The sequence below is a fragment of the Rhinopithecus bieti genome, unplaced genomic scaffold, assembly GCF_001698545.2.
Source record: "Rhinopithecus bieti isolate Rb0 unplaced genomic scaffold, ASM169854v2 scaffold_1106, whole genome shotgun sequence".
Classification (NCBI taxonomy): domain Eukaryota; kingdom Metazoa; phylum Chordata; class Mammalia; order Primates; family Cercopithecidae; genus Rhinopithecus; species Rhinopithecus bieti.
In genome coordinates, this window is record NW_016803367.1 from 955,603 (window position 1) to 1,027,691 (window position 72,089).

At 39.1% G+C, this 72,089-nt stretch overlaps 2 protein-coding genes across 7 annotated transcripts in view; both read left to right on the forward strand.

Annotated features, from left to right (window-relative positions):
* RAB27A (RAB27A, member RAS oncogene family) overlaps positions 1 to 19,599 on the forward strand; it is a 95,383-nt gene extending 75,784 nt beyond the window's left edge. For all 6 annotated transcript variants that reach the window (XM_017881475.1, XM_017881482.1, XM_017881467.1 and 3 more), the window contains one exon: positions 16,851 to 19,599. In XM_017881475.1, the coding sequence (XP_017736964.1) occupies positions 16,851 to 17,049 (199 nt within the window). In that variant the 3' untranslated portion in view covers positions 17,050 to 19,599. The remainder of the gene's footprint in view (positions 1 to 16,850) is intronic.
* Positions 19,600 to 24,702: 5,103 nt separating this feature from the next.
* On the forward strand, positions 24,703 to 39,165 carry RSL24D1 (ribosomal L24 domain containing 1). Its single transcript, XM_017881494.1, is given in 6 exon segments — positions 24,703 to 24,884; positions 28,894 to 28,930; positions 28,933 to 29,006; positions 30,788 to 30,860; positions 36,362 to 36,425; positions 39,020 to 39,165. Coding segments are annotated over 6 exon segments (462 nt in total). The 5' UTR covers positions 24,703 to 24,803; the 3' UTR covers positions 39,153 to 39,165.
* The last annotated feature ends 32,924 nt before the right edge of the window (positions 39,166 to 72,089 follow it).

The window sequence follows — 72,089 nt, forward strand, 5'->3', positions numbered from 1 at the left end:
TTTTTTCTTTTTTTTGAGACAGAGTCTCACTCTGTTGCCTAGGCTGGAGTGCAGTGGCATAATCTCAGCTCACTGCAACCTCTGCCTCCCGGGTTCAAGCGATTCTCCTACCTCAGCCTCCCAAGTAGCTGGGACTATAGGAGTCCACCACCACGCCTGGCTAATTTTTGTATTTTTAGTAGAGACGGGGGTTTCACCATATTGGCCAGGCTGGTCTTGAACTCCTGACCTTGTAATCCACCCACCTCAGCCTCCCAAAGTGCTGGGATTACAGGCATGAGCCACCACACCCAGCCTCAGCAAGGAAATTTCAAAGCCACTTCATATACTATTATAGAGAACGCTAGCGTATAAGAAGAGCTTATTGGTTATTGCAGACTAGGTGCTGGTTTTGAAATTTCTATGCTGGGAGAGGAGTGTGAGATCTCTTTCGGCTTAGTCTATGGTCTTGTGGTGCAGGGTCGGCAAAATACTGTCGTTCTCCTTGAGTTCTGGGAATAGGATCATAGCAGCAGCAGCAGCATGAATTGGACATGAAAGAAGTGGTCAGCTGCTGCTTATTAAAGTATTAAAGTGTTAAGGGTGCCTCTAAAAGGAATTTGTACTTTACTTTCTTTCTACCTCTCATACAATGAGAACCCATATGTAAATTCAAACCCTTACTAGCATTAAAAGAGGAAGGAAGCAAGTGGGTTGAGAAGGGAGGGGAGGGAAATAGAGATGGTGTAGATGGCGTAGGGGATGTTACCCAGCTTGTGGCCTTGGTGGTTGGCAGAATCCAAGGAGGCCAAGGAAAAACCTTTCCCTTTTTATTGTGTGATCTTCTTTATTCTCTCTTTGGTTGATAGAGGTTCGGAAAGCTGGTAGGGTTTCTACTGCGAAGGGATGGGGAGGATAGGTTGGCCAGGTAGGAAGAAGCCGGACTCTGGAGAGGTTTGAATACCAGGTAAGGAGATTAGATTTGATTCCTGGGGGACTGGGAGTTGCTGAAAGTCTTTGAGCATGGAGGGATGTTATGTTTACATTTCCAGATCAGTCTAGAGGCTGTATAGGTGGAGAGAGAGGAAAGACTAGAGATTGATAGATTGCAGTGGTCTGTGAGGTGGGCAGAGGCTAGCTTTGTGAAAAAGGAAAAGGAAGAATAAATCAGGAAAAACACATAGAGTGGGGCAGGATTTTAAGTTTTTTTCAAGTCTAGCTCAGCTAAAGGACTCCCCTCCACTATAGGCTTACTCTGGCAAGGATTTGCAATTGCATGTAGAGGTTTTTACCCTAGGGCAGATGGTGTTTAACCATGTTAGAAACATCCAGAGAACTTTTAACCCATGCTCATGTCTGGGCTTCACCTCTGATCATCAGCCATAATTGGTCTGGAGGAGTTTCTCTGGCAGGGTTCAACTGAAGAAGCGTACCTATACATGAAGGGCTCTGTTACAGGAATTTGAGCATATGCAATTGTGGGAGCTGGGTAAGTACTCTCTGTAAGGTGTTGTCTTTGTGTCTGATGCTGAAGTTTTGAAGGACAGGACAGGCAGACAGGAAGGGAAGAAGGATGTGAAGTGGGTAATAGATGGAAAAAGTGAGAACCAGCTTGTGCCCATGGTGAGGGACTAAAACCCATGTCACTTCCTGTTGCTTCTGACCTGGCTGGTGTGGGTGTCCTGCAGAAACTGGGGCCCTTTGTCAGAGGGCTAACAACATTCACCTGGCCCAGGTGCAGGTCTAGTTGCAGGTTTATGCCAACAAGATGAGCCAGCAGATAAGCGACAATGTATGAGGGCTATGAAATGGATGTTGCTTCACTTCCCACCCCCAAAATTGCCCCCAAATCTCTTTTGTGGCCCACTCTAACCAGACAGGGAATTCTGGGAAATGTTGTTTAGCCTAGCCAAGTTGACTTATTACAAAGCCTGGGCATTGGTATCTTTTAAAAGCTCCCCACGTGATCTTCATGTGCAATGGTTGAGAACCCGTGACTTAGGTGATTCTGAGGCAGAGGTTGACAGAGCCTTACCAGCCATTCTGAAATGTCCCCGTGCTCCCCTGAGAGGCACTCATGTAATGTAGTAGAAAAGAAACAGGGAGAGATCAGATACCACAGAGAATACTGAAGTGTTGAAGCTGTGAGGTGTGTTGCAATGGGTAAGGAGGAAGTAAGTGATGAAGCAATGGAAACCATGGATCTAGAGCATTCTTTTGAGAGTATGTCAGTAAATGCAAAAAAAAAAAAAAAAAGGGAAAAAAGCAGTTAGAGGAGTTAGCTAGATCAAACAAGCACATTCGAGTATATTCTCAAGTACTGGGCGGGGAGGGTCAGGCTTGACCTCTTGTCCCTGTGGGCATTTTCAGCCCTTTGCTTGTTTCCTGTGCCTGGTTCTTAGGATTCCACAGCCTGTCTGGTATCACAGAACCTAACCTTTCCTTCTGTCATATGGGGTATGTGAGGGATGACCTGTGCCCAGGTCACTATGGTTATGGAGTATTTCATAGAGAGAAGCTCAATCTATAGTTTTTGAATTGGGTTAAAATGAGAAAAGAGGATTTAGCAGATAATGATTGAAAGTCTTGAAGAAAGAAAAGGGCTGAAAACAGAGTCCCTTAGAATATACAGAAAGCATAACATGTAGTTCGGTAGGCTGTTTGACACTTTCAGAGGAAAATATGATGGAACAATTTGGTTCACATGCATTTCACAAATATGGCATATAACTTTAATGATTATTTCCACAGGTGTTTTGTTTCATTCTTATAACATTTACATTGGTTGCACATGCACTAAAGGACTATATTGTTTAGTTTAACCATGTGCTAACAGTCAGAAAACAGGATAAAGTTTATGGCATGTCTTCATATAATTTGTATGTTGTTTGATAAATTTATATTATTTTTTGTTACTATTTTGCTGTCTTCTATTCTCAATTCATAAAAACAGATCATTGGGGCCAGGTGCGGTGGCTCATGTCTGCAATGCCAGCACTTTGTGAGGCCAAGGCAGGTGGATCACCTGAGTTCGGGAGTTCTAGACCAGCCTGGCCAACATGGTGAAATCCCATCTCTACTAAAAATACAAAAAAATTAGCTGGGTGTGGTGGCAGGCACCTGTAATCCCAGCTACTCAGGAGGCTGAGGCAGGAGAATCGCTTGAACCCTGATGAGGCAGAGGTTGCAGTGAGTCAAGATCGCACCATTGCACTCCAGCCTGGGCAACAAGAGCAAAACTCAGTCTTAAAAAACAAACAAACAAAAATAAACAAATTAAAAAAAAACCCAGATCATTGGTTTACAGGTGGTTCTCTGGAATAGACATGCATTCAAAGAATAAAAAACCATGTCTCAGAAGAACTTTGTAAGCCTAATGAAGAACACTGCAGTACGAATATGGAATATTAATCTGTGTGTGCTGGGACAAGTAAATTTGAGAATGAGGAATTCATACAACAGACAAAAATGTAAAGGGCAAATTGTATGCATGATAATGAATATCAGAAAAAAAAATTTGTAGTGACCTGAGTCTACCCCTAATTTTCCATGTTTTTTTTTTTGTTTGTTTGTTTGTTTGTTTTTGTTCTTGCCGTGAAACTTGGTTAAATTGTAATATGAAGCTCTCAGGTCACTTCCTAACAAATCAAAGTGATCTCTATGGTAAACCAATTGAATTTTCCTGGAACAAATGCAACATAATGGTTTCTAGTGTATTATATTGAGTGATATTGTCAATGAAGTTAGAGAAGAGAACAAAACAAAGTTGTTCAAATTTGCGCTTCTGCCAGCCAAATGATTACAGTTCACATGGTTCCTGAAACACTTTAAAAAGATAGCTACGAAGTCAGTGACAAATAGAAGAGAAAGCAGAATGAAATATTGGCAACATTCCTCTTTCAGAAGGTACTATTAGATCTCAAGCTTCAGTGCGCATCAGAATCAGTCACCTGAACGCTGGGTCCCACAGTTTCTGATTCAGTAGGTCTGGGTTGGAGCCCAGAAATTTACACTGATGATCAGTTTCCAGATATTGCTGCTGCTGGTTCAAGACAACACTTTGAGTTCCTATCACATACGCACGCTAGCAGATATTTTGCTTGACAGGTGAGCATGCTAGCGGTATTTTCTTTGGACAAAGTCAACCTTGTACAGGATATGAACCAGTTGTCTACTTGTGCCATGCATGAATGAGTGAAATACGCTCAATGACTTCTCATTGGAAAATCCATGCTAAAGAGAGGAAGATTTTTTTCTCGCCCAGTTAATTACATCCCGTATGATGTAGGCTGGGAAGGGACTGTGGCATTGGTAGTGAGGGAGCACCAACCACAAGTGAGCAGACAAGGGCTTCACTCTGTGACTAAATGTGGTTGCATTGAAATGTCTGTCCACACTTTATTCAGAGGATAGTTGGTGGTATAATAAGCCTTTGTTTTTGATTCAGAGTTGAGGAAAATAGAGAAAAATGTGAATATGATCTAAAGCCAGGCACGGTGGCTCATGCCTGTAATCCCAGCACTTTGGGAGGCCGAGGTGGGTGGATCACCTGAACTCAGGAGTTCGAGACCAGCCTGGCCAACATGGTGAAACCCCATCTCTACAAAAATATAAAAATTAGCTGGGCATGATGGAGGGTGCCTGTAATCCCAGCTACTTGGGAGGCTGAGGCAGAAGAATCATTTGAACCCAGGAGGCAGAGATTGCAGTGAGCCGAGATCACACCATTGTACTCCAGCCTGGGCAACAGAGCGAGACTCTGTCTCTTAAAAAAAAAAAAAAAGAAAAAAAGAATATGAATTAAGAATGAAAACTGAATGTACATATTTTGTGTGCTGTGCAAAGAAATGGGCAGCAAATTTAAGATGTTGTTCTCCCTACTGAAGGCTGCTGGTTATTGCTGAGGAAGATGCTCAAGAGTTTCTGGAATGAAAGAGGAATTAAAAATATTTATTTACAACATTAATAATATCAGTATGGATCGTTTCAGGGATTTCAAGTAGCTTAGTTCAACAGCATGCTCAGTGTCTTCCCTAGTTTGAACTAGATGAAATGTGGTACAAATAGCTTGATCTCTAATAGTTTAATTCTTTACAAACTTGATTACATCTTTTCTTGATTTGAGAAATAACTTAGCGATGTAGCATTGGGCATGTTCGAAAAGTACACAAATAAGCCATAATCAAACATAAAAGACTGATTTGCAGAGCTCCATTTAACTCAGCAGAGGATCTGGATTTCATTTGCCACCATCTCCCAGGTTCAAACAGTCAGCACAGCAGCTGTTTCCTGGAAATGTTGTTCAATTAGCATCCAACAGGCTATGAAAAGGAGTGTGAAACTCACTTCTCACTTTAGTGAGACATTTCTTCATAATTTCTAGATCCACATGGGAGCCAAATATCTAGAGTCATTTGACCACCAAACCTACTCGCTGTCATTCCTGGCAACCTCTGACTGAGATTTAGGATCTTCTAGTTTTGTGAGAATAAAGAATGGAAAAGAAATCAGAATGCTGACCTACGCCACAAGCAAGATCTTGGTGAAAAACTGCAAATGCTCATGCCCCTCTCAATGATTTGAATCTGTTTACTTACATTTTTTATTTTGAAATTTATGATTAATCTACTTTTGGAAAATGCATTATAATTGATGGTCTGCATGTACTCCAAATGGCCTTTCAGTGGCCACTTACAGACTGATAATACGATTAGCAGCACTGATAATACGATTAGCAGCACATTTTTTTGGCTTTCGCAATAGGGCTCCATGGTGGTGCTACATTAGCACCACCATGTGGAGAGAAGGAACAATAGCAATCTTTCTATGGTTAAAATGGGGACAATATATTCTCTTGATTTTTTTTTTTTTTTTTTTTTTGAGTTGGAGTCTAGCTCTGTCACCCAGCTGGAGTGCAATGGCACGATCTCGGCTCACTCTAACCTCTGCCTCCCAGGTTCAAGCGATTCTCTTGCCTCAGCCTCCCGAGTAGCTGGGGCTACAGATGTGCACCACCATGCCCAGCTAATTTTTATATATATATTTTTAGTAAAGATGGGGTTTCACCATGTTAGCCAGGTTGGTCTTGAACTTTTGGCCTCAAGTGATCCACCCATCTTGGCCTCCCAAAGTGCTGGGATTACAGGTGAGCCACCGCGTCCAGCCTGGAACATGATTTTCTTATGGAAAGAAAGTCTTAATTCAGGGTCTTTTCTATGGCTCTCATCTAGTTTGCTAGATGAGATTATAGCTCAATACTACTCTGGCACAGTGCTGAGAGTGGAGTGAACTCTATTCACTTATTCCTGTAGAAATGAAAATCTTACTGCCTCAAATTGCTCAGAAAACTCTGAATGATTAGTCTAAAGATTTTAAAGTTGTTAACTTGACTCCTGGTCCCATGACCTAGAGGTTTACAAATGGCAAGAAAATAATACTTTTAACTGAAAGAAGTTTGTTACTTGAATTTGGAGTTACAAATCTAAACTATGTCTTGTTAATATTGTGCATCTTTTAGCATGAGTAACTTGAAAAGTTAGAACTCTTATACCTTGAAATTATACCAATTAAATATTTGCTTAAGTTAATAAACAGTGGACAGTAGCTCACAGCTCTGCTAGAAGCGTCAGTCATTTAGACCTCAGTATTAATCAGTAGAGTAAGATCCATTTTCTTCCAGCATTTAATGAAGATTGCTTGGAAAGTGAGGAGTTTGATGAGGAGTGAGGGAGGCAAATGCTTTGGGGCATGAAGCACTTTGGCCAGGATGGGTCTGAGTGCAGCATCTCTGATGTAGGGAGGCATGGTCCCAAGTACCAGAATTAGAGCAGTGTTGTGGATTTTATAGATCAGCTACACTGTTGATTAAACCAATGTTCTTGGTTAGTCTGCAAATTTATTTTTATTTTTATTTCACACAACACACAGACTGAGAATTTAATGTTTACCATGTTGCTAGTGACATTGCATTTTTGGGATGATGTATTCTGAGTTTTGTTTTCTTTTCTGAGACAGAGTCTCCCTCTGTTGCTCAGGCTGGAGTGCAGTGGCACCATCTCAGCTCACTGCAACCTCTGCCTCCTGGGTTCAAGAGATCCTCCTGTCTCAGCCTCCCTAGTAGCTGGGACTACAGGCACATGCCACCATGCCCACCTAATTTTTGTATTTTTAGTAGAGACGGGGTTTCACCATGTTGGCCAGGCTAATCTCGAACTCCTGACCTCAGGTGATCCACCTGCCTCAGCCTCTCAAAGTGCCGGGTTTTACAGGTGTGAGCCACTGCCTGGCTGTGTTCTGAGTTTTAAACAACATAATTACAAATAAGCTTTTATCACCTAACCCAATTCTGTGTTGGAAATAGGAAACATTTATTGTTTGTACTATGTGTCAGGTTCTGATCTAAGTGCTTTAAATATTAACTCATTTAATCCTTACAAGAAGACATTGATGTTATTTGGTATTACAGATGAAGCAGCAGAGGCACAGAGGTTAAACTTTTGTCAGAATCACAGTCGGTAAGATGTAGTACTAGGATTTGAATCCAGGCAGCCTGACTCCAGAGGTTATGACTTTTTTTTTTTTTTTCTTTTGAGATGGAGTCTCCCTCTGTTGCCCAGGCTGGAGTGCAGTGGCGTGATCTCGGCTAGCTGCAACCTCCGCCTCCTGGGTTAAAGTGATTCTCCTGCCTCAGCCTCCTGAGTAGCTGGGATACAGGCACCTGCCACCATGCCTGGCTAATTTTTGTATTTTTAGTAGAGATGGGGTTTCTGGTCTTGAACTCCTGACCTCAGGTGATCCACCCGCCTCAGCCTCCCAAAGTGCTGGGATTACAGGCGTGAGCCACCATGCCCAGCCTGAGGTTATAACTCTTAACCATTGATTCATGCTGTCGATAACTTCCATGCATAGGTTTTATAGTTTTTAAAGTACTTTCAACTATGTTTTCTCATTTATTCCTCAAAATGATGGTGAGGTAATTTTAGGAGCCGTGGAGGAAAATTAAGGAATCAAATGAGGCTGGAGACCCTGGAGTTGGAAAGATATTTATAACTGATTTTGAGAGAATTTTTTAAATGAAGTATACATTATTGTGATTTAGTATTTTAAAAAAGTTTACTGTTCAACTACTTTTAAAATATTTCCAATTTATTCTGTTGGGGAGATCCGAGTTTTCAACTGCTTTTCATGTAATGTATTTCTGAAAGGTGATAGAATGGTCAAGCCCTCTCCTTAAGTATAAGAAATGTTCTGTGGACATTAACTGATTTTTAATGGATATAATTGAGAAAGATCATAATGAAGAAAATGTAACTATTTATATTTTGAAAAATCTCATTCTAAAATTCTATTCTTGTAGCAATGGCATCACAAACTATCCCCAGGATTTTAGCTCAATAATATTATAGATTCTTGAAAATAAACACTTATTGACTCCAGTCACAAATGATTGCCTCTTCAAGTTATTAATCAAATATTACATGTGACTAGTGGGGGACAGAGATGCATTATCTTCATTTCGTGGGCAAGGTGATAGATGAAGATGGAGGAAAAAAGATTGACAGTAAGTAAGAGGCAAGCAGGAAATTTAAAAACTGCTAAGACCATGTCATTTTTCCCAACAAACTTTTTTCTGATTAAGATATTTTAGAGTCAGCAAATAAAAGGATGATAGAAGATGAGCGTGGTAGACTTAGTGGAGCAACTCTGCCTTGCAGAACTCACAGGTGGGTGGATAAACACTCAAATGAGGTGATAGTTTCTCAACCAGTTTTTAATAGCTGTCCTAAAACAGAGAATTGCAGAGATTCAGTTGCAAGGCCTTTTCACCTCCTGGAGGAAGTTACCAAATAATAAGACAGCATTACTGAGGCATCATAATGGAAAAATAGCCTAATGTCCCTGCACATATATCCTCTAAATCAGTGGTCCCCAACCTTTTTGGCACCGGGAACCAGTTTCGTGGAAGATAATCTTTCCATGGACCAGTGGAGGTGAGGGTGGTTTTGGAATGATTCAAACATAGTACATTTATTGTGCACTTTGTTTCTATTATTATTACATTACAATATATAATGAAATAATTATATGGCTCACCATAATGTAGAATCAGTGGGAGCTCTGAGCTTGTTTTCCTGCAACTGGACAGTCCCATCTGGGGGTGATAGGAGACAGTGACAGATCATCAGGCATTAGATTCTCATAGGAGAGTACAACCTAGATCCTTCACATGTGCAGTTCACAATATGGCTTGTGCTCCTATGAGAATCTAATGACGCTGCTAATCTGACAGGAGACAGAGCTCAGGTGGTAATGCGAGTGATGGCGAGCAGCTGTAAATACAGATGAAACTTTACTTGCTTGCTGGCCCCCTGCTTACCTCCTGCTGTGTGGCCTGGTTCCTAACAGGCCATGGATTGGTACCAGTCTATGGCCTGGGGATTGGGAACCCCTGATCGAAATATGCTTCTTAGTAACGTCAGAAGTGAAAGAGTTCTGAAAAGATCTGTAAAAGCATTAAGAAGTTAAAAAAGAAAACTTTACCAAGCTCTCATATAGAAGCTGTTACTGGCCAAGAAAGAATAAAAGAGTAAAGTAAATTGTAATCAGAGTCACTGATGTAGTTGTTTACATGCTATAAGAATACAGAAAAACAAAAACATTCTTTAAGAAAAGTAATCGTGGAGGACTTTAAAGTTCTAATTTTACTGAATTCAACTGCAGGACTCCCTGAGATGATAAAATAACTGCTTTGTTGTTTTGATATCCAAGAGCATTTTGGTTAGATTCCTCACAAATGGTCACAATGAAGTCAACAGTTGAAGGAAATACAATGATATCATGACTTTCATGGCTTTATTGAAAAGCAAGATGAATTTGTCAGGCGATTAATCCTGTTGCAAAGACCATCTCAAATGTATAAAGGATGACTTCGACAAGAAGACTGATTTCTCAAGATTATGTGAAAAACAGCCATACAGTTTTGAAGCAATGCTTTGTGAGTTATTTAAAAATTACACCTGTACCACAGGTCTCTGGATAACAAAACAAATGTATACTTAAGATTTGATGGGCCGGGCGTGGTGGCTCACGCCTGTAATCCCAGCACTTTGGGAGGCTGAGGGAGCAGGTAGATCACGCAGTCAGCCAATCAAGACCATCCTGGATAACATGGTGAAACCCCGTCTCTACTAAAATTACAAAAAAAATTAGCCGGGCATTGGTGGCGGGCGCCTGTGAGTCCCAAAGCTACTCGGAGGCAGAGGCCAGAGAATGGCGTGAACCCGAGAGTGGAGCTTGCAGTGAGCCAACGATGATGCCACTGTACTCCAGCCTGGGCAACGAATGAGGACTCTGTCTCAATAAAAAAAAAAAAAAAAAAAAAAATAAAAAAAAAAAAAAAAAAAAAGATTTGATTGCTCTGATGCTGTAAAATTCAGAATGTCTTCAAGTGTATGGTCCAGAAATATAGTCTGGAGTTGGTAAGTGGCAAAGCCTTTGATAAACATGGCCAGTGACCTCTGATTACTCCCCAAAGCCAGCGTTTTTTTCTTGTGTGGTGCATACAATTTATTTATTTTGAAAACCCTCATACTAGTTTGGAATCAGTAGAACCTATGGTTAAGATGGCTGCATTGGAATTAGCTGTGGACCCATATCCTAACTCCACTACTTTGTAGCATTGTGAATTGGGCAAGTTCCTTTCATCTTTCTCAGCCTTAATCATTTGTGAAATGGGAATATTGTGTTCCTGAATACAGTAGTCATTATATTTAGTGAATCATGCATGTAAGACACGTAGTACTGGGTAGCTCAAGAAATAATTTTTGTTATTATTTTCTTCCATTTTAAATGACTCATATGTATCAGCTTGTTTCAATTCAGGCAAACCAGAACACTCTGAAGAGAATATACAAGAAATCCCTGAAGCAGAAAAGGGGGAAAAGCTAAGAAAAAAAAAAAAGAAATAGTTATAGTCCAGAAAACTCATTTAATAAAATAGCATGTTGCAAAATTTGAATCCACCCAATTTTTTTTTTCTTCTAGTTAGTAGTTTTGGAAATCAGCAATCTATGAACTAAACACTGAGAAGACATTTCCTGTTTTGTTTTACAAGATGTAGTATAGTATATGAGGAGCTGTGTAGGAAAACAGGAAGAGCCTGCTTGCTTCTCTGTCATTTATTAACTGAATGACATTGATCAGACCGCTTAACTTTTCTGGGCCTTCCTTGCCACAGGCCTGCTTTCAGAATATTTTTCTAACCTAAAGATTACACTAAAAAAAACAGAACTGATCAACGAATTTAGTAAAGTTGTAGGATACAAAATCAACATACAAAAATCATTAGCATTTATATACACCAACAGGGAACAATCTGAAAAAGAAACCAAGAAAACAATCTCATTTACAATAGCTACAAAGAATGTAAAATACCTAGAAATCAATTTAACCAAAGAAGTGAAGCATCTATACAAGGAAAACTATAAAATACAGATGAGAGAAATGGAAGAGGACACCAAAAATGGAAAAATACTCCATGCTTATGGACTGGAATAATTAACAATGTTAAAATAACACTTCCCAAAGCAATTTACTGACTCAATGCAATCCCTATCAAAATACCAATAATATCTTCACAAATACCGAAAAAATCCTAAAATTTATATGGAATTACAAAAGACCCTCAATAACCGAAACAATCCTGAGGAAAAAAGCACAAAGCTGGAGACATCATACTACTTGACTTCAAAGTTTACAACAAAGCTATAGTAACCAAATCAGGTACTAGCATAAAACAGACACATAGACCAATGGAACAGAACAGAGAACCTGGATATAAATCCACACATTTACAGACAACTCATCTCGGACAAAAGTGCCAAGAACAATGGGGAAGGACATTCTCTTCAATAAATGATGCTGGGAAAACTAGATATCCACATGCAGAACAATGTAACTAGACCCCTATCTCTCACCATATATAAAATCAACTCAAAATGAATTAAAAACTTAAATATTGGACTTGAAACTATGAAACTACTGGAAGAAAACATTTGGGAAACACTCCAGGTCATTGGTCTGGACAAAAACTTTTTGTGTAAGACCACAAAACACAGGTAACCAACACAAGACTAGATAGATGGGATTTATATCAAGCTAAAAAGCTTCTGCACAGCGAAGGAAACAACAAAATGAAGATACAGCTCACAGAATGGGAGAAAATATTTGCAAACTACCCATCTGATGAGGGATTTATAGCCAGAATATAAAAGGAGCTCAAATAACTCAATAGCAAAAACCAATAATCTGTTTTAAAAATAGGCAAAAGATCTGAATAGACATTTCTCAAAAGAAGATCTGCAAATGGCAATCAGGTGTATGAAAAAATGCTCGACATCACTACTCAGAGAAAGGCAAATCAAAACTACAATGAGATAACATCTCATCCAGTTAATATGACTTTTATCCAAAATGTAGGCAGTAATCCCCGCCCATGAGATAACATCTCATCCAGTTAATATGACTTTTATCCAAAATATAGGCAGTAATCCCCGCCACCCCGCCAAAAAAAAAAACCCAAATACAGGCAATAGTGGATGCTGGTGAGGATGCAGAGAAGGGTGAACCCTTGTACATCGTTGGTGGGAAAGTAAATTAGTATAAGCACTATGGAGAACAGTATGGATTTTTTTTTAAAAAAAAAACTAAAAGTAGAACTACCATATGATCCAGCAATTCCACTAATACATATGTGTATGTGTATATATATGTATATATGTGTATGTATATATACATGTGTATGTATATATGTGTATGTATATATACATGTGTATGTATATATGTATATATGTGTATATATATTAGTGGAAGTTTTCTTATAAGTTTTATGTAAGCTCTATTTACTTTTGGAGATATAAATATATCTCCAAAAGATATATATAGATATATATCAGATATATCAAAAAGATGTTTGCTATCTGTACTCCCATGTTTATTGCAGCACTATCCACAATAGCTAAGATACGCATTCAATCTAAGTACCCATCAATGGATGAATGGATAAATAAAATATGGTTTATAGATATAATGGAATATTATTCCACCATAAAAAGAATGAAATCCTGTCATTTGCAGCAGCTTAGATGGAACTGTAGATCATTATGTTAAGTGAAATCGCCAAACACAGAAAGACAAATGTTGCATGTTCTTACTCATATGTGGGAGCTACGAAGGTGGATCGCATGAAGATAGAGAGTAGATTGGTGAATACCAGAGGCCAGGAAGGGTAGGAGGGAGTGGAGGATGAAGAGAAGTTGATTAATAGGTACAAATATATGGTTTGATAGAAGAAATAAGATGTACTGTTAGATGGACTAGTCGGGTGACTATAGTTTACAATAATCTATTGTACATCTTGAAATAGCTAGGAGAGAAAAATTTAAATCGTTCTATGTGAAAAGACAAATATTTGAGATTATGGCTACCCCAAGTATACTAATCTTTACAAATTATATCAATGTATTAAATAATCATATTGACTCTGAAACGATATTATGCATAAATAAAAAATAAAGTTTTCTTAGAGATACAATTGAAGCTCCTTATAAAATTCCTTGCTGATTCTATTCTCCTCCCTACCTCCTCAGAGGGAACCACACTATATTTACTTCCTATAGCAGATGTTGTTGGTTGCCTAGACAATATTCATGCCTTTCTTTATAGAATCCCAATTTCCTTTAGCTATCTAGTCTGCTTCTAGAGGACATCCTACTTAAGAGAGGCAGGTGCCAGCCCCCAGTCCAGGCAGACTGGTTTAAGCCAGTGATGGGGGTGTACCATTCCTCTCGCCAGAGTTTGGTTTAGGCATTGGCATGTGATACAGTTTTGACCAATGAGACATGAGGGAAAGTCTGCCAGGGACTTCTGGGAAAGATTTCCTCTTTCCTGAGGGAGGCACACAGAGGAAGAGAGTCCTTTTTTTCTTGGAACTTTGGTGTGTTGAGATGTGATGCCTGGAATGTTTTAACTTCTGGGGCCATGAAGGGAGACTGTGGACAAAGGTGACATGTGGAGGATGGCAGAACAGAAGGATGAGATGAATCTAGGTTCTTTGTTTCTACTGTTCAGCAACCAAATTAACACTGGAAACTCTAGGTCTGTGTTCATTATGCATGACAATAAATTCCTACTTGTGATTCATGCCAATTTGAGCCACAATTTTCTGTTACGTTTAGCTAAAAGCTGTCAAAATTATATATTTCTAGTCCAAGAAGTTATACTTTTACTACATAGATGTTTTTATAATGATGTGTAATTATTTTGTGTTCTTTACACAAATGATCTTGTATCATACAAGTTGTTTTTTTAATTCAACATTTAATTTTTGCCAAGTTGATACAGTTTAAGCATTGTATAACTCATTGTACAAAAATATCACTATTCATGCACTTATTGATGGACATTTAGGTTAATTTTTTCCCTATTACAAATAGTTCTGCAATATCTATTCCATTAGACGATGCCATGTGTACATATATGAGAGCTTTTCTAGGGCTGCGCTATCCAGTATGATAGCCACTAGTCACATGTAGCTATTTAAGTTAAAATTAAAAGTTCAGGTTTTTTGGCCAGGTGTGGTAGCTCACGCCTGTTATTTCAGAACTTCGGGAGGGGAGGCAGACAGATCACTTCAGGTCAGGAGTTTGAGACCAGCCTGGCCAACATGGTAAAATTAGCTGGGAGTGGTGGTATGTGCCTGTAGTCACAGCTACTTGGGAGGCTGAGGCACGAGAATCACTTGAACCTGGGAGGCAGAGGTTGCAGTGAGCTGAGACTGCACCACCGCACTCCAGCCTGGGTGACAGAATGAGACCCTGTCTCAAATTAAAAAAAAAAAAAAAAAGTCACATTTTTGGTTGCATTAGCCACATTTCAAGTATTCAATAGCTACATGTGGCTAGTAGTTATTGTACTGGATGACACAGATACGGAAAGTTCCTGTCATTGTGGGAAGTTGTGTTGGATAGTGCTGCTCCAGGACAGGGTTTCTCAATATTTTTCATAGCATGACACCTGCAGAAAATGATAATATTTGTGCAGCTCACTGGGATAAATAGATAAGGCTGCTCAAGGTTGGAGGAGACTGGTTCAGGAACTCTGGCTGCCCTAAGACCTCAGTTGCCCTAAGGACTGAGGGACTGCTGATGTCTCAGGTATCCCTGTAACTCACTTCCTGCCCATCAGCATGCCTTGGCTTTGCTTTAGGTGTATACCCAGAAGGGCTGTTGCTGGGTCATAGTGCATGCATGTTTCAGTTTTACCAGATATTACCATCTTATTTTCCAAAGTAGTTACAACAATTTATATTTACATCAGCAGTAAATGCATGTTCCTGTTTCTTCTGCTTGGCAATACTTGATATTGGGAAATTTTTATATTTTTGCCAATCTGATGGGTGTGAGTTAATATACCATTATTTTAATGTGCATTTCCCTTATTTTGGGTAAGGTTGAACATTTTTTCATAAATGTAATTTCTTAGAATTTCCTGTGCATATCCTTAGTCTATTTCGTATTATCTTGTTTATTACTTTAATTCATTTGTGGAGTTATTTTTTCAGATGCTAACCCATTTGCAAGTTACATGAAATATCATGTATTTTGGCCCGTCGCTCATCTTTTAGCTTTGCTTATGATATATGTTGTGGCACCAAAGTTTTAAATTTTAACATTGTCAAGATTATCAAACTTTTTCTCTGTGGTTTGAGCTTTTGTGGCTATATTAAGAAATCCTTTCTTATCTCAATGTCAAAAGATAGTCTCTTATTTTCTTCTAACAGTTTTCAAGTTTTACTTTTCACATAGAGGAATTTAAACAGCTTTCATACCAAGAATCAAGTTTTAAATTCTTACAACTAGGCCGGGTGCAGTGGCTCACACCTGTAGTCCCAGCACTTTGGAGGCTGAGGCAGGTGGGCAGCTTGAGCTCAGGAGTCGAAACCAGCCTGGGCAACATGGTAAAACCCTGTCTCTACAAAAAAATACAATAATTAGCCGGGCATGGTGGTGTGCGCCTGTGGTCCCAGCTACTGGGAAAGCTGAGGTGGGAGGATCGATGCCTGTGAAGTCGCCTGGGGGCTGAGATCGTGCCACTGCACTCCAGCCTGGGTGACAGAGACTCTGTCTCAAAACAAACAAAAAACCCTCCAACAACTTAAACGAAAAAAGATTTAATTCTGTCTCTGTCTTCCAGAATCCCCTACTTTATATCTTTTATAAATCTTTTATAGTAAATCAATATATATTACCAAAATATATATAGCATAAATATGCTCCTTTAAAAAAATGAAAAAAAAATTTTTTTTTTTTTTGAGGCAGTCTAACTCTATTGCCCACGCTGGAGTGCGGTGGCACCATATTGACTCACTGCAAACTCTGCCTCCCAGGTTCAAGTGATTCTGGAACCTCAGCCTCCCCAGTAGCTGGGATTACAGGTATATGCCACCATTCCTGGCTAATTTTGTATTTTTTGTAGAGATGGGGTTTCCCCATGTTGGCCAGGCTGGTCTTGAACTCCTGACCTTGGGTGATCTGCCCACCTGAGCCACTCAGAGTGCTGGGAGGCGTGAGCCACTGTGCCCAGCCGAAAATTGATATTTTGAAGAGTCTAAAATTTCCAGTTTTGCATATCTACTAGAAATGCAGTGTGAGTATTTTATTGTCTTTTTCACTTTTTAATGTATTCTGGGGTGGTAAAATGTTTGTCACCTTGTATATCTGTATTCTATCGATTCTCTAATTTGATTTATCAAGAGCAAAGGTCACTGTCCTTTCCCTCCACATGTTGTTACCTGAGTTGTCTCTGTCTTCCAGAATCCCCTACTTTGAAACTAGTGCTGCCAATGGGACAAACATAAGCCAAGCAATTGAGATGCTTCTGGACCTGATAATGAAGCGAATGGAACGGTGTGTGGACAAGTCCTGGATTCCTGAAGGAGTGGTGCGATCAAATGGTCATGCCTCTATGGATCAGTTAAGTGAAGAAAAGGAGAAAGGGGCATGTGGCTGTTGAGAAGTCAAGTAAGCGACATAGTAGTTGAGGTGGCCCATGCCTGGGATCTTCTCTCTGATTGATACATGGCACAGCGAGAGATGAATGGGCATTGTGTACAAATTGCTTTTCACCATCCCCATTAGACCTACCAATAAAGCATCTGGTTTTAAAATTAATTTGTTGCAGCTTTGAAATATTTCTTTAAGATTTAGCCTGAGAGTTAGGAGAAATATTTTAGAGCCAAAAGTGCCTTATAAAGCCTTAGCCTATTATAGTAAATCATTCAAGGATTTAGAATTTTGCAGTCACAGGAGAGTGTATTTATTATGTAGAATGAATGAGGGTACTGTCATCTGCCTCAATGTAGGTAGGCCCAGAGTCTTACATTTAAGATCTTACATGCAATCATAAAACCGCCACAGTCTTCAATCCAGATTTAAAGCCTCATGTCATAGGTGACATTCTAAAATCCCATTAAAGCCACTTGAATGTTAAATAAGAATATACATGCACATCAGCTCAATGTCTTTGAGTATTAATTTTATGTAAGCATTCTATTTAACATGACTATAAGACGAATCATGGACATATCTATAGACGTTGGATAAACTGGATTGACCAATTGTACATTCACGGTGACTTATTTGTTGGTGGGAAAGGGATTGGGGTGGGGCAGGGTGGCTTAATGTTTTATGAACAACCAAAGTGGGACTTCTGGCTCCCTGCTATATTCCCATTGCTCTGAATGGTTGATTGAAGGGTCAGGGAACTAGATTTTATGACTTTAGTTCACTGTGATTGTACATTTATACTTGGCCTATGTGCTGGCCACATCTGAACACAGCTGGTGCTTATGCTGAATTATTTGTGATGAGTAAATATTTAGTTTCTTTTTCTTCATATTTATAATGTTGATCTGGCATCCTCAGGCTGCAGCTTAATTAGCTTATAAATTACTCATCTCTGTCTTTACCAGCAGGCTCTGTATTGTTGATATTTGCGACTTGTTTTGCTTTTCCATTGGTGGAATTGAAGTAATTAGTTTTTAATTACATAAGATGCCTGTTTGCTATTTGGTGGAAGATAGAAGTTCATATTGAAGCAGTTACATTTGTACTGTAGTTCAATAAAAGAGAAATGAAGTATTCTGTAGCTATATTTTTCATAGAGCTCATGAGCATTTACTGTACTTGCTGGGTCTTGCCAAGATCATGTATTCTGCTGTATTGCCAAAGTGTCTTCATACCAAATTAAAGGTGGTTTTAATATATGTTTCATGGAAGTTGTGTATAAAATTCAAAGGTATTTCATTTAGGTGAAAAGTCTTATTTATTAAAATGATTTGAATAAAGTAGATCAAAACTTCCAGAGATCTTAATGGCTATTTAGGAAGAAATATCACTCACTATAATTTAAATAAAGAATAAAAATAAATGTATTTTGTGGTGGCAAATGTTTGGTAGAACTGTAATTAGAAAAAAACAAGTGTATTTGGGTGATGGTTACACTAGAAGCCCAGACTTTACGACTACACAATATATTCATGTATCTAAACTGTATTTGTACCCCCTAAATTTATTTTAAAAAAGGAAAACTATAAGTATAATGAAAACGTTATTTTTTTTCCCACTGTCCTTCCACTGCTCCCATAACAAACTTAGCCATGGTTGGTAAAATTTTGCATATTTCTGTCCTTGAAATGAAGGCTTCTTTTAAATTCCAAAGAAGTCACTGAGGCCTGTGCATTTGAATTGTATATGCTAGTGAGGAAAAGTTTTAGACATTTCAAGAGCAGGGTCGGCCGGGCGCAGTGGCTCACACCTGTAATCCCAGCACTTTGCGAGGCCGAGGCGGGCGGATCACGAGGTCAGGAGATCGAGACCATCCTGGCTAACACAGTGAAACCCCGTCTCTACTAAAAATAAAATAAATAATAATAATAAAAAATTAACCGGGCGTGGTGGCAGGCGCCTGTAGTCCCAGCTACTCAGGAGGCTGAGGCAGGAGAATGACATGAACCTGGGAGGTGAAGGTTGCAGTGAGTCGAGAGAGCGCCACTGCACTCCAGCCTGGGAGACAGAGTGAGACTCTGTCTCAAAAAAAAAAAAAAAAAAAAGAAAAAAAGAAAAAGAGCAGGGTTATAATCACACAGCAGTGCCTTCTATAGTTGCCATAACACTTCAGTGGAGTACAACATAATTTTACAGCTACATATCAGGGCATATTTTATATGGTGTATTTGTGTTAGAATAACACATTAAATGTCTTTAAACATAAGAATGTTTGCATGTTTCAGTTTTCAAGAACCAACCGAGTAATTAGCTATAGATTCCACTGGTCTTAAACATACAATTAAGTGTATACATGATATAGTGCACACACAAGAGCCACCTTTAATTATTGAAATAACCTGTATTCTTTTTGGAAATCATTTTAGTTTGGTATTGAAGTACTATATTTTTTGTGCATCAATGTATTTTTCTATTTACAAGCCTATGTAAAAGTGAAGTGTATCTTCAGTGAACCATGTGCCAATTAAGCTATAATAAAGTGGTCTAGTCTGTCAAATTAGTGTGTGAACGTAACTTTATTTCTTATCACAAAGTTTCATACCAGAGGTTGTAATGCCAAAGGAAATGAAATTCAGGGATACATGTTCCATTAGGTGCTCACTGAGGGGCCAGCCAAGGCAACATATTCTGGAAAAGTAATTAAAAATGTTATCAGGCTGGGCGTGGTGGATCATACCTGTAATCCGAGCACTTTGGGAGGCTGAAGCGGGCAGATCACCTTAGGTCGGGAGTTCGAGACCAGCCTGACCAACATGGAGAAATCCCATCTCTACTAAAAATACAAAATTAGCTGGGCATGGTGGCGCATGACTGTAATCCTAGCTACTTGGGAGGCTGAGGCAGGAGAATCGCTTGAACCCAGGAGGCAGAGGTTGTGGTGAGCTGAGATCTTGCCACTGCATTCCAGCCTGGGTGACGAAGCAAGACTTCGTCCCCCCCAAAAAAAAAAGAAATCTGAGAAATAAATTCTGATCTTTTGAAGTTGATTTCAAGATGACTAACAATCTATTTAAGACATGTTTCACTTAGTATTTTTATAAATTGGAAATCTCTATGGTGGTATTTTCAGGTCTTCTGTTATTGGTAATATAGGTGTTTATATAACTAATAAGCTCTTCCATTATAAAATACTTAGATAATGCTGGATAAAGTATGAACATATTTTTTAAAATGTACCTTGATTTCTCAAAAAAAAAAATATGGGTAATACCCTAAGACCACCTTCTTCCCCTTGAAAACAGACAACAGAGGGGACTTAACAACTTGATGCTGAATGTGGTTTGCTTTTGGTTTGGTTTTGCCAGTATCAGTAATCAGGATGCTTTGTTATAATGGCTACAAAGAATTAACAAAGAAAACCGTGGGCCTGTTGAGAATAGGGTGCTGAAACTGCAGCCCTCTGTCCCCAAACACACAGAAATCCAGGTCCTAGTCTATGTTTTTTTTTTTCTTCTTCTTTTTGAGATAGAGTCTTGCTCTGTCACCCAGGCTGGAGTGCAGTGGTATGATCTCGGCACACTGCAACCTCCGCCTCCCGGGTTCAAGCAATTCTCTGCCTCAGCCTCCCGAGTAGCTGGGATTACCGGCACCCACCACCATACCCGGCTAATTTTGTATTTTTAATAGAGATGGGGTTTCACCATCTTGTCCAGGCTGCTCTTGAACTCCTGAGCTTCGGCCTCCCAAAGTACTGGGATTACAGGCATGAGCCACCACGCCTGGCCGACCTGGTCTATGTCTTTAATCTCTTGTGAAAATTTACAATCACAAGTCTGCTTGAACACAGGTTGAAGGTTAAAGTGTATAACACCTAATTTTTCTGGGTATGTTAAATCAAGAAATTAACAAAAATTAACATTTTAAAGAAGTGATTTGTTCTGGATTACTTGGTGGAAGCACAGCAAAAATGTTTGCAGATGGAACATTTCTGCACGGGCTAAAATACACCCTACTATGGATGAGATTACAATGAAAAATTACAATCTATTTCTTCTTCAACCTTACCTCCAATCATCAGCAAAGGCCAGCAGACCAAACAGCCAGCAGGATTTGGCATTTAAGAACCTCATATAATATTCTTATCAGAAGGAGATCATAAAGTCAAAGTGTTTAAGATAATCACAAACATGAAAGGAACTAAAAAATCCAGAAAAGAAGACAATATTAAAGATACCAGACTGATTTGAATTAAAAAAAAAAAACAAACTTCCAACAATGAAAAATATAGCCATTGATATTCAAAACTTAATGGTAGAAGTTAAATGACAGGTTGGACAGAGTTGAAGAGAAAATTCTAGAAGGCTGGTCAGAGGAAATTACCCACAATTCAGCAAACAGAGATAAGGAGAAAGTCCTGGAGGGATTAAAAGACATAGAGGGAAGAAAAAATGCTCCAACTTATATCTGGTTGGAATTCTAGAAGGAGAAATTCTAGAAGGAGAAATTAGAGAAACTGAAGGAAGAGGCACTATATGAAAAGATACTGAGAATTTTCCAGTAATGATAAAAGACACATACCCTTAGATCTAGGAATCCTAAGAAGGAAAAATGAGAAGGAATCATATTTCCAAGATTTCAGTTCAATCTCGTATTCCATTAAAATAGGTGGAAAGAAGAGAACATTTCTAAGGCTGGCTACACAACCATTCAATCTAAAGTATGTTCATAGACTGAAGGGAACAAAGTCTCAGATGAAGCCTTAAGGTATGGAATTAAGAACACAGATAAAGGATGTGGCCTCTGACATAAAAGGTAAGAGGGTAGACCTGGGTGTTCATGTATATGGGAAGGGTATAACATTTCTTGGTGAAGTAGCAGGAACAAACATAGTTGGGAAGGAATTGTGTAAAGGTTGCAAAGACTGGTGAGCCCCTTCTGTAATTGTTGAGGACAGGAGAGAAGAATAAAGAAAAGTAAAATAATTTTCAGTCTCTTGGTTGACAATAAAGTATTGGGCAGATGCTTATTACTAAAATTTCTGGTATGTGCCTTTGTTATTTAACATTACTCTGGAATTACTGGTTGAATGACTAGACAAGAAAAAGTATCCAATAAAAGGAAAAATGTGTGTATTTGAAGATTATAACTATACAAACTGATTCTAGAGTTAAAATGAAAAGATAAATGTTGAAGAATAGCCAGATAAATAATGAATAAGGAGGACAAGGAAGGGTGATATGGTTTGGCTGTGTCCTCACCCAAATCTCATCTTGAATTATAGCTCCCATAATTCCTATGTATTGTGGGAGGGACCTGGTGGGAGAGAATTGAATCATGGGGCCAGTTTCCCCTACACTGTTCTCGCGATAGTGCGTAAGTCTCATGAGATCTGATTATTTTAAAGGGGTTTCTCCTTTCATTTGGTTTTCATTCTCTTTGCCTGCTGCCATCCATGTAAGATGTGACCTGCTCCTCCTTGCCTTCCACTGTGATTGTGAGGCGTCCCCAGCCATGTGGAACTGTGAGTCCATTAAACCTCTTTTCTGTATACATTGCCCAGTCTAGGGTATGTCTTTGTCAGCAGCATGAAAACTAATAGAAAGGGAGAGGAGGTAAACCCAGTTATTTAAAAAATTATAATCATTTAAATATTTGGGCACTGGCACGTTAACAAGTAAAACGATGGAACAGAGTGCAGAAATGGAGCCATAGATGTGACATTTTGAGTGAGTGGGGGAAAGGATGCTTTATCAACATATAGCACTGAAGGAAAGACACTGGAGTCCTATGGCATTTATACTTTAATTCCAGACAAGCTGAAAATTCAAATGCAAAAAAATGAAACTACAAAACGTAAGAGAAAACATTTTGAAAAACAATTTTGGAGAAGTGCAGTTTAAAGGAAAGTACCAAATCCAAAATCATAAAAAATTGGATAAATCTGAATGTACAAACAACATATTTCTGCATGAAAAAAGGCCATGAGCAAAGCTTAAAATATTGATAGGGAAATAATTTCTAAATGCATTTCAGCAAAGGACTAACCTTAACGTGTAAAGCGCTGTTGAAAATCAACAATAGAAAACTGTGTAGGACCTGAACAGGCAATTCACAGAAAAAAGTTGAAAAACATTGTGAAAGATTCTTAACATCATTTGTAATTAAATTCAAGTTGAAATAAGAAGAAGATAAATTTTCATCTCAGGTTGGCAAAGATCACTTTTCATAGGGGTGTAGTGAAACAGACATCTTATTTGTTGATGCTGAGTGTTAATTGGTAAAAACTTTTGGAAGGCAATTTAGTATTCTCTGCCAAATTTTAAAATTAGATATCTATATCCAGCTTCTCTTGATCCAGCAGTTCTACATAAACCCTCTTGAAAAGGGGTGTCAGTAAAGATGCTTATTATACCAAAAGATAAGAATGACCATCGCTTAATGACCAATTAAAATACTTTCGTACAATGGCATATATATATATGAAAACGAATGTTAAATACCCGTTTACAGTAAAATGTGTATGAAATGCCTATTATGTGCCAGGGACTATTCTAGATACTGAGATGTAGTTGCAAACCAAACGAACTGAAATCCCTGCCCCTCATGGAGCTCACATTCCAATGGAGACAAGGTAACAGCAAGATGCAGAAAAGGGTAAATAGTATATTAACTAGTATTATAAAGAAGAGGATGTAGAGACAGGGAAACACACAAATATACATGTTTGCCTATGCACAGAAAAGCTCTGGCAGGTAACAAAAGGAACTGTTTTGCCCCTGGGGAGAAAGACAGCAGGTCTAGGAAAGGAAGTAGTTTCCGGCGAAAAGTATTTGTTTTTTTTTGTTGTTGTTGTTTTCGAGACGGAGTTTCGCTGCTGTTGCCCAGGCTAGAGTGCAATGGCGCGATTTCGGCTCACCGCAACCTCCGCTTCCAGGATTCAAGCGATTCTCCTGCCTCAGCCTCCCGAGCAGCTGGGATTACAGGCATGCGTCACCACGTCCGGTTAATTTTGTATTTTGAGTAGAGACAGGGTTTCTCCATGTTTGTCAGGCTGGTCTCAAACTATTGACCTCAGGTGATCCGCCCACCTCGGCCTCCCAGAGTGCTGGGATTACAGGCGTAAGCCACCGCGCCCGGCCGAAAATATTTACTACATATGTATATTAATTACAATGGGAAGCGGGAGACGGAGAACACGATTTTATATTTTAAAAAATTGCTGGTAAAGTCCTTGGAGCATCAACGACTCAACCGTTTTCATTATAATGTTCGAAGAAGCAACGCTGGATTGCAGGTTCTTCGCCGCTTACACCCTGCAAGTCACCATGGGACGAGAATCGAGGGCTGGTCTAGGGCAGGCAGTAGACAAACGAGTTAAGAGAGCGCACTCGAGAGCACTCCGGGGCAAAGCACAAACCAAAGATACATAAAAGGTGCGTAAATGCCGACATACACAGAAAAAAAACAATAGGCGCTGTGAGAGCGAGTTCAGAAAGTGGCGCAGAACCATATTTCCCCAAAGTAAGGGCGAACAGGTCTAGTCTGCAGCTCTGCGCCTGCGTCAAACGGCAGCGCTTTTGACCGCACGGTCGCCGGAAGCACAGTCGTGTTCGCTTCTTCTCTAACTGACCCGCGAGAACTAAGGACGCTTGCCTTTTTCCGGTCGGGGGAAGGGGGAAAGAAGGTCACTTCCGGCGACGGGGCTGTGTCACTTCCTCTCAAGCTTGGCGTTTGTTTGGTGGGGTCCCACGCGGGTTCAACATGCGTATCGAGAAGTGTTATTTCTGTTCGGGGCCCATCTACCCTGGACACGGCATGATGTTCGTCCGCAACGATTGCAAGGTGAGGCGACCGAGACCAGTCTGCGCTTCAGCCTAGCTTCCGCGGTTCCTGGACGCGGCGACTCGGTGCCGGGTGCTTCTGCGTCTGCCGGGTTTGGCCCTGGTTGCTCCCGCTGTTCCTGTGGGAGGGTGGCTTAACTGGGGTTCCGGTCTCAGTGTTCCGCTTCGGGCGTTTCTCCTTCCTGGTGTCCCGAGTGGCACTGGCCATCAGGCCACCCTTGGGTGGCATTGGCAGCGTGGAGCTTCAGGAGCGATCCCAGCTAGCGCCTACCAGGAATCTTGGATGTCTGTGAGGGCTGTTTGGCCACTCGTGTACGTGGGCCATGTTCTTGAATCCAGTAAACTTTGTTGAGTGTATACCCTTTCAGGCATTATGCTAAGGTCCATACTAAAGTGTAGAGGTTGATGGAAGTGTTCCATATTGCTTAATAGTAGACTTATGCATTAAGTCTACTGCAGGTAGTACTGCATTAGGTACTGCGGGTGAGTTGGGGAGGGTCCTGTACGGAAAGACTCAGAATGGAGGTAATATTTGTCTTGGATCCTGAATTTTGCGGAAGAAAGAGCGGAGGGGGCCTTCTAAGTGGAAGGAAATTGAACATTTTGAGAAAAGGCAGAGAACGGAGCAAATCCACTTGTTTGAGTAAGTGACTGGATTGTAAATGATGATAGAGCCTTCGGCGTAGGGCTACAAAGTATAATTATAGTAAATCTATAAACGTAAATAATAAATGAGTCCTAGTTGTGAAAGACGTTTTGAATGGTACATGAGTTTGTCCTGTCATTACAGAATGAATCCCGTTCCTCTCTTTCTCAGAGAAACACATTGTTGCTCAGAATTTGACTTCTTAAGTTTGCTTCTGAATTACTGGGCGTTCACAGATTCCTGGTTTCCACCAGATCTATTGACTTGGAATCTTTAGGGGAGGGGAAGAGGGTCTAAGAATCTGTATATTAAGGTGAATTTGACATGCTAAAGAATTACAAGTCTGACTTCAGTTTATATCTCTGTAACAGATCAAAGATATTGACCCCATTAATTAGATGCAAGGGATTCCGCTGAAAATGAGGGACCAAAGCTATGTGTGGTAAGGTAAAAGAACGTAGAAGGTTTTGAATATTTGCTCTCAGGAACATGATAAGAAGTTTATAAAAATGAAACAAAAGATTGCCAGGTTGGTGTCTAATTCAGAGTAGGCAGTATGGTTTTATACATGATCTCGTTACGATTTTGTGATTTTCGTCCAGGGTGCTTGTCAGCTGGATACTGGAATTAGAACAACAGATCGTGAGAGCTGTCAAGACCTGGTTATTGATTTGGTAGACACAGTGGAAGTTAAGTTGATGAAGAATAAGGACAATGTTGAGTTGGTTGGGAGTCATCTTGGCCTAAGGAAGACCAGTGGATCCAGAAGAGAGTTAATTGATGGAGGAAATAAAAGACAGAGGGCCTGAAGCACTAACAAAGAACAAGTATCTCACCTTTTTATATTCTTGATTTCCAAGTCTAAATCTCCTGAGCTCCAAATCTGAATTTTCCATTGGATGTACTTCACAGTGGGCCTACTGAAAGAGAATTCCTTAGTACCTCAAATCTTTTTGCTCTGTGAATTAATACCACTCTTAAGTGCCCAGATAGTTTTGCTAGAAACATGAGAGTCATCTTTGAATCTTTCACCTTTTGTATCTAGTTATCAAGACTTACCTATCCTGCCTCTGAAAAAATAGTGGTGTCTTTGCCTTCTTTCTGCTTTCCTGTCCTAGTTCAGATTAGGCACTTACCACTTTTGTAGCCTCTTGCCTAGTCTTTTTTTTTTTTTTTTTTTTTGAGACAGGGTCTCACTCTCTATTACCCAGGCTGGAGTGCAGTGGTGTGATCATGGCTCTCTGCAGCCTCAGTCTCCTGGGCTTAAGCAGTCCTCCCTCCTCAGCATCCTGAGTAGCTGGGATTACAGGTGTGCACCACCATGCCCAACATTAAAAAAAAAATTTGTAGAGACGGAGAGATCAAAATTTTTTTTTTTTTTTTTTGTAGAGACAGGGACTTGCTATGTTTCCCAGGCTTTAACTAGTCTTTCTGCCTTTATTCTCTTAGTTTCTGAGACTGTTGTTAATAGAAACTTCACCCTTTAACTCTTCTTAGGCATAAATGGATTAAGGGTAGAATTAATGCCAATTCTCCATATTTGCACATACTTTGCAAACAGGAAAAATACAGTCTTAATGAGGGCTTAATACATGTTGAATTAGTGGAATAAGAAAAGTTTGAAGACCTTTGTGAGTCCAAGGTATGGGGGATCATTTGTTAGCATGTTAGCATTTAGGGGACTAAATTAAAAGATAAACTTGAGAACATAAAGCTTTGCCTGATACATAAGCCATCCACCTCTTACACCACCATAGATTTAACCACTTCCTCATATGTGTTTACATGTTACATTATACATGATTATAGCTTTATCCCATTGTTTATATCCTAGTCAGATCTCGGTCTTTCTTGATCGCAAAGTGAGACTATCACATTGCTAGACTAAGCTTTTCAAGGTAGAGTACCAAATTTTAATTGTTCTTGTATCCTTAGCACTAGTACAACATCAGGCACATAGATACTCCTTATTTGCTGATTGAATCCCCTTCACACCTCCTCTGGTTCCAAGTCTCTTTAGATCCTTCATTGTGCCTTTCAGGTAATACCTATTAGATAAGGAACCAAGTAGATTCCTCATTGGATCTATTTGGAATTGAGAGGAGCCAAAACAAGTTTAGTCCTCCTGTTAGATAAATAGTAGAAAAAGGAATTTGCCTAAGGGTCATCTAGTAGATATTAAACGTGGGAGGCTTTTACTTAAAAAAGTAATAGTATTTTGGGCTGAAAATACTCAAATGAAATATAATTCATTTCACAATGATTTTAATATATTCATTTTTTATTTATGATTTCATAGTAGGCTACTCCAGGAGACTTTAGTAGTTCTTATATTTTCTAGTCTCTTTGAAATTAACTCAAGGATATAGACATGCTTTCACTCTAGTCTCTTAGGAGAAGGCTCTCTCGGAGGTATGGGCCTGGATCAGATTAAACTAATAGCAATGGTTTCTAAGAAAACTGTCCTACTGTGTGTAGTGACCTACTTGAGGTTCCCCATAGGGCAACATATATAAAAGGTGAAAAGTGGTATGATTTGTGATACATACTCAGGCTTATTTAGTCTGAAGTGTTTGTACTGTTTATTTTGACCTATTTATCTGTCATATCTTCTAGGTATAATTCAACTTAATTTTCTTTACCAAGATCCACAAACCCCAAATAATTACTTTTTCTCTTCCCATTTTCTCCAGTGGCATACACAAATTGCAGTGTGTTCTAAGGCATTACGAAGTAACAAAATAATACTCTTAGATTTATAAAATGAGTCCTAATAAGCCATTTCAGGAACATGTTGAAGCATCATCAAGTTGTAAGTTAGCACTATTAAAGTATTAAATATTTTAGGATGAAGATGGAGAGTTAAAGTAGTAAAGAATCTTGTTGGCAGATCTATGGATAAGTCGAAAACAAATCTATTAGAGCACCAGTTTTAGTTGCTTTTGAAATTATTTTGTGCTTGCAACAAGGAAGATGGAAAGACTCAAAAGGAGATTTCAGAGTGGTTGTTTGAAACTTTTATCCCCACTGAGGTATAAAGACAGTGAATTTTGACAATTACCCTGAATTAAGAAAGGACTTAAATGACTTTACTTACAACTGTTCCCTTTATTTGAAATAATTTTACTGTTATTCTATACAAATGATTAGTAATTTAAAATAATATTTTCAGGGCCCTTAGCCTTTGGTTGGGATGATGTTTGATAGTCAAAAAATAGTTGTTTCCATTTAATCTGATATATCTTACACATTTCTAAATGGCAGTTTAAGTAGAAGGGCATGTATTTTTTGTCTAGCAGGGGTAACATCTTATGATAGAAAAGTTTTTAATGTTGACTTCTCAGTATTTTAACTTTTCTTGTAGGTGTTCAGATTTTGCAAATCTAAATGTCATAAAAACTTTAAAAGAAGCGCAATCCTCGCAAAGTTAGGTGGACCAAAGCATTCCGGAAAGCAGCTGGTAAAGAGCTTACAGTGGTGAGTACAGTTAACTATCAATATAGTTTTTACACGTTTCACAGTTTTAGTATTTGAAGGGTGTATGTCATTTAATCAGTCATAGCAAGGCCTCCGATAACATGATTAATAAGTGCCTTATTTGTATTTGGCTTTGGAAATAATATCATTCTCACATGGTCCTGAAAACTATAATTCTGTGGAGCTACTATTTTTAGCTCTTGCAGACAAAGAGGAAAATCATTTAAATGGCTTGGGATGAAGTTGGGAATTGCTACTGAAAGATTTTGAGATGAAGTTAAGAGAAAGGATTTCTGAGCAGCAGTCAAGACTCAGGTGAAGTTTATAATAGACTCATTTATCAGTTTCTGGATTTCCTTAGCAGGGCTTTGTATCAGAGCAGAGAAATTAGTAGTGTTGGTGTGAGGAGGACTAGAGCTAAGTCAAGGGGGAAGAAGATTTAATGGAGTGAGCCTCCATCATTATATTGTTATATTGAATTGATAAAAGGATATTTTGAAGCTGTCCACGTTGAGTCCCTGTAAAGAAAGGAGATGAAAATGTAGTACAGGCTACCTTTGAGGGAGGAAGATCTTTTAAACTGTCCCCTCTGTCCATGGCCTCCTTTACCCACCAAACCTATGACCCCTTTCCCACCTTTTTATTGCTAAAGGGCAGTATCTGCAAGCATTTTCCATCAAGCCGTTTCCTGGCTTCCTTAATACTAGAGCTTTGCAGTGAATGTAAAGAGTATTGTTTGACCAGATGCAAGGCCAAATCATAATTACTGTCACAAAAATAATTTTCATTCTGGACGAGAAGCAGCATAGCAGCCTAAATGCAAGTGGCAGCTGCCTGAGGAAAGACTGCCGGTCACAGTCATTTACTGATTACCATTTACCTTGTGGCTGAGGTTATTATGCTCTGAATAAAGGTGTGTATATATAAAAGAAATAGTAGCTAAATCCAGAGGTAGTGCTGTTTTATATGCCTGTCAGATTTGAAAACCAAGAAATACCTGTAGCTTTTCCAAAATTGTTTTGTGTGTTTTAAGATTAAAAGGATCGTTAACTGTAAAAATACCATCCACTAGCAATGGTAACAATCTTTGGAGGAGATCGGAAGAAATGTAGGGCCTGACTTATATTCTGCAGAGTAGCACCTCATTTGTTTGAAGATATATATAGTTTTCTTTTTTTTTTTTTTATTACACTTTAAGTTCTAGGGTACGTGTGCATAACATGCAGGTTTGTTACATATGTATACTTGTGCCATGTTGGTGTGCTGCACCCAGCAACTCGTCATATATAGTTTTCATACCTTTTTGCTATAACAGATAGATACTTAGGTTGAACCATATGAAATTTTCTCTCTCTCTTTTTTTCTATCTCCTATAGGAAGGCCATGGAATTCTTGATGTTGATTTTTTTTGATCTGTGAAAAATGGCAGTTTCATATGGTTCAATGTAATTCAGAGTTTCCTGGCTTTGAATCTTATCTGGGAATGGAAATGGGGAAGGTTTTTCAGTTTGTAATCCTGATAATTGTTATATGCCGTTCTGAGGGATGGAGGTGTTACTGACTCCACCTCTCTCTTTGAGAATCACCGTTATATAGAGAGATGTTTTCAGTAGGGAGGTGTGAAAGGAGAAAAAGTTTGAAAACCTATATTCTCTGAGATCACCCTGAGGGGTGAATCTTGATGTATGTTCACTCACAACACTTATGAAAAGGAAGGTGTTTTAAGAAATGTTTCCTTTTTACTTTTCTTAAAACTTTATCTCCTCTGTTCCCTCTTACAGGATAATTCATTTGAATTTGAAAAACGTAGAAATGAACCTATCAAATACCAGCGAGAGCTTTGGAATAAAACTAGTAAGTCACAGAAAAATACCAATAATTTTGAGGAGAGACTGGTTTGGGATAATACTATAACTTTAAGTGTCAGTTTGTTGTTTAAATATTGAATTTTCCATTTGTCATCACCTGGCTTTTATTATTTTATCCTCATTTTAATGGTTCTGTTGTAGTCATATCTTTTATCAATTTTTTTTTTTTTACAATTGGCTGGTGTGTTCATTTTAAAATAATGTAATTATTCACTTTGATACTACATGAAGTGCCCACATAGAGGTGTAAAAACATACAAGTGGCTGAAAAAAATAGAGAAGGAAAATACTGTTTTAGGGTGAGTGTGGGACAGTTAAAATACACACAAAACCTAACACACTTCACATGTTTAGACCATATAGTTTAGGATATAAACTTGTATTCTGTATACCTTATAATTAAAATTAAAAAGTGTAGTGCTTAAGGTCATCATTACAAATGTCCTGAGAATTTCTAAGTATTTGACTTAGGTAAAAAATGAAGTTATAATCTTCTGAAATTAAAAGCAATAATATCTAGTTTTTTTCTTTTTTTACCTGAAGTAGGCAGAGAGTTTAATGAAAAAAGTCCCATATTTAGAAAAAGTTAATCCCTTAAGCTAGCTTGTAGGTTCTACCACATTTTTGTATGTTTGGATGTTTGGGACCCTTGGCCCTGCCTTTTAATTATTATTATTATTATTTTTTTCTTTGAGAGTCAAAGTCTTGCTCTGTCCACCCGGCTGGAGTGCAGTGGCATGATCTCAGCTCACTGCAGTCGCTGCCTTCCAGGTTTAAACAATTCTCCTGCCTCAGCCTCCCGGGTAGCTGGGATTACAGGCGCATGCCACCACACCTGGCTAATTTTTGTATTTTTAGTAGAGGTGGGTTTTCGCCATGTTGGCCAGGGTGGCCTTGAACTCCTGACCTCAAGTGATCCACCCGTCTTGGCCTCCCAAAGTGCTGGGATTACAGGCGTGAGCCACTATGCCGGGCACCGGCGCTGCCTTCTTTTCTTCCCATGGTTACCTTTGTGCACCCTGTAGCCATTTCTAGTGTTGGGTGTGGGGGTGATGTGGTTTGTTAACCAGAGTCTGTAAGGCTTAGAATTCCACAAGCTTTATTACTCTCCTAATAGATCATAGGCAGGGCATCCCTTTCTGTACTCCAGTCAGTCACGAGACTTCAGGGGAAGAATTGAAAATGTGTGGACCTTTGTAGTAGTATTTATACCTTCTAAACCAGGGGCATTCAATCTTTGACTTCCCTGGGCCACATTGGAAGAAGAATTGTCTTAGGGCACATATAAACTACACTAACACTAATGATAGCTGATGAGCTAAGAAAAAAAAATTGCAAAAAACTCTATGTTTTAAGAAAGTTTACGAATTTATGTTGGGCTGTGGGTTGGTCAAGCTTGTTCTAAAGCTTTGTTTACCCTGGACTATGTGGAGAAATTGGAGTTTAGATTTGGAATTGCCTTTTCTATACTTAGCCCTAATTATTGTACCCTTTGGGTCTCTCCCACCCCCTTTTTAAAAAGTAAGGTCTTTTCCTTCTGCTTTATAATTAGAGGAAGAGTTAATTTCTGAAATTTTATTTGGTTTATTTGATAAGGAAATAACACTTATTCAAACTCAAGAATTTCTAAAGAGATTAACTTATAGGATTATTAAATTGATTTCAAAAGGCATCCTTATCAAGGACATTATTGGAAAGTCCTGAAGCATTTCTTTCTTTCTTTCTTTTTTTTTTTTTGAGACAGAGTCTCTCTCTGTTGCCCAGGCTGGAGTGCAGTGGTGCGATCTCGGCTCACTGCAACCTCCGCCTCCCGGGTTCAAGCAATTTTCCTGCCTAAGCCTCCCAAGTAGCTGGGACTACAGGCACATGCCGCCATGCCTGGCTAATTTTTTTTGTATTTTAGTAGAGACAGGGTTTCACCATGTTGCTCAGGCTGGTGGCAAGCTTCTGAGCTCAGACAATCTGCCCGCCTCGGTCTCCGAAAGTGCTGGGATTACAGGCGTGAGCCACCATGCCTGGCCAGTCCTGAAGCATTTCTGGACTTCATTCAGTTTTATTTCATTTTGACCTTTGCTTTTGTTGTTGTTATTATTACTTGAAGCTCCAGATCATTTTTACATATTTTGTAACTACTTTGACTTAGTGGGTATTTAGGTGGTTGTTGAAATGAGGTGCATATCCAATTTCAGTGATACGTGAATAATCAGTTCTATGGTCCACCATGCTAGTTTCATGTTATATTGCTCGAGAGAAGTACTGCTGTGTTCTGTATGACTTCACATGCTGTAATGGTAATGTTCTCTGCAGTTCTTTATTTTAATTCATTGCACATTTATTAAGCACTGCCTGTGGTATACAAAGATGAACAGGTCACACACAGTCTCTGCCCTCTATGTGCATTTACTGAGTACTCCTATTTTGTTGTTTCTGTTAGGTTTTATTACAGAGTCTCATTCTCTTGCCCCCCTCATTTGTACATCTGTAAATTCTGTAAGAAACAGTGCTCTATAGATTTTTTTTTTTCCTGCACTGATTCTGCTTTCTTTTTTACTGGGATCCTAAAAATAGATTTTTCTAAGAAGATCTGCTAAGTGGACAGTATGAGTGCTAAGTATATAGGATGAGAGTCTTTGGAATTTAAGATTGTTTCCTTGTGTTTTACACAATTAATAAAAGTTGTTTTCAGTATTGTTCCAGAACAATATATTATTCTTCTAAGAGATTTATTGATTCTCCATACCCCTCATATTTCAATATCATTTGGTCTGTAAACTAATCTGTTGACAAGAGTTGTATGTTCATTACTTACATTATCAAATTATGTGAGGATATGGATTGAACAACCTTCGTTAAGGTATTGATGTCTGTAGAAACAGTAGTGTGTTAGAATTTCAAAAATACCAGGAAAAGTAGTTTGCACTTTATCCCTCATAGCTGTCTGTGTTGCAGGTGAATTTTTAATGTTTTCAGATTTTTTTTTTTAACTTTTACTTATTTTGTTGAACTTTTTTCTAATCTTAGTAGCTTTTGGGGTACAAGTGGTTTTTTGGTTACATGGTTTAATTGTAGATTGGCAAAATCTGAGATTTTAGTGCATCCATCACCTGAGTAGTGTACATTGTACCCAATGTATAGTTTTTACCCCTTACCCCACCCCACCCCCACTTTTGAGTCCCCATAGTCCATTATACCGCTCTGTATGCCTTTGCGTGCCATAGCTTAGCCCTCACTTATAAGTGAGAACATACAGTATTAGGTTTTCTATTCCTGGGTTACTTCATTTAGAATAATGGCCTCCAATTCCATCCAAGTTGCTGCAAAAGACATTATTTCATTCCTTTTCTTGGGTGAGTACTATTCCATCATGTATAAATACCTCATTTTCTTTACCCACTTGTTGGTCGATGAGCACTTAGGTTGGTTCCATATCTTTGTAGTTGTGAATTGTACAGTCAGATGCTTCTTAGGTTCAAAATATTTCAATCTTCTGGAATATTTGGAAATACAGTATATTATTCTTTGGAAAAGATTTTCCTGCCACTTGTGTTTATTTCCCTTCTAAATAAGTTTAAAGTGTGGAAATGCTTCTGAGTACTAGAACTTGTCCTTATTTTTACTGAGAGACAAAAAAGTTACATATCCAGCATATTACTAATTCTGAGCTACAGCATATGCAGATTTATAGTTGACATTTTCTTAGAATTATTTATATAAATGTTGCTTTAATACTAGAGGTCTTAAAGATTGTCCTGGTGGTTTTTGTTAAAATGTGGATTCAGATATAATAGGTTTGTGTGGGGCCTGAAATCCCTTTTTTCTAACAAGCTCCCAAATGATGCCACTGTTACTGGTCCCAGACTACAGTTTTAAAAAAGTTTTTATTTTGACCTAATTTCAGATTATAGAAAAGTTGCAGGAGTAGAGTTCTCTGACATCCTTCATCCAGACTCCCTGAATGTCAACATTTTGTTAAATTAATTTTTTCTCTTTGTCTTTCTTCTTTCTCCCTTTCTCCCTTTAGTGTATATTTTTCTGAACTGTTTAAGCAAACCTAATGTTCTTTATCCCTAGTTTAATATGTATTTCCAGAAATAAGAGCATTCTCTCACATAACCACACTGCAATTATTAAAATTAAGAAATTAACATTGATAGAATATTATTACCTAATCTCAGACCTATTCGTATTTCTCCAATTGTCCCAGTCATATTCTTTATAGCAAAATTTTTAAGAGTAGTACATGTCATGTCTCTTTAATCTCTTTTAATCTGGAACATTTCCTGAGTTGGTCTTTATATTTCATGATATTGACAGTTTCAAAGAATATGGGCCAGGAGTTTGGTATAAAATTTCTTAACTGAATTGTTTGATGTTTCCTTCAGATTAGGTTTGGATAATGCATGTTTGGCAAGAGCACCAGAGATCTGATGCTGGGTTTTTTCAGTGTGTTTTGTCAGGAGACACAGGCTGTCCATTAGTTCCATTACTAGCAGTGTTAACTTTGATCATTTGGTTAAGGTGGTGTCTGTCAGGTTTTTCCACTGAAGAGTTACTGTTTTACTCTTTTTAATGAATAAGTATACTTTTGGGAGATACTTTAATACTATATAAATATCGTATTCTTTAGATCAGCAGACTACACTTTAAAGAGCTAGATCAGAAGTTGTGGTGTCTGAGCCACTGAGCACTTGAAATGTGGCTAGTCTAAATTGCGTTGTGCTGTAAATGTGAAATGAATGCTGGATTTTGAAGACTTAATATGAAAACGGGAATAAAATATTTCACTAATAATTTTATATAGATTGCATGTTGAATGACAGTATTTTGAAAATTTGGGTTAAATAAAATGTATCATTAAATTTCCACCTGTTCCTTTTTACTTTAAAAAATATGGCTACTAGAAAATTTAAAATTTCATATGTGGTTTGTCTTTCATCGGATAGTACTAATAGAGATTTTAGAGCATAGTTGGACTCAGCCCCCTTTTAGCCAACGTTCCTGTAGACATTTTCTAAAACAGTTGGATTCTTGTGGTCTAGAACATATTAGTATTGATTGTTTGGTTCATTCTGCCAATATCATGTGCTAACCATATCCCAAGCACTTTAAGTGTTCATAACCAGAAAGATGCTGTCTTTATTCATGGAAATTACAAGTTAAGAATGAGATTAGTTGTCAATAGTCCAAGTTCTCTTTGGAGTAAAATTTGAAAAGCATTGGATTGGTTTAAAGTGGAAGGAAAATTTAACAGCAGCAGAGACTTTTGTCAAATAAAAATTAGAGAAATGATACTTGTTAGAGAGAATGTTGAGAGTGATGATGAGTATATACCTTCTTCAGCTTTTGAGTAGGGATTGTTTTGTAATGATTTTTTTCATGTAAATTCATTTCTAAATCAGAATAATAAAGAAGTGCTTGTTAATGCAGTTGTTGATCGTACTGCTTGAATGTGCGTACATTTGCTAACTCTTACGAACTTTTTTGTAGTTGATGCAATGAAGAGAGTTGAAGAGATCAAACAGAAACGCCAAGCTAAATTTATAATGAACAGGTATGAATATTTATGTGGAGTAACTTTCGGAAAGTAATTACTAGTAGATATTTAGAGGCGTTCATATATATTTTTTTAATTTTTAATTTTGACATAACTTCAGACTTACCAAAAACTTCCAGGAATAATATGAAGAACTCTTGTATATTCTGCTAGCATTTTACATTTACTTTATGTATTGAAGACCATAACGCTTTTTCCTTCTAAGTATACTTAAGTGTATGTAACCTAAAAATAACATTCTCTTAAACACAGTGTGGTTATCTGTCAGTCAGGAAATTAACATTGATGTAATACTATTATATAATCTATGAACTTTGTTTAGACCTCACCAGTTTTTCTGATTACGTCCATAGCAACGGAAAGTCCTTCATACTTCTTCAGGCTCCTTTAATCTGGACAGTTTCTCATCTTTCTTTATTTTACATGACAGTGATAGTTTTTAAGACCATAGGTCAAGTTATTGTATAGAATGTTGTTCAATTTGGGTTTGTCTGATATCTTCCTCATTAGATTTTGGTTAGGCACCTTTGGCAGGGATGTCACAGAAATGATGGCATATCCTTCTCATGCATCATATCGGGAAGCACATGATGTCACCTTGCTGGTGATGTTAACTTTGATCATTTGATTAAGGTGATGTCTGTTAGGTTTCTCCACTGGAAGGTTACTATTTTGTTTTCCTTATAATCAGTATGTATCTTCGGGGAGATACATAGAGATTCAATAAAGAGCCTATTACTCCTCAAACTTGTACCTACTGGTTTTGGTTTTCATTAGAGTCTTACCTGAATCAGTTACTACTATTGTTGTGATTGTTGCCAAATGGTGGTTTTTCTAATTCCATCATTTCTTCTACATTTTTTAGTTGATTTTCTCATGTAAGAAAGAACTTTCCCTTTTCCATCAATTTCTTTTTTTTTTTTTTTTTTTTTGTTGTTGTTGAGATGGAGTCTCGCTCTGTCGCCCAGGCTGGAGTGCAGTGGCCGGATCTCAGCTCACTGCAAGCTCCGCCTCCCGGGTTTACGCCATTCTCCTGCCTCAGCCTCCCGAGTAGCTGGGACTACAGGCGCCCGCCACCTCGCCCGGCTAGTTTTTTGTATTTTTAGTAGAGACGGGGTTTCACCGTGTTAGCCAGGATGGTCTCGATCTCCTGACCTCGTGATCCGCCCGTCTCGGCCTCCCAAAGTGCTGGGATTACAGGCTTGAGCCACTGCGCCCGGCCCCCTTTTCCATCAATTTCAAGATTTATTCCTTTACTCATATTACATCTGTGTGTATTCATGGATTCTTACGGTATACATTGGGTTATAATTCTTGATTGTCATTATTTATTTTGATGTTCTAAGTGGCCCGAGTTTGGCCTGTGGGAGTTCCTCCAGGCAGACTGTTATGTCATTTTGACAGTTCTCCTCATTCTTTGAGTGCATTCATGTTTTATAGCTAACAAGATGTTTCCTCTTCCCCAGCTTGGAATCAGCTATTTTTTTCAGAGCAGGACCATTAGCTTTTAAATTAATTGCTATGGAATATGTCATGGAAAAGAAGCACGTGCCAGCAGCTTTGTGGCTTAAAAATTTTAAAGCATTTCAGAAAAATGTTTGAGGACTAGTCTGTTAGCATTTCTATTGAATATCATGTGTTTTATGCTATTTTAATTACCCAGTGGTTTTTAAAAAATTATATAACAGATTTATCCATTTGAGGAGAAAAGATGGGGCACTGTAACAGTTAAAGGGTTAAAGGTTGTTTTATGTAGTAGAGTACCACTTATTTTTTTTTTTTTGAGACTGAGTCTCGCTCTGTCGCCCAGGCTGGAGTGCAGTGGCGCCATCTTGGCTCACTGCAGGCTCCGCTTCCCAGGTTCATGCCATTCTCCTGCCTCAGCCTCCCTAGTAGCTGGGACTACAGGCGCCCACCACCATGCCTGGCTAATTTTTTGTATTTTTAGTAGAGACGGGGTTTTACCATGTTAGCCAGGATGGTCTCGATCTCCTGACCTCGTGATCCACCCGCCACGGCCTCCCAGAGTGCTGGGATTACAGGTGTGAGCCACCGCGCCCAGCCAAGCACTACTTCTTTTCATGACTCACATCCTTCGTTTACTCAGCAAATATATATTGAGCTCCCATTTTGTGCCAGTCTTAAGTACGAAGAATGAATGCATGGACAAGTGTTGTGGTAGGGTAGGAATCCCATTTTGAGCTAATTACGAACTAGAAAACCACTTTGAGTTTGAGTTGTTAGGGAAGTAAATGTACATTTGTGAGGGCTTAACAGGTGACCTTACCTTAGGTTTGGGAATAAATGTAAGGTATATATCTCTTTTAGGTTATGTTCACCACTTGCCATTTGGGAATAATGTGAGAGAACTGAGAGACTCTTTGTTCACTTGGTGTTGATGCTCCTGCTGGATGGCGGGGGGGTGTTGTGGGGAGAAGAAAGGGGAGTGAACAGAAGGGCAGCTATCATGTTTCCATTCCCCATCTGTGGGGCTAACTGAAGTAACAACATTTAGAAGCTGTATTGTGAATTGATGCCGCTTAAAGCAGTGTTAGTAACTGAAATTTTGGCTTTAATGTGTTTTGTTGTAGATTGAAGAAAAATAAAGAGCTACAGAAAGTTCAGGATATCAAAGAAGTCAAGCAAAACATCCATCTTATCCGAGCCCCTCTTGTAGGTAAGTACTGCATTGCACAGGAGTTTTCTGCTTTAAGAAGAAAATGAAAATCTAGATTTTGTGGTCTGTGTATTTGGGTACCAACTAACTTTGGGTATTTTTTCCTTTAAATATTATCTTTCATAGTAAATTTCTGATATGATTTGGTGTATTCAAATGTAATTTATTCAGTATTTCCCAGTTGTAATCTATTTATATGGTGTTTCTTCTTTCCCTTCATTGAATTCTGTGTTCCATATCTCCCCAAGTTAAGCAAAATGATTTGAGTAATAGTTTTGTAGATGATTTTTGTCTCACACTTGTATTGATTAAAGGACAATGTTTTATATTAGCGTTTCTCAAACTTTGGTATCAGAATTACCAACTTGGGGAACTTAGTATAAATACATAGGCCGAGGCTCTTTGAGTCTGGGCCACTGTTCAGTAGCGTTCCAGGTGATTCTGATACTAAAATTTGGACTACTGTTTCTTTTACTCAGCTAACACCAAGTACAGTCTCTTATGCAATTTACTTAGGTAGATCACTTAAAGGGAAAGAAATCTTTACGTAAAGATCAAATTCTGTAAGCACATGTTGAGTACATTTGTGTAAATCTACTTGTATTATTTTTGTACCAAATTTTATTAAAGTAGACAAAATTCTGAAGCATTTGTTTCACATATTGATGATAACAAACTGATAGTCAAAAAGCACCAGAAAGGAACCATTGTTACCTAATTTTTTAGGTAATCCTCTTTGAGGTAGATAGAACAGTGTTAAGAGCAGGGACCTTGGATCCAGATGGCCGGAGTTCACATGCCAGCGCTTTGACTTATATGACTTTCTAGTTGAGTGACCTTCAGCAAGTTAATATGTCTTGGAGCCTCAGTTTTCTCATATTTAAAATGGGGGGTTGTTATGAGGGTGAAATGAGCAAATGTATGCAGAATGTTTATTTAATGCATGGCATATCGTAAGACCTATGTTAGTTTAGCTGTTATTAAATTTCTTAGGAATGGCTTATATTACTTTAAAACATGCAGGATCCTTTATAAAGTGTTGATGTGAATTCTGTAAGGTCACATTGAATTAAGTTGTTTATTTTTTACTTTTTTTTATTAAAGGCAAAGGGAAGCCAGTTGGAAGAGAAAGATGGCTACAGCAGTTACAAGAGGATGGACATGGAGCATGGCTCCTTAAAATCTCTGCTAACCATTTCTTTTGTGCTACATTTGAAAATACCCTTTGGATACTTGGAAACTGTTAATTATCTATTATTTTTTACATAAGGTTCACTTAAATGAAAAGTAATTAAGATACATCGTTTCCTACATTGCCCTTCTACATAACATCAGATATTACGGATGTTAGATTGGCATCTCAGTGCTTAAATCTTCACTGATAGATGTACTGAGCGCTAAATCATGAAAATCTCTACTTATTAACTATGCAAGTGAATTGTGGGATGTAAAATGGTTATGCCATTTGGATAATGGCACTAGGCCAGCATTTGTATGTAACTAATGGGCAAAATTATGGGGTCTAGTGATGTATAAAATAAAATATTCTTTGCAGTAAAATATTCCCTTTGTTAATGTTATAGAAGGGGGGTTACAAAAAGGAACTAACAATTTGTATGGCAGTATCAGGTATTATTTTTGTTTTAGTATTTCCTGTTTTGGTTTATTTGCATCTTAGAAGAGCATAATGACATTGTTTGATGAAACCTAAATTATGCTGGACTGTTTTGACCTGGTTTAACCCTTCTGATAGGTAGCTGTGGATGTTGGGGATGAGAACTGAATAATCTTTGCCTGGAGTGACACTACACTCTAGAATTTCCACTTTGGAGAATACTCAGTTCTCACTTGTGATTCCTGGTAGAACAAACTTTATTTTTCTAGCCCAGCAATGATCTAGAAGCAGAGGAATCCCAGCGCCTTTTAAAAGTTATTATGTGGTTTTCTTTTAAAAAGCTCCTGATTTTGGAAGGTAGAATTTATGGGTACAACATATGTTCATTATTTGTACGTAAAATAAAACCATTTAAAAAGTAATGCGATATTTATTATTTAAAGGCACTAAACAAAGATATGAAGTATTGATTATCTGGAAGAAGGAATCTTCCTCTGCACATCCCATTTAAGTAGGAGATACATTTAATTAAAGAGAAATAGATATTTAATGTTTCTGTGTTTTTACATTGTTTACAATTTTAAGTATGTTGAAGATACTAAGTAACTATCAGTTTGCATAATTTTTTCTTTCTAGGGTAGAATGTAGAAAAAAATTACTAATTCTTAGCCTTACATAATTATAAAGTAATGGCTCATTTTTTATTTCAGTATGAGATAGTAAAACTAAAGCTGTAGACCAGTGCCTGGACCAAGTGTTAGAAGAGCTGAGTTCCAGTGTGGTTTTGCCTGGGTATTTTTATTTGTAAACAATATTATTGATTGAAGATTAGGGGAAATGATACATGTGAGGAAAGACATTTGTAAAGTTTCTTGAGTTTTTACTACATACCATATTCATTTTTTAAAGAAATACACATTTTAAAAGTTACATTTTATTAGGAAACAAGTGTCCTACACTGCCAGTGAAGGAGCAAGCTGCCGGTGCCTTGCAACCGTCAATTTGGGGGAAATTGGGCTGAATTGAAGAGCTGATGTTGCATCTTAAGTTTAGCATCCAAACAGTTTTCTTCCTTTTCATGATTTCATAGAATTTTGAGAACCCAGATCTCATTCTAAACTATATGGATACAAATGCCATAATTTTTTTTTTTTTATTTTTTTTTCATCCCACCATAACCCTTGAAGCCTGTTTGGATCACTTCCCATGAAAATGTTGTCTGAGACGTTGTTATGATATAATACTTTTAAGCTACTTTGTTTCAGTTTGTTTGGTAGAGGCCTGTGCTGAGTAGCTAGTAGTGAAACAAAGCAAAATGTTTACTAAGGGGAACTGTTTTTTTCTTTTTTCTTTTTTTTGAGGCGGTCTGACTGTTGCACAGACTGGAGTGCAGTGGCCTGATCTTGGCTTAACTGCAACTCCTGCTTTCCTGGCTCAAGCCATCCTCCCACCTCATCCTCCCAAGTAGCTGGTACTAAGGCTTGCTCCACCTTGCCTGGCTGATTTTTGTCTTATTTATTTATTTTTTTTCATAGAGACAGGGTTTCACCATATTGCCCAGGTTGGAACAATATAGGATTGGAAATCATGGGAAGGAATATCCTTAACACATACAACTTACAATACCTTGTCAGAATATAGAAAAACTATTTTCAAAAATTCTTATTTCTTAAACATAGAAACCTTAGGAAGAAGTTTATCTTGTGGATAAACGTCTGTATCTATAAAGAGTTTGAGAAGAGTTTAGAAGAGGAAGTTTAGAAGAGTTTGAGTTCAGAAGAGTTTGAGAAGATTGGCCTATTTCACAATATCTCATGAAGCAGATAGCATTATTCCCATTTAAATATATAGGTAGAAAAATGTGAGGGCTAGGTAACCTGTTCCTTTACCACAGAACTAGAAGATCAAGGTGTTAGTGATTTGTGTTTATACACATCTGTTTCCCTGCATTTATGTAGGATTTTATCCAGAGCCTCGTATAGCAAGTCTTCACAAGCCCAGGTAACAGCTAAGAGAGCGACACTCGACTGTAACTTGGTTTCTTCATCTGGAAAATGAAGATAATAACAGGACCAACCCTGGAATTCTTTGCAAGGATTCAATCAGTTAATACATGTAAAATACTTAAAGGCCACCATCATAGTAAGCTAGTGTTAAAATGTTAGCTATTAGGATTGGTTGTGTGTGGCCACACAAGACTTAACAACAGCGGTGGGATTTGACTTGGGAGAAGGGTAGAGACTGTTAAGGTTTGGGGATGACTGTGGCTAAATTGAGTGAAATCCACTTAACAAAAACAAGGACATGTATGGTTTAAAATGTCGATTTTAGCCTTTAAGTCAGCCAGAAAGTTCTGTTATTAAGAAGAGCATCTCATTGCATCAGCATTTTCTGTTGTGAAGAGTGGGAAGGGGAAATACGTTTTTGGTTCCTCCTAGTTTGAAAAAATGAATAGTTTCCTGTAATCTTAAGGGATAATTTAAGTGACAAGGGAAGTTATTTTTCCCTCTGTCCTTTAATTTACATTTTAAATGGAGTTCTGGAAAAAGACATCAGACTTTAATTGCTCACAGCTTAATGTAAATTTCTCATATCCAATGAAGAATTTTGTGTAAAAGTTAACATGGCAGCTTGCTGAATTGTGTTGAAAAGACAAGGGGAAAAACATCAACGTTAAACACTTAAAATAAAAACTAAATTTCAAGGACTCTGGAAGGATTTCCCAGTCTATTCCTTTATTACTATGTTGTAGGATTGAACAGGAGATCCACAAATTATACCTTGCATGTCTTCATGTGATTTGAATCATTTCTACAAAAGGGGAAATTACCTCTTCTGAAGAATGTATTCCTTATGCTAAATAAGAGTCTACCTTCTGGTGCTATAGGATGACCTCTGATTTAAGCTCTCCTGTTTTAATCTTAATCAATTGAAGCTAGCATGTGAGAGAGGTGATTCCTCTGCCACATGATCTTCCCTGGGGTACCAGTTACCTGGTCTCTTTCTTTAGCCTCTGATTGACTCTGTGTCTCCCTATGATCCTGCTAATAAGTTCCTTTTTGTCTTAACTGGAAGGCATCCTCCAACATACCCAGGTAATGCACTTCTGTCATAATTTCCAAGAACGCGGGGACGATTTCCTATCCCAGGCATGGGTATTGGGTACCAGGACCATAGAAGGTGCTCAGTAAATGTCAACTAAATGGAAAATGAGTGTGTTTTCCCCTCTAGTAAACATATGCTAGGTTTACATTAGTCTATTTTAAAAATGACCAGTAATTTGAAAGATACAAAGAATAAATTAACAACAGAGAGATATACCAAGAACAGAAGCAGCCTGTGTGACTCTGACATTAATGAAATCTGCGCTGTTGGGAAGGCTTGCTGGGGAGCAGTGCTGGCTTTAGGGCTACATACCTGATTTTGCTGCTTAGATCATTATCGAATGGTAGTAAAACAAAGCTGCGTTTCTGGGTCTGGCTGGAGCATTCATATGTTGAGGAATCCCAGGAAAGACAGCAGAAGCTGTTTTTTTGGGCAAGTTTCTTAAAGAACTTTTGTCTGGAACTTGCTTTGTTGATGGAAATAGTCCTTTACTTCCATAGCCAGAGTATAAAATTAGAAATAAGGAGAACGAATTAGGGAGAATCTGTTGAAACAGATTTTTTTCTTCAAGACAAAAATACAGGACATTGGCTCCTTAGTATTGTAAGAAACTCTTTGTTTGCAGAATGCCAACTGTTACATACTTGTTTAGTATCATATATTCTAGGAAGTGTCTATACATTTGGTTTGACACCAAGCCGTGGAATCTTAAGAGGAACACCAGTGAGAATGCTATTCTAATCAGTTGCCCCATACAGTTTCTTAGTCTGTACTTCATGATTTTGTCACATATTTCCTTTTCTGGTATCAGAGAATGCAACGCAGGCAGCAAGCAACTATTAAAGGCAGTTCACCTAAGTAAAAGGGCATGCCATCCCAAAGCAGATGAGGATAGGAAAGGCTTGTTCATGCTGTGTTAAGCTACAGTTGCACACAATCAATATTGCCTGTCCCCTGAGTTTTTCTTCACTATTCTCAGATTCTTCATGCTGCCAGAACACAAGAGCTAGAAGCTTTTTGACTCTGTAGAGATACAATTTATCCATTTCTAGAAGACACAAGAATTACCAGAAGATGCATTAAAAGACTATACAATGGAAATAGCATGGTGGCTCACACCTGTAATTCCAGTGCTTTGAGAGGCAAAGTTGGAAGGGCCACTTGAGGCCAGGAGTTCAAGGCTAGCTTGGGCAACACAGTGAGACCCTGACTCTTAATAATAATAAAAATAAAGCCAGGCACTATGGCACATGCGTGTAGTCCTAGCTACTTGGGAGCCTGAGGCAGGAGAATTGCTTGAGCCTGGGAGGTCAAGGCTGCAGTGAGCTATGACTGTGCCACTGCACTCCAGCCTGGGTAACAAAATTTGAGAGACATTGTCTGCCCCACGCCCCCACAAAAAAAGTGTAGGGGGAAGACATCTCAAAAGATAAAAGTATCTAGGTCACAACCTCTCAGTGCCTTTGATTACACATTTGCAAAGAGGATATAGTACCCCCTAGTCCCAGAGTTGTGAGAATCCAGTGATAGAGCAATAATTGAGGCCAGGTACATTGCATATGTTGTCTCCCGATACCAACAACGCTTCCAGTTAGCCCTTCTTATTGTGCAGATGAGAAACAGGAAAGTTAGAGACATTGAATAACTTGATCTATATCACTAACAAGCAGAGCGTAGATTCAAGCACGGTCTGTCTGACTCCTCATCACCAGGCGATATCCTAAACAGCATCTAGCATGGGGCCTGCCTGGCACAGGGCTGGTCCTCAATATATGTTTTTTATTCACTGGAGGAAAAAAAAAATCTAGCAGTAAAAGAAAATGTCTTGGGGAAATGATAAATTTTATGGAGTAGTTTCATTTTCTTGTGACAAGATGGATACTTTTTCTTACCAGTTCTTTCAGGACTGACAGGATATCATTTGAGGTCAAGTGTAATTAAGACAGCAAGTTTAATGAAATGATGATTTTTGAAATTGACTGTTCTTAAAAAAATTAGTACAGCAATGACATTAATTCTAGTATAATTGTTGGAAGAACTATTTACAGGCAGTGCCGAAATGCCTGCTAATGTTGTTATCAAAGAAGAATTCTAAATTTTATCAATACCCACTTTATGAGCAATTTCAGCATTAATTAGATTTAAACACGTTTATTGTGTGTCTGCTGTATGTGAGGCATTGCTTGCCTCATTTAGCAGCAGAATAATTAGTTCATGTTATATTTGAGAAATTTGAATCCTAGGGAAGTGTATTCTAGTTATAGTTCATGTCTTTTAGGACCGTTTAAATCTAGTAGTTTTTTATTGCACTTGTGCTAGTTTTCAAGTTCTCCAAATTGTTGAGATTATTGCCAATAAGAATTCTGTCTTTGTTCCAGGTCATGAAAGTTTGAATGCTAAGTGTCAGGGTTCATCTAAGGTGAGAAGTTGGTTTTGAAGTTGCCCAATGTGTTACTTGATTTCTTCTTTAAAAACAAATTAATTTTTTTTTTTTTTTCAGGGCCTGGGTCTCGCTCTCTTACCCAGGCTGGAATGCAGTGGTGCAATCTCAGCTCACTGTAAACTCAAACTCCCAGGCTCAAGCAATCCTCCTGCCTTATCCCCCTGACTACTAGTGTGCCATTCGAATTGTCTTTCTAACAACTGACGTGGCAAAGAATCTAAGATCATGTTCTCTCAACGCACCACACACAGGACAACATTTCATCCCCACTGTTAGTTATATGGACTCTCAGAAATAATGTTTACCTTACTGAGCAAGTTTTCTTTCTTTGAGTTGAGAAGTCTCCATTAGAGATTAGGTATCCAGGAAGATTTGGGTCACAGCAACAGGATGAGCTACAGTAGCACTGAGAGAGAGGCCTCAAACCTGACTGCATTATTAGAATTATCTGGGGCAGGTTTATAATTACCAGTGTCTGGGCCTCTCCCAGAATAATTAAATGAAAATCTCTGGGATTGGGGCCCAGGTACTGGTATTTTTAAAAAGCTACCAGGTGATTCTAATGTGTTCCCAAGGTTCAGAACTACTGATCTATGTAATAGCTAGAACTTCTTAGTTTAGGCAATTAATGTAAAGGTGTTTTCAAATAGTGCCTTTTCAAGGGGCATTCTGTGAAACACTGTATTTCTTGATATTATCAAGTGGCTCACCAAAATAATGGGAACATTTTTAGATTGATGCTTAGATAACTTCAGTAGCAGTTACATAATTTTCCAAGTACCTAATATGACTGCACTACAGTAGTTAGCTGGATGTTCCTTGAGGTGTAAAACAGGGTACAGAGACAATCATTTTCATTTTTTATTGGAGTTTGATTAATATTCTCTCTGGATCGATGTGACCTTGGAATTAGACAGTGATGATTGCATGGTCCATTTGCCAGGATCTACATATTTTATCTGTAATTCTCCCAGTTAGGAAGGCCTGGCTAAGACTTCTGCTTGAATCCTGAATGAGGCACTTATCATCATCCTGCCCTTCCATTGGTGCATGGTTTATCACACACACACAAACGCACCTAACTTTAAAAGGAGGTGAAGAGGACATATGCAGGGAAGACATTGGGGTTTTTTATTCCAAGATAAGGGAGTGGTACCATCTGTGGACAGGCCTAGCAGAAAGTGGAGTATTAGTGGAAGCGTTTTATCAGAACCTCTTTGCTACGGTTTGGATGTTTGTGCCCTCCAAAGCTCATGTTGAAATTTGGTTGCCATTGTAATAGTATTGAGACACAGGATCTTTAACAGATGATTAGGCCATGAAGGCTCCACCCTTGTGGGTTGGTTTAATGTCTTTAAAAAATGGCTGTGGGAATGGGCTCTGTCTCTCCCATGCGCTTTCTTGCCCTTTGCTTTTCTGCCATGGAATGCCACAGCTAGAAGGCCCTTACCAGATGCAAGCCCCTCAACCTCGGACTTCCAGCTTCCAGAACTGTAAGAAACAAATTTATTTTCCTTGTAAATTACCCAGTCTCAGGTAGTCTGTTTAGCAGCAGCAAACAGAATAAGACATTCTACCATCAGATTTGTGTTTCCCCAATGACACTGGAGTTCAAGGTCCATTAGTTAGATATGGACAGGTATAGTGTGTTAGTGCAGATGAACTATTCAATCTCATTTTGGAGGATTTCCACCCCAAAACACAAATGATTTAGTCAAAGTAGCATCTTCTGAATGTCTTAGCTGACTTATAAAAACAAATAAACCACTTTCTGTCTTTATTATTTTCTTCCCAGGAAGGGAGCTCTACAGTCATGAGGGTAGTAAGTATCACTTTTAAAAAAAGCTCTGGAGCCATGGGGATTTAATAAATAGTTCATTGCTTCCCTATCTCCACCAAAATCTCTTCACTATAACTGCAGCCTTGAAACCCAAGTGTTTGGGTTTGGATTTTTTTTTTTTTTCTTTTGAGACACAGCCTCACTCTTGCCCAGGTTGGAATGCAGTGGCACGATCTCGACTCATTGCAACCTCTGCCTCCTGGGTTCAAGCGATTCTCCTGCCTCAGCCTCCCAAGTATAGCTGGGACTACAGGCGCCTGCCACCACCTGTCCAGCTAATTTTTGTATTTTCAGTAGAGATGAGGTTTCACCATGTTGCTCAGGCTGGTCTTGAACTCCTGGGCTCAAGTGATTCACCCACCTCAATCTCCCAAAGTGCTGGGATTACAGGCGTGAGCCACTGCTCTTATCTAGGTTTTGGACTTTTAATCTACCTCTTAATACCCTTCCCTCTTCTCTGAAAGCAAGATATATTTATAGCCAATTTATTACTTTGGGATCAACTTCAAATGTTTATTTTTGGATAAGATGAGTGAGTTACAAAACTAGCAACCTGCAAAGTGTTTGAAAGTTTAACTGCTGTTTTTTCACTTATCCATTCACCCATTCAGTAAATATTATTGAGGTGCTACTATGTGCCAGGCACTTCTAGACATGATGGGATATTATAGTAAATGGAACAGATGGCAGTCCTTGCACTCATGGAATAGTGTGGGAGAAAAAGTCACAGAGGCTGACACCCATCACAAATGGAAAATGATACAAGGTGTGTCAAGGGTTTTAAAAGAAAAACGACATAAAAAACATACAAACACCTGACTCAGAAATCCTACTTAAGAAATATACCCTGCCGGGCGCGGTGGCTTACGCCTGTAATCGCAGTACTTGGGGAGGCTGAGGCGGGCGGATCACGAGGTCAGGAGATTGAGACTATCCTGGCTAACACGGTGAAACCCCGTCTCTACGAAAAATGCAAAAAATTAGCCGGGCATGGTGGTGGGCACCTGTAGTCCCAGCTACTGGGGAGGCTGAGGCAGGAGAATGGGTCGAAGCCAGGAAGTGGAGCTTGCAGTGAGCCGAGATCACACCACTGCACTCTCTTGGACAACAGAGCGAGACTCCATTTCAAAAAAAAAAAAAAAATGTATATATATATATCTCCTAAGGAAATAATTAGGTGCCCATATATGCACGTACAAAATATGCACTATATTTTAGCACAACATTGAAAAGAAGAACTGGTTAAAGTTAAGGACTTATTAAGGACTAGTTAAATAAGATGCTGCAGTCATGTTTCTAATGATGCAGAAAGATGCTTGCAATACATTAAATGAAAATGGCTGGTTTCAAAATTGTATGATATGATTCCTCTAAAAGAGTGGTTTTCAAGCAAGAGTGATTTTTGCCTCTGAGGGGCCATTTGTCAATGTCTGGAGACACTTGAGCTTGTTACAAGCAGGGTGGAGGTTGGTGCTACTTTAGTGATTAGCGATCAGGCATGCTGCTGAACATCCTGCAATGCACAAGGTGGCCCCCTACCACAACTAATTATTTGGCTCAAAATGTCAGTAGTACTGAGATTTAGAAATCTTTCTTTTAAACAATTACAAATACCATTGCAAGGACAAATATTTTCTGAATAGATAGCATTATGCATGTTCTAAATGTTACTTTTCTTTGTGTGTTAATTCAGATGTTGCTTTAAATGAGAAGTACTGACTTTGTAATTAAAAACAAAACTATTTTAAAATGTGGTGCTAAATTTTGAACTCATCCCAGCCTGAGAAGGTTTTTTCTAAAAAGGTTCAGGCATTTTTTCTTTTCCCACTGCTCTCCTTACCTGTGCACACCTCATTGCCTGTATCTGTGATGCCTCTATTTGGACGGAACCTGGGTTATGCCTGGGCCAGGTTTACTCCCGTAACATGGGTTACTGTACTTGCTCACTTAATTGTGAGCTCTGTCCATCCAGGAAAGTCATCTGTTCCTTATTTTGAATATTGTGTTCTTAGAAGTTCATGGGTTCTAATTGAAGGAAGCTAGAAGGACCCCTTCCATCCTTCAGTCAGGGTCCCCAAAGATAGGCAGGGTGCACAGAGAATGCCTCAACTGCTGAGAACTCCACCCTTTCAGGTCCAATGCAGGTTCATCTCCAGAAAAGCTGGGGTAGAGTTGTCTCACTCTTTGGGTTGGAATATCGTGATTTCTAAGAGTCGAAATGCACTTACTAATTTAGCTATCTCCTCTTTATAAGACCCTCATGAAAATAAAGATTAGCCATAAAATACCTTTAATGAGCTTCCAAATTTTATCTGCAAGGAACCCAGGGCCTGTGGCATTGTACTGGTTTGTAGAAGACTCCTGTGGTGTCTTCAGAAGCTTTCTCTGGTGAATATCTAGAATTTCCATTACTTTGAATGTGTACCTGTTATTAATCAAGGAATTAATCATCCCCATTCTCTTTGATTGAAAGTCACATTACCTTGGAAGGACAAGGTGTTGTCAAATGGGCAAGGCAGATCATATGTTTTCTCTTTCGCTGGACTTCCTATTTTTCTAATGACAGCCTGTGTATCCTGTGGTAGAGAGCCTCTTGAAATTAACTTAATTTACGGTCATACTTGTAACATACCCATTTATTTGGGCCTGTGAATCTGTGTGCACTCCATTTGATTACATCTAATGTTCTCCCCAAATAAAGAGTACAATTAATTCATTAGAGGATGGTTTGTTTCCAGGGGTAAGTGCCAGTTTATGATGATTCCATCAACACTTGCACCAAATTAATTTATTTCCAATTTAATCAGTGTTTAAATTGAACTGGGATCAGGCAGAACAAAACACATGGTTTTGCATAATTATAATGGAGCAAATGGAAATAGTCATAGCACTTCAGCATTAGAAACCTCACTGCAGAAGCACAGATGGGTTAGGAGATGTTGATTAAAAAAGATGTCTAGGAATAAATCCTCTGTAAGCACTGTATTAAAATCCAAATGCCTGCAGGACAAGTAACTTTGCATTAATTACTTAAAAATTTCTTATTCTGGGTATAGCTCTCTGTAGAAATCCTACAGATTTAGTAAACTGTGGAGGCACTCCTTTTCATTCTCCATTTAACTTAAATCATTAGGTAGTTCAGAAAGTCGTTTCTTCCCATACTTGTCTAGGTGGTAAGTTCAATATTTAGCAACTGTCCCTTTGTGCTTCTCGAACCTTCTCCAAGCCAGTGCTATTGAAGGACAGATTTGCCATGTGGGAAGGTGGGCTACCTTGGAAAACAGATTTTTTGGTTGGAGCTTGTCTGAAACTCTCTAGATTAAGAATTGTGGCCGGGCATGGTGGCTCACGCCTGTAACCCCAGCACTTTGGGAGACCGAGGTGGGCGGATCACCTGAGGTTGGGGGTTCGAGACCAGCCTGACCAACATGGAGAAATCCCATCTCTACTAAAAATACAAAATTAGCCGGGCGTGGCAGTGCACGCCTGTAATCCTAGCTACTCGGGAGGCTGAGGCAGGAGAATCGCTGGAACCCAGGAGGCAGAGTTTGCATTGAGCCGACATTGCTCCATTGCACTCCAGCCTGGGCAACAAGAGCAAAACTCCGTCTCCAAAAAAAGAAAAAAAAAAAAAAAGAATTGCACTGGATGGGTTTGCTCCTTCAAAACTAACAGGAGAGAGAGGCTGAACAAACGGTGTTCTTCAGGCAGGGGGATTCCTGATGTGTAGTCATTTGTTAACTGCCCGAGTTTTAGTCTTAGAATTTCTTTTCCCTCTCCTCCTCCTCCTTCTTAATAAATCATTGCAAATACAGTTGAAGTCTACCCTTCCACACTGTGTTCCATTTCTCTCCATCCAGAGAACTCCTAGGGAACCACTCCCTTTTTTTTAATTAAAAAACTTCATTTTGAAATAATTTCAAACTTAGAGAAAAACCACAAGGACTGCGCAAGGAACTCCCCATATCCCCTTTAAAGGAATAAGGATATTAATAAAGTGTTTTAAATTCCTGGCAGGTATTTTATTGGAGGCATTTCTGTGATTGGAACAGGAGTTGAGGCAGTGTCAAATGTATTGCAACGAAGTAAATTCCTTAAATTGTCTCTCAGTGAAACATGAACAACGACAACTACCCTTTTAAATTCCTTCTAGTTTTCAATAGAAAGGCCCAGAAAGCACCTTTACATTTTTGCCTGCGAACAACTCTGCAATTTCATCTTGATTTAATATTTCTAGTAACAAAGCTTCTTCCGACTCCTCATTCTTATTTCTGGGCAGACAATTTATTCTTAAGAATTGTAGTGATGGATAAGAAGGTAAATTGAAATGATTAATGTATCAATGATTAATTTAATAATTATAACAACATCCAAACACTTAGAAATTATAGTATTTCATCAGATGTCTTTCTGAAGAGGCATATCTGGCTGGTTGTGGTGACTTACCTTTGGGAGGCTGAGACGGGTGGATCACTTGAGATCAGGAGTTTGAGACGAGCCTGGCCAACATGATGAAAACCCTTCTCTACTAAAAAACAACAACAATAACAACAAAAAACAAAAACTAGCCGGGCATGATGGCAGGCACCTGTAGTCTCAGTTACTTGGGAGGCTGAGACATGAGAACCGCTTGAACTTGGGAGGTAGAGGCTGCAGTGAGCTGAGATTACGCCACTGCACTCCAGCCTGCGTGATGGAGCGAGACTCAGTCTCAAAAAAAAAAAAAAAAAAAAAAAAAAATTAAGAGGCATTTCTGTGAGAAGAACAGGCAGGCAAGCCAGCTTTCCTGGGGCCTATCACCCCCTTTCCCCGATTGTAGAGCATCCGTCCCCTGTGAGGGGCCAGCAGATTTCTCTGCTCTCTCGGTGGGTGGGGGGAGGGGTGAACCACTCTTCGTAAGTGGATATTTACCTTTTCAGGTGTGTCTTCATAATTTAGCTTCATCAGTCTATATCCACAAACCATGTATTATATTATTTTGCATGTATTTATACTTTTAAAAAATGGTCTCATGAAGATGTCCTATTGTATCATATTTTTTCATGAAACATTATTATTGTCATATCCATGTTGTGCATACAGGTAGACCTAGTTTATGAATTTAAATGAGGTATAATATTCCATCATATAAGTGTACCACAAGTTGTTATCCATTTGCTGAGTGTTAATTTTCCATTAAATAAATGCCTGCTTTCTCACATTAAAATTAGTGAAGACCCTTTCATCTGTTGTTCTGCTGGGATTTGAAGTTGAGATCATCTTACTGTTAAGCCTGTGCTTTCTTCATTATATTAAGATTGCCTCTCAAGTAATAGACTTCTATCATAATCCAGATTGATTTAGTGGAGCACGTTAGCTAAGTATTTAAAATTGTTAATGCCATTTTCTCTCCATACAGAAACACTTTACTCATTTCATCAGACATGAAAAGTGGATTTAGTGTCTCAGGGTAAGTTGCTGAGTATAGCAGCCACTAGCCCACATGTGGCAACTGAGTGTTTAAAAAGCGGCTAATTGTGATGTGTGTGTGTGTGTGTGTGTGTGTGTTTAAATATACCTTTCCCATGGTGCTGAGATATGTTTTAATTGTAAAAATATATACCAGATTTTGATGGAAAAGTGTGTAAAATATGATTAATTTTTGGTATTGAAATGATAAAATTTTGGATATATAAGTTTAAATAAAAATGTAGCCAGGCGTGGTGGCTCTCACCTGTAATCCCAGCACTTTGGGAGGCCAAGGCAAAGGATTGCTTGAGCCCAAGAGTTTGACACTAGCCTGGGCAACATGACAAAACCGTCTCTACTAAAAATAGAAAAATTAGCAGGATGTGGTGTTGCGCACCTGTAGTCCCAGCTACTAGGGAGGTTGAAGTGGGAGGATCACCTGAGCCCGGGACTTGGAGGTTGGAATGAGCCGAGATCACGCCAGGCCGCTGCACTCCAGCCTGGGCCACAGAGCGAGACCCTGTCTCAAACAAAGTAATGAAAATTGATTTAATCCATTTCTTTCTACTTTGTTAATGTAGCTTCTTGAAAACTTAGCTACATGTTGTGGCTATTGGATAGTGCTGGTGAGGGATTAATAAGGTTGAAATGATCGAGTATGTGCTTCTGGGTGCCAGGTGGGGGCAGCAGAGGGTTGCTAGAATCAGGAGTCCTAAAGGTGCTGTCCTAGCAATCCTAGAGGCTGGGAAAAACAGGATGTCAGTCAGCAAAAGGGTTAAATGGGAACGTAGTCAACAAGGACCCAAGGATCAAATCCTGCATCCTGGTTGAGAGGGATTACAGCTAGGGCCACATAGAGGAGAGGGGACTGCTTAACAAATGAAACCTCTAATAAAGCACAGTTTTGAAGTCACACAATTCTGTGTTTGATTTTTGACTTTGTTAACTCGGGTAAGTTATTTGACCTCTGCAAATCTCAGTTTTCACATCTGTAAATTGGGGATGATAGTACATATTTATATTTTTTGTTGATGCATGTAAAGAGCTTATCACATATATTGAATATTTTCCGTTATTATTTTCTTTATTTTAATGCATCATTGAGAAAGCATGAGGAGGTACCTCTCTTGCCTTTTGAAGCAGTAGACTCAGGCTGCAGGTCTTACCACATATGGGTTTAAAGTGACTCACCTAAGGCTCACCATTTCTTATCCACTTTTCATCTTCAGGTAGAGATGAGAAAGTTCTGTATTTGGAATGGTGTGCCTTGTACATTGGAGTTCTTACTGTTTTATGTCTTGCCAAACAAAAACCTTAAATAAATTTCTTTTTTTGGCTCTAAGCTGGGTAATGCATGCATTTGTTCCTCACAGAAGTTGCCCCGTCCTGTGTTAAGCAAGCCTTAGGGATGCAGAGATGAATGAAGTGTAGTCAAAATACCTACAGATAGGTGAAAGAGCTAGATGAAGGCCACCTAGCTATGACACAGTGTGACGGGCACCAAAGTGAAGTTATGAGAAAGTTAATTCCATGGGGGGGGGGGGTAGCGAGGGTTTCAGTGATGGCCTTGAAAAGGCGAGGACATTATTGAGCTCCTCATCATCCCATTTTCTAAAATTCCCAGTCTTTCAAGTTTCAATGACCTTCATCTCTACCAATCACCAGCAAAGCGACAGGCTAGAATGCATCACCAATAGAAACTGCTTTAAGTCCTGAGCCCTGATTTTCCTTCAGTACTGCCCAATATCTCTTATCCCCTTAACTCTGTTTAGGAAACTTTTTATCAGGAGAACCCGCTCCCGATGGTTACCTGGGTTCTTTTTTATTTCCTAGGTGTCTTGGCTGGTTTGAGAAATAAAGGGAAAGAGTACAAGAGAGAGAAATTTAAAGCTGGGTGTCCGGGGGATATATCACATGTCGGCAGGATCCGTGATGTTCCCTGAGCCATAAAACCAGCAAGTTTTATTAGCGCAATTTCAAAATGGGAGGGAGTGCAACCGAATAGGGTGTGGGTCAACCAGAAATCACCAGTCTGCCTTCACAGCGTAACAACATATCACCGAAAAGCAGATGGGGGCAGGCAAGATCACCCGGACGAGATCCCAGGACCACCGGATGGGGGTGAAATTAAAATGGGCTACATGAAGTTTCGGGCACCACATTGTCATTGATAGCATGCTCAGCGAAACAGGGTTGAGAGCCAGACAACCTGTCTGACCAAAATTTATTTGGTGGTAGTTTTCCTCCTCCCTGATAAGCCTGGGAGCACTACAGGCAGACGCAGGAACTTATTTCATTCTTCCGCTTCGACCCCATAAAGACAACTCGCCTTGAGGGGCCCGTTCATAGGCCTACCCTCAGGGTGCATTCTCTTTCTCAGGGATGTTCCTTGCTGAGAAAAAGAATTCAGCGATATTTCTATTTGCTTTTCAAAGAGGAGAAATATGACTCTGTTCCATCCAGCTCACCGGTGGCCAGAAGTCTTATCTCTGATGTTCCCTGAACATTATTGTTATCCTGTTCTTTTTTCAAGATGCTCAGATTTGATATTGTTGAAGCACACATGCTCTACAAACAATTTGTGCAGTTGACACAATCACAGGGTCCTGAGGCGACATTCATCCTCCTCAGCTTTATTAAACTGTGCCTTATTAGAGGTTTCATTTGTTAAGCAGTCCCCTCTCCTCTAGGTGGCCCTAGCTGTAATCCCTCTCAACCAGGATGCAGGATTTGATGCTTGGGTTCTTGTTGACTACGTTCCCATTTAAGCCCTCTGCTGACTGACATCCTGTCTTTCTGAAAGCTTTCCTCCTCAGAAGATGACAGGATTAAGAGATTAAAGCAAAGACAGGCATAGGAAATAACAAGGGTATTGACTGGGGAAGTGATAAGTGTCCATGAAATCTTCACAATTTATGTTCAGAGATTGCAGTAAAGACAGGCATAAGAAATTATAAAAGTATTAATTTGGGGAACTAATAAATGTCCATGAAATCTTCACAATTTATATTCTTCTGCCACAGCTTCAGCTGGTCCCTCTGCTCGGGGTCCCTGACTTCCTGCAACACTTTTATTGAGCAGTTTATAAGTACAAAGATGATGTTTCTTCATAGGCATGGGCCTTGACACTCTTGTTATGATTCTTCTTACTGCATTGATTGCCTCCACACAGACCTCAGGAAACTGAATAGTGTTTCTTCCTGTTTGCTCTCTAGGTAGAAGACAGTAGACATGGCTCTGTCCAGAATTATTGCTTAGATCATTTTCCCTTTTCACAGAGTTCCAGATGTGTCCATTTGGAATGGTGTTCTTTTTTGAAATATTTGCAATTTAAATATATAATTAAAAGCTAATGATTGGGCATCTGCTTATAATAGGAGAATTTGATTCTGAAGGTTTATGTTAGATTGCAGTCATATTATTGGCAACATTGGCATTCTGAAGAAAAGCCTTCCAATATGGCTTCAGGTTGTAAACCATTAGGTTGGGTACTATTCTTTAATAAAGTGGTCTCTAAAGTGGAATGTGGCTATTCAGGGGCTTGCAAGGTAATTCAAAGGGATTCAGAAAGAAAACATTAAGCTATTATTTATATTTAGCTTTTAATCATCCTTTTATAATGTATATGTTTTGTGTATGCTTTGTAATGTTTGTGCCACAATACAAGTATATGATAAATGTACATATACTAAGGGTGAGTGAAATTTTTTAGCGATGGGGCACACATAATCAAAGAATTCTGTAGACAACGAACTGCCCTAATGTGTTAGAATTTTTGTGATTTCTAGCGACAGAAACCCAACTCAAATGAGCTTCTAGAAAGAAGGCACTTATTGGCACTCCACACTGAAAAGACCAGATGTGTAGTTAGCCTCAGGTACCGGGGGCCAGACACTCTGCGGTGTTGTCAGGGTGCACGGACTCTGTCCCTCGGCTGTTTATGTGGGGAAAGATGGCCAATTGAGTTCTGAACTCACCCTCTTCCAACTTACCGCTCAGCGGCAAGAGACTCTCTTCCTTGGTATTCCAGACTGATTGGTACAAGTGGGTCCCATGCCTGTATCTGAACCAATCACTGTGGTCAGCGGGAATGGAATCTTCAGGTTATCTGGATTGATCCTGTTCTTAGGGAAAGGAGGCGATATGGTATGCTCTGTGTTCCCACCTGCATCTCACCTTGAATTGTAATAATCCTCAGGTGTCAAGGGTGGACCAGGTGGAGGTCATTGAATCATGGCGGCAATTTCCCCATACTGTTCTCGTGTTAATGAGTGAGTCTCACGATATCTGATGGTTTTATAAGCATCTGGCATTTCCCCTGCTGGCCCAGTCTCTCTCCTGCCGTCCTGAGGAGGTACTTTCTGCTATGGTTGTAATTTTCCTGAGGCCTCCCCAGTCATGCAGAGCCGTGAGTCAATTAAACCTCTTTCCTTTGTAAATTACCCAGTCTTGGGTATTTCTTCATAGCAACACGAGAATGGGCTAATACAGGAGGATATGGATTAATCTTGTGGGAACCACATGGCAAAGTTTTCTGCCAGGAAAGGAAAAGGGGATCTAGGAAAGTGGGCAGACTGAACACGTAGCAATTTCAATGAGAGCAGTACTGATTGCCACGGGAGGAGTCAGGACAGAGTAGCCAATCCAAAGATGTTAAGATCCAGGACCCAATCAGTAACTTTTGTAAAAATAAGTGGGCATGAGAAACTGAAGTGAGTTGCCAGGTTCATTCCTAGGATGAAAAGTTGTATGTTCCACGTGTATTAAGGGGACACCATCAAGTCTAGGTTAACATTGGTTTTGATACCACACGTTACAGAAAGGCTGAGATGTAATTTCTCCCCTTCTAGCACTGCCAGTCAGCTTTCTCAGAGTGAACCTTACGGTGCTCATCATAGCAAAAGCTTTGGGGTCAGAGTGGCCTTGGTTTGCATCTTGACTGCCACATACTAGCTGTGTATATGCTGGCCAGTTTACCAGTTTATTCAGAAGTCTCTGAATCTCACTGACTTCACTTGTACCTCCCTGGTAGGGTTGTTGGGAAGAGAATATCCAGCATAGTTCATAGCACTTGATAAATAGGAAGTTTTATGTTGATGCTGCTAATGCTGACATTTTCCTTTTCAATGAGTTTGGTCAAATTCCTAGTTTGGGATCCAGGCAGGGTTGATTTATCTTTGGAAACCTCACTGAGTCTCCAACAAACCTGGCATGTAGTAGGTGTTCAATGAATAACTGTTGAATAATGAATGAGGGAATGAATGTAGCTTATTTTGTTTCAAATCTTTCCCAAAGGGTTCCATTATGAAATACTGCTTAAACTTGCAGCTCTACCAAAGAACAAATTATTCTTTGAACAAGAAAATTATTTCTTAGTGTTTTCCCTCTAGCCTTCTGAAATGTGGACCAGTATTACTGCAGGGAAACTTTTCAGTGTATTGGGATTTTAGCAGTGGCTTTCTGCTAAAGTATACAATTTTCATGGCTTATTTTATACCTCATAAAATATTTTGATCTGTTTTCCTAAACTGACCATGGAAGACCTGAGTAGCTGTCCTCACCGACTTCTCCGGAGACCCTTTCTCACTAGAGAGGAGCTGAGAAGGCTGACCTGGTCTGTAATGGTCTGAGATGCTTGAAAAATCAACTTGGGAATAAAAGTTACAGGTTTTCTTGGGCCAACTTCGGACCACTCTTGTGACTCTCGATGTAGAGGAAGTTGCCGTGGAAAACAATCATTTAAAAGACACACTGTTCTTTTGGGAGAGGGTGATCAAGAGGAAAGTCATATACATTTTCTCACATGCTACTGAAGGACTGACTCATTTTTGTTAACCTGTATTTGCCCGAGAATCTGGTATACTCGAGTTTTTGCCCAAAGGGAAGCAAACTTGGAACCTGACTGAGATGCTGTCAGAACTTCTAGCCTTGGGAAGATGTTGAAGTCTCCAGGAGTCTCAACTCAAATCCCAAACTTCATGCTTACTGAAGACACAGCAATGATACTGAAAGGACTGGCCAGCTGCCAAGAGAACATTCCTGTCACCCTGATTTTAAGAGTAAAACAGACAAATGAAGTTGGTGACTTCAGGGCTAATGACTGACCACAGCCAAAGTCACTTTGGATTTTTCTTCTAAAGATAAGAAAAACTCTACTGGGAAGATCAGACATTCTTTTGGTCTGATCTACAGAAGGAATTGTGTTTGCAGACGGCAATGTAGCTTTGTTCCACTGCTGGAGAGAAGAAAAATAAGTAATAGGGTTCGTGTGAACTGGGCGGAAAATAAGGGCCTGAGGAACCAGGCTGAGGAGTGGTGAGCAAAGGAGGGGGTGAAGTGGGCTTCTGCTGAAGGTGCGGTGGAAACGCTGCGCGTCTCTCTGGCTGACCTTTCTGCCGCCATTTGCATGGACATGAAATGCAAGACAAACAGGTAGGCGAACCCGCTGAAGCCACTGACAGCAATGTGATCAGCCTACCAGTCAGGGTGAGATGTCTCCAAGGCAGTGACAAGAGCTGTAACAGGGAATATTTTCACCAATAAGAGAAGCTAAGGACCTAGGACAGATTCCAGGCAAGGTCTCTGATGGAAATACGAAAAGGGACGGCTTTGCTCTCTTCTGCCTCACTTTTTTCCATCTCCATTGTTAGTCCTGCCAACAGAAGGCAGTGGGCTTACAGACATGGGTTGAATTACTCAGCTGTTGATTCTGAATAGAAAAACACTGTGAAAGAAAATAATCATGAAAAATGTGTTTACGAGGATGACTTGGGATATTTTTCATTAATAAAGCATCAAGAAGTGATATCAGATTATGTACCAGGGAATGGAGCAAATATGACTTAGGATCTGGAACTTTTAGAACTAGCTGTCTTCCCAAATACCATGAGATTTCTTTCAGTGGTGATTGCAACCTGGCTTTTTTACAGAGATCTAAGCTTTTCAGGGTACGTTTGCATAATTCTTTCATTTGAGGTGCGTTACAACCCTGCACAGTTTGAAGGGCCCATATTATTATTCCCCTAGGACAGATGATCAAACTGAGACTGTAAAGGCCCAACAGACTTGCTCAAGGGCACCTATCTGGTTAAAGGCAGCACTAGGGCTGGAATCCAGGCCTCCATTCTCTTAGCTGTTTTCATGTCATCACACAATGCTACCTCTGTTTCAGCATAATAACATCTCCTGTTTTGACCTGGACCAGTCTGTAGATAACCCAGCCTTTCAGAGAAACATGCTGGAGCTTCCTCTGTGGGAATTCCAGCATATCCTGGTGTTCAGAAGGGCAGCTAGATGCTAACAGTGGGAGGAGGGTTATACTGCTCCCTTCCGAGAAGGACAGGATAGTTTGAACAGACTTGCAAGGGGAGCGTAGCCTCTTCAAATCTTTGTTTTGTAAAAATAGACGCCATTTGGTAGCAGCCTAGTGCAGAGATAATTAGGATGGCTTGAATAAATTGAGCTCCTGGCAGGTAGTTTTATTTCTCCAACACTATGTTTAAGGAGTTTTAAATGATCAAGATTTCTCAAAATATTATTAAGTAGGAAATGAGGAAATACAATTCCAACTACTTTTATGAATCCAATATTGTAATAATGTTTCTTAGTCAAATAAAAATACATTTATTTACCTAGAACATAAATACATAGGAGAATGGGCAAAGGCAGCTATATCCTTAGAAATAATGTTTTATCTTCCCTTCGTAGACATTTATTTGGTATCAAAAGATAATCATTAGGTGTTATTTCCTGTGAATAATTCCAGGAGTAAAGACAAAATTTCTATTTTTTTTGAGGACTCTCACTTGGTTTTTCCATTAATAAGGCTGCATACAATATAATTTAGGATTCCTTTTTTTTCAATCACTGGCCATTTGCCATAGGGGAAACCAGTGTTCAGTCAGTCATCCAAAAATGAGCATTTGTTTGTAGTAACCATTATTGTGGGCCTTGGGTAGCTGTTTAAGATGAAACACTATTCATGACTCTCTCCCTTTCCTCAAGACCAAGAGTTGGTTATCATCAGGTGTCCCACCAACAGCACAGACAGGGGACAGGACCTTGCTGTCTCAGGCATTTGTTCTGAACTGGGGTTCAGATGTTCCCCCTCACAAAGTTTGCAGCTTTATGGAGCCACTGTAGGGACTTTACCTGCTTGACTGAATTCTCAGTGGCATGGATTCTGCTTGTGGGCAGGCCTGGTGGTGACCTTGGCCACAAGGGCCTGCAGGCTGCTTATGGGCCAGGCTGAATTGAACAGCATATTTACTGAGAGTGGCAGGAAGCATCCTAACTAGGAATTGAGTGCCAAATCATAGTTCAGAGCTGAAACAGGATCTTGGAGCTGGAGAAGTGGTCTGGAAGGTAAAGTAATACTATAAACAGGAAACAGAGTCAGAGCTGGTAGACTGAGAATAGAGTGGAGAGTTGAGTGGGAGATGGGTTGGGGTGTGTGACTCAGGACAGCGGCACTGAATAAGGAGAGCTTCTTCTGGAAGCCTGCAGAAGCATCCTGAGAAGGGTGTACTGTATTTGTTCAAAGCAAAGTCTAATTGCTTTTGTACATTTATGTGATGTTTTGATATATGCAATGTGGAACAATTAAATCAAGCTATTAATAACTAACATGTCTGTCATCTCCTTTACCTGTTATTTTTATGGTGAGACATTTGAAATTTACTCTCTTGGTTATTTTGAAATACGTAATACATTATTATTGACTACAGTCACCTTGTGGTGCTATAGATCTCAATACTTATTCCTTCCAACTATGAAACTTTGTATTCCTTGACCAACAACTCCCCACTCCCTCTCTCACCTCACCACACAGCCTCTGGCAACCATGACTCTACTCTCTACTTCTATGAGTTGCTATATAATTCACATTCCTACTAACAATGTACAACAGTTCTCCTTTTTCTACATCCTCAACACTTATCTTTCATCTTTTCGATAAGAGGCATTCTAACAGGTGTGAGGTAAGATCTCACTGGGGTTTTAATTTCCCAAATCGTTAGCGATGCTGTGTATTTTTTCATGTCTGTCGGACTTTTGTATGTTGTCTTTTGAGAAATGTTTGCTCAGGTTCTTTGGCCATTAAAAAAATCTGGTTGTTGGCCAGGCACAGTGACTCATGTCTGTAATTCCAGCGCTTTGGGAGGCTGAGATGGGTGGATCATGAGTTCAGGAGATCAAGACCATTCTGACTAACATGGTGAAACACTGTCTCTACTAAAAATACGAAAAAAAATTAGCCAGGCATGGTGGCGGGCGCCTGTAGTTCCAGCTATTCGGGAGGCTGAGGTGGGAGGATCGCTTGAGCCCGGGAGGTGGAGATTGCAGTGAGCCGAGATCGTGGGGAACAGAATGAGACTCTGTCTCAAAAAAAAAAAAAAAAAAAAAAAAATTTGGTTGTTTTCTTGTTATTAAGTAGTCTGAGTTCTGTATATATTTTGTATATTAACCCCTTGTCACATGCATGTTTTGAAAATATTTTCTCTCATTCTGTGGGCCGTCTCTTTACTCCGTTATTTTTTCCTTTGTTTGCAGAAGCTTTTTAGTTTGGTGCAATTACCTTTGTCTGATTTTACTTTTGTTACCTGTTCTTTCAGGGTTACATAGAAAAAAGCTGCTTGCCAGACCAGTGTTGTGGAGCTTTTTTCCTGTGTTTGCTTCTAGTTGTTTTACAGTTTTAGATCTTACATTTAAGTTTTTAATCTATTTTGAGTTATTTTTGTATATGATGTGAGAAAAGGATCCAATTTCATATCCAGTTTTCCCAATACCACATTTATTGAAGAGACTCTCCTTTCCCCATTGTATATTCTTGGCAAGTTTGTTGAAAATCAGTTGACCACAGATGTGTGGGTTTATTTCTGGGCTGGGCTTTCCATCCTGTTGCATTTGTAGATGAGTCTGTTTTTATGCTGATACCATGCTGTTTTGATTACAATTGGTTTACAATATATTTTGAGATCAGATAGTGAGACGTTTCCAGCTATTTTTTCTTTTTGCTTGATTGTTTTGGCTAGTTGTGGTCTTTTGTGGTTCCATACAAATTTAAGGATTGTTTTTTCTATTTCCACATTTCCAATGTGGAAAATGACATTGGAATTTTGATGGGATTGCATTAAATCTGTGGATTGCTTTGGGTAGTGTGGACATTCTAACAATATTAATTCTTTCAATCTATCAGTATGGAATATCTTTCCATTTACTTGTGTTTTCTTCAGTTTCTTTAATCGGTATTTTATAGTTTTCAGTATACAGGTTTTTTACCTCCTTAGTTAAATTTACACCTAAGCATTGAAATTGTTTTGTTACTATTATAAATAAAATTGTTTATCTTGATTTTCTTTTTTCTTGTTTTTCCAGATAGTTTGCTATTCCTATACAGTAACACTACTGATTGTTGTATGTTGATTTTGTATCCTGCAACTTTACTGAAATTTTATCAGTTCTAACAGTTTTTGGGTATATCTAAAGTATTTGGGGTTTTCCATATATAACATCATGTCATCAGCAAATATAAACAATTTAACTTCTTCCTTTCCTATTAGGGTACCTTAATAAAAAAATCTTGCTTTAATTTATCTGGCTAGGACTCCCAGTACTATGCTGAGTAGAAGTGGTGAGAGTGAACATCTTTGTCTTGTCCTTGATCTTAGAGGAACAGCTTTCGTTTTTTCACCATTGAGTATGATGTTTGCTATGAGTTTGTCGTATATGTCCTTTATTATGTCCTTCTATATCTAATGTGTTGAGAATTTTTGTTATGAAAAGTTGGTGAATTTTGTCAACTACCATTTCTGCTTCTGTTTGGATGATCATGTGATTTTTATCCTTCATTCTGTTAATGTGGTATATTACATTTATCGGCTTGCATATGTTGAACCATCCTTTATTGCTGGGAGAAATCTCACTTGATTATGACAATGATTCTTTTAATGTTGTGGAATTAGGTCTGCTAACATTTTGTCGAGGAGTTTTGCACCTCTCATCATGGTCTGTAATTTTTGCACCTCTGTTCATCAATGGTCTATAATTTTCTTGTAGAGTCCTTGTCTGGCTTTGGTATCAGGGTAATCCTGGCCTCCTAGAAAGAGTTTGAAAGTATTCCCTCCACTTCAGTTTGTTGGAAGAATTTGAGAAGAATTGGAATTAGTTACTTAAATGTTTGGTAAAATTCAGCAGTGAAACCATCAGGTTCTAGGCTTTTCTTTGGTAGACTTTTTACTACTGATTCAATCTTCTTACTCATTATTGATCTGTTCAGATTTTCTATTTCTCCAGAATTCAGTCTCTGTATGTTGTATGTGTCTAGGAATTTATTTCTTCTACATGATCCAATTTGTTAGCATAAAATTGTATGTGGTAATTTCTTATGATCTGTTATATTTCTGGGTATCAGTGAAAACCTTTTCTAAGGAGAAAGTGAGGAAACACTTCCTGTCTGGGCTCAACAGTGAGCAGTCCATTAAGTGCATGATGGGAGACACTGTTTCTGAGTCTGTTGCCACAAGACATCAGGAGAAAGGTAGATACAAGAGGACCAAGGTGATGGCAAAACCAAGCTCTGAGTAGATGCTGAAAGAAATTTAACCTAACTAATTCTGTTTTTCAGGCTCTGTGAGTAAGAATGTGAAAAACTCAGAACAGGGATTTAATTCTTTTAACTAGGCTTGAGGTTTCTCTAGACAAAAATTTCACCAGTTTGGAGTTACTGTGTAATAAATGATTGAGTGGTTTCAAATCTTCAGTGAGGCAGACAGCTGTCTGTCTCTGGGTCTTTCTAATGTCTCTCCACTAACTGCCTCCTGCAATAGAACTTCTCTCAGCCTGGAAAGATTGACTGCATACTTTAGGGGGAAAGAGCAGGCTTTTCAGCATTAATGCTTCTCTTGCCTAACTCATCATAGTCTGTATTTCATTCACTTCTAGTACAAAGTACCTTAGCTCTGGACTATTTTGGAATTTTTATGCAAGGAGTTTATCACAGAGTATTGGAGTTGAAAGGAGTATTGGAATTCATCTTGTGTAAAGACACTGTTTTACAGATTAGAAAAGTGAGGCCCATGGTATTTACCCATAGTGGTAGATGGTAGAGCTGCATTTGGAATACAGGTGTCTTGACTTCATCACAACATATGTAAGAAATGGGAAATAATGAACTTATTTCAAAAGGTAAACCTAATATTTTGTTTTCTTTCGAACTTTTATTTTAGATTCAGAGGTACATATGCCAGTTACGCAGGTAAACTGCATGTCATGGGTATTTGGTGTACAGATTATTTTGGCACTCAGGTAATAAGCATAGTACCCAGTAGGTATTTTTTTCTGATCCTCTCCCTCCTCCCACCCTCCCCCATCAAGTAGGCCCAGGCACCAATGTCTGTTGTTCCCCTCTGTGTCTCCATGTGTTCTTACCATGTAGCTCCCACTTAAAAGTGAGAACATGTGGTATTTGGTTTTCTGTTCTTGCATTAGTTTGCTTAAAATAATGACCTCCAGCTCCATCCCTGTTGCTGCAAAGGACATGATCTTGTTTTTTTTTTTTTTTTTTTTTTTTATGGCTGCATACTATTTCATGGTGTATATGTACCACATTTATACAGTCTACTGTTGATGGGCTTTTAGGTTAATTTCATATCTTTGCAGTTGTGAATAGTGTTGCAGTGAACATATATGCGCATGTGTCTTTATGGTAGAATAATTTGTTTTTCTTTGGGTATGTACCTAATAAGGGGATTGCTGGATTGAATGGTAATTCTATTTTAAGTTTTTTGAAGAAGCGCCACACTGCTTTCCACAATGGCTGAACTAATTTTCAGTGCAATTAGTAGTGTATAATCATTTCTTTTTCTTTACAACTTTGCCAGCATCTCTTATTTTTTGACTTTTAGTAACAGCCTTTTTGACTGGCATGAGATGGTATCTTATTATTGTTTTGATTTGCATTTAATGATTAGTGATATTGAGGATTTTTTTTATATGCTTCTTGGCCACATGTATGTCTTCTTTTGAAAAGTCTGTTCATGTCCTTTACCCACCTTGGGGTTTGTTCATTTTTTTTTGCTTGTAAATTTGTTTAAGTTCCTCATAAATGCTGGATATTAGATCTTTGTCAGATAGATAGATTGCAAAAATTTTCTCTTACTCTGTAGACTGTCTGTTTATTCTGTTGATAGTTTCTTTTGCTGTGCAGAAGCTCTTTAATTTAGGTCTCATTTGTCAATTTTTTGTTGTTGTTGTTGCAATTGCTTTTGGTGTCTTCATCATGAAATCTTTGCGAGGTCCTATCTCCTAGGTATTGCCTAGGTTGTCTTCCAGGGTTTTTATGGTTTTAGGTTTTACATTTCAGTCTTTAATCCATCTTGAGTTGATTTTTGTATACGGTATAAAAAGAGGTCCATTTTCAATCTTTTGCAGATGGCTAGCCAGTAATCTCAGCATCATTTATTGGATAGGGAGTTATTTCCCCATTGCTTTTGTTAGCTTTGTCTTAGATCAGATGGTTGTAGGTGTGTGGCCTTATTTCTGGGTGCTCTATTCTGTTCCATTGGTCGATGTGTCTGTCTTGGTACCAGTTACCATGCTGTTTCGGTTACTGTAGCGTTGTAGTATAGTTTGAAGTCAGGTAATGTAATGCCTACAGCTTTGTTCTTTTTGCTTGGAGTTGCCTTGGCTAATTGGGTTCTCTTTTGGTTCCAAGTGATTTTATTTTTTTGAGACAGGGTCTCACTCTGTCGCCCAGGCTAGAGCAGCAATACAGTTTCGGGTCACTGCAGCCCTTGCCTCCCAAGTTCAAGTGATTCTTCTGCCTCAGTCTCCTGAGTAGCTGGGATTACAGGTGTGTGCCACCACACCCAGCTAATTTTTGTATTTTTAGTAGAGATGGAGTTTCACCATGTTGGCAAGGATGGTCTCGATCTCCTGACCTCACGATCCACCCGCCCCGGCCTCCCAAAGTGCTGGGATTACACGTGTGAGCCACTGTGCCTGGCCCCAACTGATTTTTAAAATAGTTTTTTCTAATTCTGTGAAGAATGTCTTTGGTCGTTTGATAGGAATAGCAAAGAATCTGTAAATTGCTTTGGGCAGTGTGGCCATTGTAACGATCTTAATTCTTTCGAGCCATGAGCAGGGGATGTTTTTCCATTCGTTTGTGTCATCTCTGATTTCTTTGAGCAGTGTTTCGTAATTCTTGTTGTAGAGATCTTTCGCCTCCTGCTTGATTGTAGTCCTAGTTATTTTATTCTTTATGTGGCAATTGTGAATGTTATTCAAAGGTAAATTTTAAAGGAAGGTGTAGTAAACATGAGAATGCCATCACAGTGTGGGGAAGGTGATTATTTTACTGTTTACAGTTTTGATTACTAACCTGGATGTGGTAATTAACTTTTAGTAGCTAGTTAAAAGGCAACTGATATAAGGCGAACTAAAACTAAAAAGCAGCACTTCACTGTTTGCTCCTAAAACTGGTTAGTCTGCTAAGTTAAAATGAGTTACCATAAAAATGATTTATTTCTAGGTCAAATATCAACAAATCAGTTTGACTTTAACAGCTTAGTTAATCAAATTCCTACATTTCATAACAAATTGTTTCCTTGTTCCTATAATATTTTTGCCCCAAATCTCTTAGATTTGAGAAGAAATCATCTTGAAATCGATTAGATCAAACTGCTGACTATACCTCTGTGATCGCTAACACTGATGCCCATTTCACTTCTAGTTGTTTTATCTTTGCCTTTATGCTGTAACTTGTGTAACCAGAGGAGTGGAAGAGGTAAGAAGATTCATCCTGAGTTGTTAATGTTAGGAGTTGGGAGGGGAGGGAGTGTCGGGCAGTGGTGTGTAGCTGGAAAAATATTTTGGGGCTGTTAACCAATGATCTTTTTTCTCTTTTGGAAATTTTCCCTTTGCTTCCCCTATTCACACAGCTACATAGCAGCTCATGCTCGTTCCTTTAGCAAGGTAGAACAGTGGAGAGAGAAGAAAACATCTGCATTTCTTCGTTGGATTTGGTTTCAAAAGCCTCAGCCCATTCTCCAGCAGCTTTCTGAGATGACGAGTCTTGGAAGTAGAGATTTTGTGTATCTTTTCAACAATTAAAAATGTTTATTTATATGACTTATATAGGTTTTTTTTTTTTTTTTTTTTTTTTTTTTTTTTTTTTTTTTTTTTTTTGAGACGCGAGTCTCGCTCTCTGTCGGGCCAGGCCTGGGAGTGCAGTGGGCCGGATCTCAGCTCACTGCCCAGCTCCGCCTCCCGGGTTTACGGCCATTCTACCTGCCTCAGGCCCCCGAGTAGCTTGGGATTACAGGCCGCCACGCACCTCGCCCGCGCTAGTTTTTTTGTCATTTTTTAGGTAGAGACGGGGTTTCACGGTTCGCCAGGATGGGTCTCGGATCTCCTGACCTCGTGATCCGCCCGTCTCGCGGGACCTCCCAAAGTGCTGGGATTACAGGCTTGAGCCACCGCGCCCGGCCTAGAGTTTTATATGAATATATAGCTGTGATCATAGGACACAGGGTTTGAGGCCTTACATGACTTAATCAGGTCTTTATTTTACCTTCACGCTTGGTTGATAGTTTAGCCACATAAAGAGCTTTTGGGGTGATGAAGACCTGGCAAGGAAGCTAACCATGTATATGGAATTTAAAGCAACCTTCCTATTTTCAGTCTCCTCTGCATTATCTGGTATTCCCAGTTCCAGACTTTTTGAAGAAATTCAGATCATGTGATGGTGCACCATATCCATTCTCTCACCTTCCTCCTGGTTGCTGAGCCTTTGACCACTTCTCCACCAGTCTCCATCTTCATGTGGGTGGTGCGTTGGAGGCCCATCAGGTTGGTGCGTATATGTCTGTTTCTGGTTCTAATTGTTTTGAGGTCTTAGATTAAATCTCTCATGCGGCCTTGCTGGACTTTGCACTTGAGGCCGCTTTTACCAGAGCAGAGAACATGAGAAGGGGCACCAGCAAGCACCTGGTCCCATAGATGACTGAATTATTCTCAGTGGTATAGGCAATCATATCCAGGTAGTACAGCCAGTGCACAACCAAGTAGGTTTTTGTTTTCATGCTGTGCTTATTTTAGTGTGTACTATTGTGTCCATCAGGATTGCATTTAGGTCTGTGTAAAAGAAAACCCAAAGAACAGTGGCCTAAACACATGGGGGTAGGTGTGTTTTTTACATAACAGGGAATTATAGCAAAGGAAGTTTCCCATGAATTTAATACAGCAATAAGCTCCAGGACCACACACTTACATGGGCTCCCTTCAAGGCCCTGGGAGGGTCTAACAATATTGCTTTCCTAATCTCATTATTTTTTAGAGGTTCCCCAAACTGCATAAACTTTAGAACTTAGAAAACCTGTATCTAGCCCTATAGTCAGAGGCTGGTACAGCAGCTCTGTGAAGACATGAGTGTCCTGGAAATTAAACATTGTTAAAGCTTACTGGGTTCAACCCAAGGAGAAAAAGGGAGCTTTGAAGGGCTTTGGAGTGGTCACTTCACAATGTCTGCCTTGTGTGTGTTTTCATAGATATCGTTGCTTAGAATGGGGCTATGAAAGAAGAATGAGTAGATTTAAAGACAAATATTAAGCAAATAACATTGAGAGCATGTAATATAAAAAAAGTAATGAGGGTGATATATCAGTTAGTAAGTTTGGAAAACAGTAAATGATTTTACAGAGACAAAAGAAGGCTAGAGAAATTATGCATGTAGTTGTATAGCATGGCTATTAAGAACAATATCTCTAGAATCAGCTCTTGACTAAATTTGAATCCCACTCTGCCTTCTTCTACTTGGGTAATACTTAGCAAGTTATATATTCTTCCTTCCTTTTCTTCCTTTTTTTTCCTTTTCTTTCCTTTCTTTCCTTCTTTGCTTCTTCCTTCCTTTCCTTCCTTTCCTTTCTTTTCTTTCCTTTCTTTCTTCTCTTTCCTTTCTTTCTTTTCTTTCTTTTCATGAAGTCTTGCTCTTGCCACCAGGTTGGAGTGCAGTCACAGGATCTCGGCTCACTGCAACCTCTGCCTCTTGGGTTCAAGTGATTCTCCTGCCTCAGCCTCCTGAGTAGCTGGGATTACAGGTGCCTGCCACCATGCCCAGCTAATTTTTGTATTTTTAGTATGGACGAGATTTCACCATATTGGCCAGGCTGGTCTCAAACTCCTGACTTCAGGTGATCCACCCACCTTGGCCTCCCAAAGTGCTGGGATTATAGGCATGAGCCACTGTGCCCAGCCCAAGTTTATAACCTTTCTAAGTCTCGATCTGCTTATCCGTGAAATGGGGATGAAAATGATAGCACCTATCTCAGGGTGTTGTTCTCAGAGGATTAAATAATTAAAGGGTTGATATCCAGCACATGCGAAGTGCTTAATAAATGGTAACTGCTGTGATAATTATTAGCAATGGTGTGTTACTGAAACCTCTGGTCAGTTTTTCAGAAATGTAGCAGAAAAGAAAGAAATAAGTAAAGCCAGCGGGTTGTCAATGTTGAGACTGAACCTTACAGGTCAGGCTTTCTCAAACTCAGCACTTTTTTTTTTTTTTTTTTTTTTTTGAGACGAAGTGTTGCTCTGTCATGTAGGCTGGAGTGCAGTGGTGTGATCATGGCTCACTGCAGCCCTGACCTCCTGGGTTCAAGCAACCCTTCCTCCTCAGTCTCCTGAGTAGTTAGGACTAAAGGTGCCACCACCACCCCTGCCTAATTAAAAATAAAATCTTTTCATAGAGATGGGGTCTCGCTATATTGCCCAGGCTTGCCTTGAACTCCAGGGCTCAAGTGATCCTCCTGCCTTTGCCTCTCAAAGGGCTGGGATTATAGGCATGGGCTGCTGTGCCTGGCTAACCTCAGCACTATTGACACCTTGGGCTGGATAATTCTTTGTTGTTGGGCTGTTCCATGTATCACAAGATGTTTAGCAGCATCTGTGGCCTTTACCCACTAGATGCCAGTAGTACCTCCCATGGAGGTGACAACCAAGAATACGTACATGTACATCTACATGTATATGTACATATATGTATACGTATATGTATCTCACAGTGCTGAGGTTATGAAACAAGGCTGCTTCCATTCAGAGAGGCAAAAGGTAGCCATGAAGCCTTGTGCCACAGGCCTTTGGAATTTCTAATGACATCCTGAAAAGTGATACCCTTTGGGGAAACTGAGGCAGCATTAAACCTATCTATTAATGATCTGAGGATCATTCTATAGATCTATGGAGTGATTGGAGTGATGGTCACCCTTCTTCATAGGGCCGACCCTGCAGATGTCCTAAACACATCAACTCTGACCACTATTGCACACAAGTCCAAACCTGGACACTGCCCACCAGCCTGGACATAGGGCTTCCTCTGCACCATATAGGTGGGAGGACTTGTGCAATGGATGACTGAGGGAAAGACAGCTTGTTAGACACTGTACAGTGAGGTGTAAGGCTGTCACTATGACAAGTGTAGGAATAGGAACGTCTCAGCACTGCCTCAGGTAAAATGGCACCGAGGAGCTTGCTGAGTA